Consider the following 72,089-nt stretch of genomic DNA (forward strand, 5'->3'; position numbering starts at 1 on the left):
GCACTATGCGATCTTGGGGCAAGTATAAACATAATGCCGCTATCAATCTTCAAACAATTGAATGCCGACACATTTACGCCCACAAAGGAAACTCTCCTGCTTGCTAACAGATCCCGAATACACCCTGAAGAAGAGTTGAAAAATGCTCTATTTCAATTGATAAATTAATCTTGCCGGTAGACTTCCTAATTTTGGATTATAAAGTGGAGGAAGATGCGCCCATCATATTGGGACGACCATTCCTTTCAACCGGATGCGCTCAAATTGATGTGCGCAAGGGGGAAATTTTGATGAGCATTCATGGGGAAAAACTCTGGATTAAGGTAGTAAAGATCTCAGAGGACAAAGAAAAGAGAGAAAAGCCACCATGGACGTGAACAAACCAGCCTGGAATAAGTGGTCCTTGAGTATTATATGATTTAACCTCATCAAGGACGCAATCCTTTTGAATATCCTTTTCCCGCATCAAATACTTCGTGAACTTTTATTTCACTCGTTATTATCTATTATCACAGTTACTTTGTTTACTGACTATCTATCTACATTGTTCTTATTTTGAAAAAGAAAAAAAAACTTGTCGTTTTTTTTAAAATTATTTGATCCTCTCTCTGTCTGTTTACAACGATCGAGGCGCTGGATTGCGGAGATGTTACGCAAAGAAGCAACTTATCTCACTCTATCAACACAATCTAAAGAAGAGAGATCGTCGCAAAGATGGATGCGTCAATACACAAATGCGGGCGACAGCGCAAATTTGAGGGTGTATTCTTCCTTATCTTTATTTCAAATTTTGCGTTATCACATTGCATGTTAGTTTTAAAAGTTTATCACTGCATCCTCTTTAATTACCTCGATCATCTCACATAGATAAATTTAGTAAATCGTCGCATGCTGTTTCTTTACCGAGTATGATTTCAATGATGAAAAATATGCATCTGTCTTTCGTATATACTAGAGTCAACTTAGTCTTAAGAGAATCACCTCATAAAATGTTTCTAGAAGTTAGGGGTTTGCTAGCTTTCTTTCAAACTATCTTTACAATGCATTCTAAGAAAATCGCATGACTCATTTCAATCTTTTGGCAATGAGGACATTGTCACATTTTAAATTTGGGGGCGAGGTATTTATTTTCGACCTTGATATTTCTTAAAAAAAAAATTAAGTATAACAACTCCACTGTCAATGCAATGGGAAACCCATGTTTATAAGAGTTAAGTTGTGAAAGGCTCTTACCCGTAGTTGGATGTCCCGCATGACACACAATGGGTCAAGCCAAAACGAAAGTAAGTCACTAGGATCAACACATAAATAAATGACCGCAACTCCGCTACCAAGTAGGTATGAGTTTAGTCTGAAAAAGAGTGCATTGCTCGTAGTTGGATGTCCGCATGACCCCCGTGGGGGCAAGCCAAAATGAAGGAAAAGCACTTGGATCAGTGTAAGGTCAGAAAAAAATAACAATGACAAGAAATATGCAAGGATAAAATCATTTGATAACCCGGTGGAAAATTTTCTTTTTGAAATAAATCATGTGATGTTCTGGAAATTAGCAAAGTTCTTTTGAAGGTTAAGCTTGCAGTCCCTAGGTCTTAGAAATATTTCAAGAAGAGACTTGAATAAGACTTCAGGAAATTTTGGCATATAGGATCTGAACAAAGTATCTTTGAGAAATCTAGGAAAAGAACTTCGTGGTTGACTTACTAAAGGAATCTTTAGCTTATGCTTGAGGACAAGCATTGTTTAAATTTGGGGGTGTGATAACGGGCAGAAATGCACGTTATCATAGTGCTAAGTTCTTAAACAATGTTGGATTGCATTGATGAAATATGTTAATTTGCGTCCATTAAGGATCAATTTCATAATATTGTGGTCGCATGCATTTATCGCATTAGAACAGTTGATTTTTGTATTTTTGTGCAGAATATGCATTGACGCAAGGCAAGAATGGCGATCATAGGAAATCATCGGTTGAGTGCAACTTCATCGCAAGGATTTTTCTCAACCCTTCATCACATACTCACATACTCAGTAATTTTATTGCGATCATAAAAATCTTCTCAACCCGTTCATCACATACTCAGTGCATCTATCACACAATTGACTTTTCTCAAATCCGTTGCATTTTGTTTATTTCCTTCATTAACGTAATCAACAACAAACCAACAATCTATTTATTTGGTTACTACAAGGCTTTCAATAAAATTACGAATGTAATTTGTTTTCACAAGTCCCTGTGTTCGACCCTAGACTTACCAGAAAACTCAGAAGAATTTACACTTGGATTCCGCTGAGGAAACTTGAGTACACAATGCAATTTCATCAATGCATATCATCCACATTTTCACTTCATAAAATTAAGCATCAATGACACATACATAATACAAGATAATCGCATAGAATGAAGATCTCAGGTTATGCTAGTTAAGTGCTTCTTAACCCATTCGATAGATTTAGCTACTCATGTGTAATGTACAGAAAGTGGATAGATATAAAAATGAAATTTCCATTTTTATAAATAAGTTCAGAGAACAAAATGCCAATAGAAATAAGGGTAGAGAGCCTAATAGCAATATTTTGCTTCCTAAGGCTTTTACAGTGTGTTATCTCTATTCTACCCCAAAAGACGTTCTTCCTTCTGCAAGAGTTGGCCCTCTCTCTGATTTCGACGCACTCAACACTCTTCCGAGTTCACCGGGACAATATCTCGGTGTAATCTCCCTTTACTTGCTTCCGCCTTCTAAGTAAAAGAAAAACTATGAACAAGGCTAACTTTTATCTATATGGTGAATTCTATAAAACTGAACTAACTCCTTCAGTGAAGGTGGCCTTCGATATTTATAGAGCTTCAGGGTAGAAAACTTCTTCTCTCTTATGATTGCACTGATGGGATGACATTAATTCTCTGGCTGATGCGCTGAATAATTGTCACTGAAAATTTGAGTGTACTTGCTACAGTACGTCGTTAACGGCTTGTCAACTTAATTCGAAATCGACTACCATCAGCTTTCTGTCTCATTGTGATTTATTAAGCTTTCACCCAGATGCGCTCACCTTGATGCGCCAGCTCTATGCGGCCACCTTCTTGAGTAGAATTTCACGAATGCAAACAATCGCATAGCCTTGCGGTCGCAATCTCTTATGCATTTGGACGTTAATTTCTTCAGATCGCCTTTCTGCGTTGCGTCAACGCATTTTTCTGCATAAAATACATAAGTTAGCCGTTTTAATGCGATGGACGCATGCGATCGCAATGTTATAAACTTAATGCTTTTGGACGCAATATTGTATATTTTTATCATCGTAATCCTGCATTGTTTTATAACTTAGCGCCGTAATAACGTGCATTTCTACCCGTTATCAGTATCCTATACAAAGGAGTTTGTATAAGATCGGACCATGAAATGTTTAGTCTTGTTATATAACGCCGTTCATGATAGAGACTTCCATTTCACTAGAATGACCATAGGTAACATGACCTTAATCCTGAGTGAGGTGGGAACTCCTGCTTATGAGGGCAGTCCTTTAATTTGCATGGGTACGAGTGGCCAGACCGCCGACTCAAACCTACCACTTTGAGGATTCATCTGATTGGGGAGCTGGGAACTCAGCTACACAAGACGGAATTCACTTTTTCCCTGAAGTAAGGGTAAGTAGATAAATTGCTCCCTTAAGGGCTGATTTCGAAGCTTGAATAATGTAGTGCCACACCTTCTCATGGCCTGAGAAGTGTTTACTCATAGTAGGATTATGATGTATTGTTCATTAGAGGAATCGGTGGTGCTTAAGGAGTTAGATGTAACTACAAGGGCAAAACGGTAAATTGGCCTAACTGTACTTACAAACGATTTGTGAAGTATCATTGTACTGTTTATTGGTTATATCTAATGGACACAGAAATAAATCTGTAGTGTGAAGAGTGCAGCTGTCGGTCTTTAGTGGAGTGTCCGAAAGTTAATGGATGGTGGATATCGTGACTAAAGAGTTTAGTCAGTTATTCACGTATCATTGGAGCTTCAAGCTATAGGTCCATAAGGTCCCCTTGGTAGCTCAATGGATTCATGTTGAGAATCAGTTTTTGGGTTAGTTTGAAGTGTTCAAATTAACAAGAGGAAATTTGATTATATATGATATAATTAAATTGATTCAATTATATGGGATATAATTGATTTGATGTATTAGATACATTAATTAGAGGAATTAATATAAATATGATTTATATTAAATGCAATAAAGGAGAAAAAGAACTATGGTTTAATTATTACATATAATGTGATATTAAAACTATAGGTTATAAATATAATATGATAAATTAGTTATTATATTTATTTATAATAAAAAAATTATGAGATAATTGTTGGTGGTTAATTTTTCCTCCTTTAGCCGATCAAGTGGGAAGTTATTATCAGTTTTAATAAATGGAGGATAAAAATGAAAATTGTTTTCATTTTTCAGTAGTGCAACATATTCGATTGGGTAAAAGAAAAGTGCATTACGATAGCCTTTGTGAGAGTGAACGATCATGCATCAAGGATCGAGTTTGCTAGACGACAGTTTCTCGATACTCAACGATTGAGTACCCAGTCTATACGATAGATTTAGCCATTCTCCCACTTACTCGATCATTCAATTCCTACATCCCTCTACCAAATACATATAGAGGCCACACCTCCTAGATTCTCACACTGAGAAAACTAAGGTAACCGAGTGGTGGTGTCGAATTTGTTGTTCGAGGGTCGAGGATTGAGTGTTACTCGATTGTGTTCGAGGATCTAACAGTTTGTGATTTTCACTGGTTGTTTGTTGTGTTCGTGCATTTGATCGAGTTTTCTTGGACGCATGACTGGTGTTGATCGAGGGTATACTCGAAGAATAGTTCTGCAAAGGTATGTCACTCGATTCCCTTTTTATTTAAGTTAAAAGCATGCTATAATTTACTCGATGATGCATAACTGTTGTTGTTTGTTAGTAAATGCTTTGTTTTTTCACAATGGGTTTGGAACGATCTGCTTTCGCTCAATGGTTCTCTTGTTTAAGAGTTCCTTCAATTGGTATCAGAGCCAGGTTGTTCTGATATTCTGAATTCCATTGATGTATTGAAATGCATTTACAGTCTTGCTGGGTTTTTAAGCATATCTACATTGCATTTAAGTGTTAGATGTAGTTGTGGATGTGAATTAATGGATGTTCTAGATTGCCTTTGTGTACTACTTTCTCTTACATTTCAAAGTTAATTTGTAATGGCCCCTGTGTTTTTGGGCATAATTTACTTTGCTATCGAGTCTATATTCAAAGTGTTTGAGTTTGTAAGAGTCGTTCGTGATGAAGCTTCAACGTATAGAGATGCAGTTTATATCGAGGAAGGAGACCAAAGGTTGGTTAGATCATATAGACCAGGCTAAACGATCATTTAGATTTGGCTAGGCAATCGTGTATAAAAGTTCTAATCAATCGTGTAGCATTTTCTAAACGATCGCATAGCTGATGCTACGCAATCGAGTAAAATGTTTACTCGATCGTGTTGCATTGGCTACTTGATCGTGTAAACGATTGCTGAGTATGGGATACTCGTTGCATGGTAGGCGCGCACACTAAACGATCGAGTAGGCCAACATGTTCATCGCATAGTCACTGGCTACTCGATCCTCGGTATGCGATACTCGACACTTGCTCCTCGATCGTTTAGACGATCATGCTTCATCGTATTGTTGTCATCTACTTGATTGTTTAGGCATGCGTTATACTCGCTGCATTGTGCAATCAAGTGGCCTTCATGCTTCATCGTATAGGCAAAGGCACTCAATCCATGCTACACGATCGTGGTTACTCGACCAACATTACTCGACGATCACAAGGAAAAGCTACACGACCAAAGGAACGAGGCTTCGCCTGGGCGATTCAAGACCCGATTCGCTTGTTTGAACCGGTTGACTCGATAGTTTATGTAATAGATAGTTTTAATTTCCGGTTCTTGAGGCATATCATCCTGGTCCATTAATTTTTTTTAATGTACATGTGATGTATGTTTAATTATATGTCATAAAATATGCCACATAGTTTTAAATCCCACCATAGGTTATGCATTTATTAATACATCATCTTTATATTATAAGAGTTATAAAATAGTAGCTTGTATGATTAAATTACTTTAAAGCATGCCCATGCATCATATAATATAAGAGTTATAATATATGCATGCATCATCTTTATATTATAAGTGTTATAGTATAAGGTGTATGAAAGCATCTATGCTTGGTTCATTACAAGCTTATATAAGAGTTATATATAGTAATGAATGAACATTGAATGAAGCATGGCACTTAGATTAATTTATAAGAGTTATAAATACCTAGTTTAGCTTAGCAATATGATGGTTTTAGTTGTTTCCTTTTATAAGAGTTATAATGGAAATTAGAACTAAAATCAATAAGAAAGACATGCATACAAATTTAGGCTTAAATCATGTTTTAAAAGAGTTTTAAAATTTGATTGAGATAGACCTATGATCATGGTTCTAATGTGATTAGAAACCTAAGTTTCATCTTTTAATCGGTTTAATAGGACTAAATTGACAAATAAAAGATTAAATATGTACCAAATCTATCTATAAGGGGCCTTTTGTCTAAGGCGGGTTCTATCTAAGCTGGGTATTCAAGCTAACGAAAATGGAACACCTCTACCTGGGAACCTACCTGGAAAGGTGAGTTAGATAGATTTGCTGCATACATGCAAATTTGATGATAGTCTGTTAAAGTGTTTAATAAGATTTGATTCGAATTTGTTTAATTATCAAAAGCAAGAGTTGTTTTTTTAGCAAATTAAACTTACACTTAGATAAAATCAGTAGCCGGATTGTCTAAGTTAATGAAACACTAGGTAGAACATTCAGTGGGAGATACTTGGGATATATGATACTTCACTTAAACCTTTACACGTTTCTCCTTAAAAGTTCACACCGTGAGATCTATCCTCGACCTCGAGGCACCCTAAGAGTGTCCCCTTAAAGGATGGTGTTTGGGTAGGTCAATACCAAGATGAATGGAGAGAATGTTCATAGTAAGTGGGAATGGGACGTATGACAATATATCCCACGGTCTCTCTCATTAGGTTGGATAATATTTTGTGCATCGCTTTAAGGCACCTTGGGAGTGTCTGTAACGACCTGACCCCCTAGGACTTAAGTTAGGCTGTTACTAAATACATGCATGCATGGAACTCAAAACGACACTCAGTTATGGCGAAATAAATGTGAATTAAATAAGGTAAGTCCAAAAGACTTTCATTAAATTCAAATACTAAATTAACAGTAGGGTACCCATAAATCATAAAGGACAATAAATAAATCTGAAAAACAATTCTTAAAAGTAAGTTTTAAACATCAAAACTAAAAATTATGAGAATAATGAAAAAAAACTCTAAATCTCATGATGCAGAAGCGTAAAAACTAGTCCCAGTGGCTCGATCACGAATTTCGCTTGTTCATCGCCGGTGTATCTCTACCCTTACCTGAAACAACAACATGAGAAACAATGAGTATAAAATACTCAGTAAGTAACCCCACTACTGGGGTCAGGCTGGACATCTATGTCCTCTAGATACCCATCTCTGGTGAAACATATAAACTGCTCTAGTCCTCATGGGATACATGTACACATGAAACAAGAAGGAGACTGAGTCCTATCCTACTGTAGTTAAGTATGACCACTACCTTTGGTGAATCCTGAAGGAGACGCAAACTGGTGAATCCCGAAGGAAACACAAAATCTAATGGGCATCTAATTAATCAGTAAAGACATTTGCATAGTCTCAACATCATAATCATCACTGTACGAATCTATAACATACATATAAACCTCAACATCATGGCTCTACAACATACACATATACCTCAACATCATGGTTCTACAACATACATGTATACTTCAACATCATCAGATCAAATACAACCATATGGAAGCACATACCATCTCATACTAGCATTCAAGTGTCTATGTGCATAAATAAATAATTCAGATCTCATACCAGAACATACTTTGATCATATTATACTGTTAATCTATCATGCTAACATTCTGCTATAACATACATTTACCATGCTAGCATACATCTAATGCCTAGCTCGTGGGCAGTTCCAGTAGTAAGATTACTTACTTCGAAACCAAATCTAACAAAAAGTAATCCACACCCTCCTTTAACTTAGTAAAATTCTTCAATCACACCCTGAATCAAAAATCAGAATTAAGTCCGACGTTTAGGATTAAATTCCAAATACGAAAATACCTCATATGCCACAAAACAACTTACCCAAACTATGTGTTGATCCAGAAATCTGTTCCAAGCTTAGCACGGAGATACCAATCTATTCATAACCCAAAATTTGGAATTTAAAACCAATTTCTAGCATATTAACCCATTCCGAAGAGCTTCAAGTTCACATTACTTACCAAACACGCTCCAAAATTCCCTGGAGTCGAACTATAATCTTATTGGACAGCGGGTCCTGACACCTTGAAACTTCAATCCAAGCTTCACAACATAAACATTATACTAAATTAAATCCAAACCCAAAGAGTGACCAAACCCATCCAAGAAAATATAAACTTTAGATCTTACCCCAGATTCCAAGTTCTGGCAAAAACCCCACGGAATGATGGCGAAGGTCGAACCAACGGCTGGTCGGATGGAGAAACGACAATGACCAGCGGCAGAGATCTTGGACGAGCGGCTCGGCCTCAACTAACATGGTTGGTCGGCGTCGGGTGGCTGCTGGAGGCGTGGCGCAGACCTACGCGGACCAGCTGGCGAGATCGGCGGTGAGCAGCCGCAGAGGCCGGTTTGGGCTCGGGAGGCGGTGCTGGGCCGACAGTCGACGAATGGTGGTCGGCTGGGCAGCAACGGCGGCGGCCACGCGATGAAGGGGTGGGGGTCGGTTAGGGCACGTGTGGTGAGGTTGAAAAAGGAGAGAAATTTCGAGGAAGGGGGCGCCGGATTGCGTGATGAAGAAAGGGGGGGTTGATTTTTATAAAATAATAACAATAATAATAAAACAAAAAAGGAAATAAGTATAATTACATTTAATTCTTTTCCTTATTCCACTTTATACTATTAAATTCCTTTCCGTTTCAAAAGAAAATTAATTCCTGCCATTAATTTCCAATTTGAATCATTTCACGCCAACAATTAAATTCCCGCACTTATACTTAAAGTCCAAAATTCCAAAAATGCCCTCCAACTAATAACAATTACTAACATTCCAATTAATAAAGTTACTGAAATTACATTATTACTAAAAGATGTGCGGGGTGTTACAATGTCCCCCTAAAGGATGACATTTTTGCACAACTCTTTATCTGATCTCCTGAAAAGGATAAGGTTGCTTTAGTCTCTTGTCGTAATCTACTTTTTCTCTACAGTGGGTGCATCAGGGCGGGACTCTATGGCCTAAAATGAGGGGTTACACTTATGCGGAATTGTTACGGTTGTTAACAAATTATGGACTAAAAAATGGTGACTGTTAGAGTCAGTTACAAGAGTTATTTTTGTCTAATGGTTGAGAATGTCTCATCCTAGTGAAAGGACACTTGATCACCCCTTCGGTGACTTTTGTCCTGTCTCGCTGGGGCTCATTGCAATATAGATGTCTTTTCACTTACGGTACATTAAAACTATTTTGCTAAAACCTAAAATTGGTGTTAAAAGTGGTACTACAAATATACTTATTAAGTTTATTCTTGTTTTCGGCAACTTTGAAAATAGCAACCGCTATTTTAGCTCTATTAGCCGTTGATAAGTTGACTGACGATAACTATGCTAGTTGGAAAAACACGATTAACACAATGCTTATCATTGATGACCTCCGATTCATCCTTACGGAGGAGTTTCCTCCTATTCTAACTCAAACTGCCGTTCGAAATGTTCAAGAGGCATATGAGAAATGGACACGGGTGAACAAGAAGACCCGAGCTTACATCTTGCCAGCCTGAACGATGTCTTGGCCAAGAAGCATGAGCCCACGGTCTCTGCTCGGGAGATCATGGAGTCCCTGAGGGAAATGTTTGAACAACTGTCCAGGCAGCTCAAGCATGAAGCTCTAAAGTGCATCTTCAACTCCAAAATGGAGGAGGGTACATCTATTCGAGAACATGTTCTGAACATGATGGTCCACTTTAATGTGGTAGAGATGAATGAGGCTCGCATCGATGAGGGCACCAGGTTAGCTTTATTCTGCACATGTTGCCAGAAAGCTTCCTACACTTTGTAAGCAACGCTATTCTAAACAAGGTTGATTACACCCTTACAACTCTCCTCAACGAGTTGCAGACATTCCAATCCTTACTGAAAAGCAAAGAAAAGAAGGTTGGTGTGGCAAATGTTGCTTCATCATCTAAGAAATTTCATCAGGGTTCGACCTCAGGAACTAAGTTTGCATCTTCTACTTCTAATACTAACAAGTGGAAGAAAAAGAAGGGTAGTAAGGGGAAGGGGAAGAGGAAGACATTGGCTAACCCACAACCTGCCGCTCAACGGGGTAGGTGACCAGCGCCAGTTGAAAAAGGAAAATGTTTCCATTGTAATCAGGATGAGCACTGGAAGCGGAACTGCCCACGCTGGTTAAAGAAGAGGAAGAAGGCCAAGGCCAAGGCCAAATAAGGTACATGTGATTTACTGGTTTTGGAAACTTGTTTAGTAGAGAATGATGATTCTGCCTGCATTATAGACTCTGAAGCCACTAACCATGTTTGTTCTTCTTTCCAAGGGATTAGATCCTGGCAACAGCTTGAGGCTGGTGAGATGACAATACGAGTAGACATCGGACATGTCGTTTCAGCTGTGGCAGTGGGAGGCCTCCAGTTGACTTTACATAATAGATTTATCATTTTGAATGATGTGTATATTGTTCTCGAGTTAAAGAGGAGCTTGATTTCTGTAAAATGCTTGCTTGAATGTAAATATACTTTCAACTTTTCGGTGAATAAAGTGTTTATTCTAAAAGATGGTGTTGAGATATGTTAAGCTTTACTGGAAAATAATTTGTATGTGCGAAAGTCGTTAGCAACAAATTCCCTCCATAACATAGAGATGTTTAAAACCACCGTAATTCAAAATAAATGATTTAAAGTTTCTCCTAAAGAAAATGTCCAACTTTGGCACCTTCAATTAGGGCACATCAATATCAATAGGATTGAGAGGTTGGTGAAGAATAGACTTTTAAACGAGTTAGAAGAAAATTCTTTACCTATGTGAGAGTCATGTTTTGAAGGTAAGATGACTAAAGACCTTTTACTGGAAAAGGATATCGAGCCAAAGAGCCTCTAGAGTTAGTGCATTCAAACCTTTATGGTCCGATGAATGTACGAGCCAAGGGAAGCTACGAGTATATCATCACTTTTTACTGATGATTATTCGAAGTATGAGTATGTTTATTTAATGCAACATAAGTCAGAATCCTTTGAAAAATTCAAAGAGTTCAAGACTGCATTTGAAAACGCATTAGATAAACGGTGAAAACGCATTAGATAAACGGGATTTTGAGTTCCAAAAGTATTTGATAGAACATGGAATTTTTTCCCAACTCTCAGTACTTGGTACACCTTAGCAAAATGGTGTATCGGAGAGGAGAAACAAAACCCTATTAGACATGGTTCTGTCGATGATGAGTTACGCTTCCTTACCAGACTCGTTTTGGGGTTTTGCAGTAGAGACTGCAACTTATATCCTCAACTGTGTTCTGGGTGTTCTTTCCAAGAGTGTTGCCAGAACACCTTTGGAGTTGTGGAACGGGCATAAAGCTAGTTTGTGTCACTTTCGCATCTGAGGTTGTCCAGCACATGTGCTTGAGGCTAATCCTAAGAAACTAGAACCATGTTCGAGGCTGTGCCTATTTATAGGCTACCCCAAAGGGACACGAGGAGGTTACTTTTATGATCCTATAGAAAAAAAGGTGTTTGTATCGACAAACACTACCTTCCTTGAAGAGAATCATATAAGGGAACAGAGTCCAAGAAGTAAAACCGTGTTTCGTGAGCTTTCCAACGAAACTACTGAAACTTCAACAAGAGTTGTTGATGAGCCTGCTACATCAACAAGAGTTGTTAATGGAAGTTCATATAGTAGGTCAAATCCACCTCAAGAGTTGAGAGAACCTCGACGTAGTAGTAGGGTTGCGTACTCATCTGTTTGCTATATGGGTTTAACTAAAATCTTGGCTATGGTAACCGATGGCGAGGTTGAGGATCCGTTGTCTTACAAGAAGGCAATGGAGGATGTTTACCAAGATGAATGAATCAAAGCCATGGATCTCGAGATGGAGTTTATGTACTTGAATTCAGTATGAGATCTTGTAGATCAACCTGATGGGATTAAATCTATAGGTTGCAAATGGATCTACAAGAGAAAACGGGGTGCTGATGGGAAGGTGTAAACCTTCAAGGCTAGACTTGTGGCAAAGGGTTATACCTAGGTAGAGGCAGTTAACTATGAGGAGACTTTCTCGCCTGTTGCCATGCTTAAGCCTATCCGCATCCTCCTATCCATTGTCTCATATTATGAATATGAGATATGGAAAATGAATGTCAAGACTACCTTTCTGAATGGTAATCTTGAGAAGACCATTTACATGGTGCAACCAGGGGGATTCATAGCCCAAGGTCAAGAGAAAAAAGGTTTACAAGCTGAATCGGTCCATTTATGGACTGAAACAGGCATCTCGATCTTGGAACATAAGGTTTGATACTACAATCAAATCTTACGGCTTTGACCAAAATGTTGATGAGCCTTGTGTCTACAAGAAAATCATCAACAGTTCAGTAGTTTTCCTAGTGTTATATGTAGACGATATCCTACTCATTGGGAATGATGTAGGTTTACTGACTTCAGTTAAAAACTGGCTAGCAACCCAATACCAAGTAAAATATTTGGGAGAGACTCAGTTTGTTCTTGGTATTCAGATCTTTTGGGATCGGAAGAACAAAGTGCTAGCATTGTTTCAGGCATCGTACATTGATAAGATGTTGATCAAGTACTTGATGTAGAACTCCAAAAGGGGCATTTTGCCTTTTTGGCATGGAGTTACTTTGTCTAAGGAGAAGTTCCCTAAGACACTTCAAGAGGTTGAGAAAATGAGACAGGTCCTCTATGCATCTATCGTTGGCAGTTTGATGTATGCAATGTTATGCACTAGACCTGACATCTGCTATGCTGTGGGGATAGTCAGTAGATATCAGTGTAATCCAGGACAGGGTCACTGGACAACCGTCAAGAACATCCTCAAGTATCTTTGGAGAATGAGGGACTACATGCTTGTGGATGGTTCTAAGGATTTGATCCTTACAGGATACACAGACTCTCATTTTTAGATTGTTAAGAATTCTCAGAAATCCACTTCAGGATTAGTGTGCACTCTTAACAGAGAGGCTATAGTATAGAGAAGCATTAAGCAGGGGTACATCGCTGATTCCACCATGGAGGCCGAGTATGTAGTGACTTGTGAAGCTGCTAAGGAGGCCGTTTGGCTCCAAAAATTCCTGATTGATCTGAGAGTTATTCGAGACCTGTCTAGGTCCATTACCCTATATTGTGATAATAGTGGTGCTATGGCAAATTCCAGAGAGCCTCGGAGTCATAAGCGCGACAAGCATATAGAGCGGAAATACCATCTCATCCACAAGATAGTGTATTGAAGGAACGTGATTGTCACGAAGATAGCTTCGGAGCACCACGTTGCCGATCCATTTATGAAGGCTCTCACAACTATAGTGCTTGAGGGTCACCTACACAGCCTGGGTTTACGAGACCGACCGCGGCTGGACTAGGGCAAGTAGGAGTATTATTGTATTGGGCTTTTGTGCCCTAATTTATTGTGTTGTACTTGTAATTATCTTGTACACCCCACTAGCTTTAGGACAAGAGGGAGAATATTGGGGTTGATGCTCTAAATCTCGCAGGGTTCCGTAGTTTGTAAACACGTGTATGAACAAATATTTGTGATGTAATAATATGAGATACTTTATTCACTATTGTCTATGAAATATGAGATATTTTAGTTACATTAACCACAAACCAATAAATTAAGATCCTTGGTTATCGTTGTAACTTAAGCATGTATGTGGAGACATACAAGTGGATCATGCCTTAAGTGATAATCTAAATGGTCTGTAGTATATGGATAAAGGAGGGAAACCTTATCCTGGTGACACTACTGATACGACCCGCTTTGTAGATGTTACAAGTGTTGTAAAGTACTACAAATGATCTAATCCTGGTCATTCATATGGAGACATACGAGTAGGGGTATCCTATACAAAGAAGTTTGTATAAGACCCGACCACGAAATGTTTAGTCTCGTTATATAACGTCGTTCATGACAGAGACTTTCATTTCACTAGGATGACCATAGGTAACATGACCTTAATCCTGAGTGAGTTGGGAATTCTTGCCTATGAGAGCGGTTCTTTGATTTGCATGGGTGTGAGTGGCCAGATCGTCGACTCAAACCTACAACTTGAGGATTCGTCTGATTGGGGAGCTGGGAACTCAACTACACAAGATAGAATTCACTCCTTCCCTAAAGCAGGGTAAGTAGATAAATTGCTTCCTTAAGGGCTGATTCCAAGGCTTGAGCAATGTGGCGCCACACTTTCTCATAGCCCGAGAAGTATTTACTCATAGTGGGACTACGATGTATTGTTCATTAGAGGAATCAGTGGTACTTAAGGAGTTAGATGTAACTACAGGGGCAAAACAGTAAATTAGTCATGCTGTAGTTACGAGTGATTTGTGAAGGGTCATAGTACAAAAATAAATTTGTAGTGTGAAGAGTGCAGCTGTCAGTCTTTAGTAGAGTGCCCGGCAGTTAACGGATGGTGGATATCATGATTAAAGAGTTTAGTCAGTTATTCACATATCGTTGGAACTTCAAGCTACAGGTCCATAAGGGCCCCTTAGTAGCTCAATGGATTCATGTCGAGGATCAGTTTTTGGGTTAGTTTGAAGTGTTCAAATTAACAAGAGGAAATTTGATTATATATGATATAATTAAATTGATTCAATTATATGTGATATAATTGATTTGATGTATTAGATACATTAATTGGAAGAATTAATATAAATATGATTTATATTAAATGCAATAAAGGAGAAAAAGAACTATGGTTTAAATATTACATATGATAAGATATTAAAATTATATGTTATAAATATAATATGATAAATTAGTTATTATATTTATTTATAATAAAATAATTATGAGATAATTGTTGGTAGCTAATTTTTTCTCTTTTAACCAATCAAGTGGGAAGTTATTATCAGTTTGAATAACTGAAGGATAAAAATGAAAATTGTTTTCATTTTTCAGTAGTGCAACACATTCGATCAGGTAAAAGAAAAGTGTTATACGATAGCCTTTGTGAGAGTGAACGATCATGCATTAAGGATTGAGTTTGCTAGACGACAGCTCCTTGATACTCAACGATCTAGTACCCAGTCTATACGATAGACTTAGCCATTCTCCCACTTGCTCGATCGTTTATTCGATCGTTCAATTCCTCCTTCCCTCTACCAAATACATACAGAGTCTACACCTTCTAGATTCTCACACCGAGAATACCAAGGTAACCGAGTGGTGGTATCGAGTTTACTATTCGAGGGTCGAGGATCGAGTGTTACTCGATTGTTTGAGGATCTGACAGTTCATGATTTTCACTAGTTGTTCGTTGCGTTCGTGCATTTGATCGAGCTTGCTTGGACGCGTGACTGGTGTTGATCGAGGGAATACTCGAAGAATAGTCTTTGAAAGGTATGTCACTCGATTCCCTTTGTATTTAACTTAAAAGCATGCTGTAATTTACTCGATGATGCATAACTGTTGTTGTTTGTTAGTAAATGCTTTGTTCTTTCACAATGGGTTTGGAACGATCTGTTTCCGCTCAATGGTTCTCTTGTTTAAGAGTTCCTTCAGAATCCCATCTAGATAGAGATCTTACTAAGGACATTTGGAGTTTTGGTTGAGGAAGATCATAGTCATCTTGAAGCTATCATCAATCTCAATGAATCCAATATATTATTTATTCTTGGCAATTTAGCATGAATGATCCTAGGACTAATATATTTAATATAGATTTAAAAAAATTATGCTAACACCTACAAATTGATCCTTGAATTAGGGGGAGACCGTCATTCACTCAGATTAAAAAAAGAAAAAGATAACATAGCTTTTGTTTCTGAAATTATGTTAAATTTTAAAATTTTCTTTAACAAATATGATGATCATGCTAAAGAAATTGTGAGAAAAAAGCTTAATTTTCAAAATAAAAAATCAAATAATTATCAAATAGAGCCCAACCCTCCTTAGTTCGTGATTCGTCATTTGGTTTTATGTTTTGAAAAATAAAAAGTATAGAAAAAACAATGAAAATATATTTGGTACACTTATTTTCAAAAACTATTTTAAAAGATAACTAAAAAAAGGGCATACTAATAAAAACATTCTTTATTTATAGGGACTATATAGTTGAAAAAAATTAGCAAAAAATATAAGTTGAGTATTGTTCTTAATAGGGGCCCATATTTTTAGTTTTAAATTTTCACAAATTCTTACCCTGGTTTTATTGTATATACCCCAATACACATTTTTTTAAAAAAAAAAAAAATTTACCATATATGCATGCATGATAATGATAGTTGATGTATGTGAATTTGGTCCTAAAAATTAGTTCAAGCAGTAAGTAGTCAGATTTTATCAATTGGAATTGAAAAAAAAAAAAAATAGCAATTACCCTAATTTTTTAATTAAGTTTTACCTTTAGATTTTTAAAGGACCATTTTTAAATATAATAAAATGAGTTAACTTATTTATAAATATAACAAAATTTCATTTTGTTGTATTGAAAAATATATTCTAACAATTTTGCTATTTAAAACAATTATTAACCATATGAAATTAAAACGAATTGGCTACAGAATAATATCTCTTAACTTTTCCCTCTTAAAAGAAATAATATACTTCTATTAAACCAATCTGCACCAGTAATTAATTAATGTAATAATCTATAGTTATATTGCACTTATTTCTTTATTTTATAGATAAAATATCGGAAACATAGTTAAAATTCCATAAAACCTGATTGAATTTTTTTAGAAGCTTTATTCCAAATAAGCCCCACGTTAACCACCATTATTAGAAGCCAAAAAAAGTCAAAATTCCATACAAAAAGGGGAAGAGCTTGATTATTCGCTGGAATCCAAGTCAACCTTTTCTTTCTTTCATTTTCTTTTTTGAAGTAATTAATGAATCGAATATAACAACAAAAAGAGATTAATTACTCTCAACTCTCTCCTCAATCTTCCTGGATTTCAGAAACATGTAGATGCAGATTATCAAAACCCAGCAAGAAACTACTGATAAAACCATTATGATCACAATATGAACTCTGTTCTTCACATTCTTTTTCCCTGCAAAAATCTGAGTTAGGCCCAGAATTCACAATTGTTCTGAGAAGATAAACAAAAGGAAACATACATACCTACTGCACGGGATTCGTGAACTGTCGACGAGGGAGTAGATATCGCGGTCAGTGGCGGAGTCGGCCCATCATCAGTTACAGAATCAAAGAAGCGGTTTGGTTTATAATTCACCATACAGCTGGGGGTAAAAATCCCAGCAGATTGGCTACTAAAACTTGGGAGTTTCTTGAAACTGGAAGATAAGCAATCATCACATTGTCGTGGAGTTAAATCAGGCAGGCATTGGACGAGGGCGTGGGTTGTTTCCAGCTCTGAACTTGACATATTTCCAGTTGCATATTTGTGTAGAGGACCACCTAAAGAGGCTTTGTTTTTCAGACTATTCAACAAGATTCTTAGCCTTCGAATGAACTGATCTGTGTTCGTTGCGTTTTTTGTCGACTGAGTCCTGAACATTGGGCTAATATACATTTGATTGGACAAGGATGTACTTGAGTAGTGCAAGGAGCAATTTTCATACCATCCAATTGCTTCTTTTTGGTTAGAACAGTGCTTTCCGAGGAGACAAACAGAGTCCATGAGGCAGCTTTGACAAGCGTCGGGTGTAATATCTGGTCGACAAAGACCAACAGCATTGGCTATGTCTGAGCTTTGTCCATAAGAAAATCTGTAAAAGCCGTAGCTGAGGCTTTTGTTGGTGGTGATGGAGGAGAGGACATGGTCAAGGTTGGCCTTGAAGGTACTGTTGGCTGTGAAGTTACCAGTGTTGTATATGCAGAAATGAGAAATGAAGTTAGGCTGAGCACTAGCTTTGGCCATTAATAGCAGAAGAGAAGGGAGAAGGTAGAATGCCATGGCTGCTTGGCTTTGAGCTTCTTCTCAGTCATTCCCTTTTATATATGACTCATTTTGAGTTTTCTATTTGACTGTATTATAATGAATGGAAAATCAAAATTGTCACATAACCATGTTCAATTATTCTTGACAGCAAACTATAAGTTTAGATCATGATGAGAGATTTGGAAAAAAAATGTACGCAACACTGATAAATTAAAACAATTATGAAGGTCAAAATATTCAAATTGAAAATAGAAAAAGAAAATATATGTTACATGCACTTTAAACTTTATGCAGATTACAAGACCTGTTTACACCAATGTTAATTTGAGATTGTTACCTCCATCCCAAGACACTAGTAAGCTTGAATATCAATAGCTGAATACTGGTTTGCTGATTCTTCTTCTATGTTAAGACTCTCGCATAGACTAAGCTGTGATCTTTCTGTGTCATCAAGATGCCGTGGCAAGTTTGAGGTATTGCTCTGCAGCAAAAATCCGGGCCGCAAATGTTCAGGTAGAGCGAGGGAGTTGCTATTGAGCATGAGAACAACTGAATCCATGGTTGGTCTACTAGCTACCTTTTCTTGAACACACAGTAATCCAAGATGGATGCATCTCACGATTTCATCAATGCAAGTTGTAGCCAATATCGGGTCTATGATGGCTATGACATTCCCTTCCATCCAGTTTTTCCATGTCTGTTTTGGCAAATTTGTGTTAAAACTTTGTAGTGAAAGAACATATCTTTCAAAAATATTCATACTTACATAGCTTAGAAGGTGCTCTATATTTTCCCCATCTTGGAAGCAACTGTTCTTTTGGCCACTTACAATCTCTAGGAGAATTACATCAAAACTGAACACATACGTTTTCACAGAAAAATATCCATACATTGCGTACTCTGGGCCATATATCCACTTGAAATAAGAAACATTTAGTTCAGTATTTGTCTCAATCTTGTAAGACAACCTAAATTTTGTAGAAAATACAGAATTTGAATGATAATAGAGTGCAACAGTTTTTAGAACTTACTATGTTCCCTTAATTTTACTCGTATCACCATGAGATCGATTGATTGAACACAATTTTATCATTCCAAAATCAGTGATCTTTGGATTTAGCTCTGCATCTAATAAAATATTACTAGTTTTAAGATCATGATGAATGACTTTGAATCGAGAATCACCGTGCAAATATACGAGTCCACGACTGATGCCAACTATAATCTTGTAGCGTCTTGACCAGTCCAGATAATGACGTTGAATGGGATCTACATTTTCATTTAATAAGTATATGTATGCTTTTAGCTAAAAGTGAACTGAAAATGTGAACAAACTTTTAACTGGATAGACAGATTATGAAATGATGCCTAAGAACAGAGAACAAAATACAAAGAGGTTACCAAATATGAAATGATCCAGGCTTGAGTTAAGCAAAAACTCGTAGATGAGTAGCCTTTCGTTTCTCTCGAAGCAAAAGCCAAGAAGTCGAACCAGATTCCGGTGTTGCAGCTTAGCAACTAGTAAAACTTCATTTTTAAATTCAAAGTCACCCTGTTGCGAACCTTGAGCTAGCCTTTTCACAGCCACTTCTTGTCCATTGAAAAGCTTACCCTGAAGGTACATAAACAAGGGTAAAATTATAGGAGTCTTCCACCCTGTTGGAGCAAAATGCTATACTTTGACATTTTAAGATTGTTCAATTCCATGCAATTACCTTATAAACACCACCAAATCCACCTTGTCCAAGTTTATTTGAAATTGAGAAGTCATTTGTTGCTTCTCTAATCGTCTTGAATCCATATTGCAAGAAAGTGGGGATAACGTCATCATCATTAGCTTCACAATTCACAAGTAGTATGTTGACATGAGAATTAGAAATTTAGCAGACATTTACCATTTCAAAATGATAATTATAAGAAGAAATATTAGGCTTTGAAGAAAAAAAATATGATCTTACTCCCAAATCTTTCCCTCAACTTTCTGGATCTCAAAAAGGTGAAGATGCCGACGGCTAAAACCAAAACAGCCACAGATGGGAGAACTATTACAATGGTAGTGTTTATGGTGTTCTTCTTTGCTGAAAACAATTGACATCTCTTTCTGTTAAATTCTTGAACTAATTATTTTAAACAATAATGCCAGGTATCTTTTGATAATCATTTGTTTTTTGGTTTATGAAAAATAAGTTTGTAAATATTACTTCCAATCACAGTTTTTTTTTTTGGTATCTATTTTTAACAAGTGTCTTCAAAATCCATGTCAACGATTGAAAGTAATTTACTTATTTATTTATTTATTATTTTTTAAAATTTTGCTAAGAACTAATAATATATATATGAAAATATGTGAAGTGAAGGGATCAAACATCTAACATCGAGATTAATAGTACAAGTTTTATATCAGTTGACTTATACTCATTTTGGTTAAAGAATTCAAATATTTTCATAAAAAAGTTGGAAATTATTGCAGAGAAATTGGGAGGGAATTAGCACAATGTTTCAAAGCTAGAAAACTAAATAGCTATCCAACGAAACCTAAAATTTTCATTTAGAGAATGTGTTGAAATACGGACTGTATAGATCACTTTTGATGCTTAAAATGATCCTTAAAGACACGAGAAAAGAAAATGGTTGAATTGATAAGAACAAAGTGAACACAACCTCAAACCATACCTTCTGAAGACCTGGAATTGCTAGAAGGAACAAAAATTAGCGGCGGTGGTGGTGGCAAATCAGCAGAAGGGTCAAAGAAGAGGGACATCTGATATCTAACATTACAGCTGGGTGAATAATATCTCCAAGTTTTACTACAACACGATGGAATTGTTTGAAACGCTGAATCTAAGTATGCATCACATTGTAATTTAGACAAATCAGGTGTGCACTGCAGAAGTGCATATATCCTGCCAAACGCTTCTCCAAATATATCTCCAGCTGCATACTTCAATGAAGAACCACCAGAAGATGCATTATCTTTCAAGCCATCCAGCAATGCCCCCAGATTCTGCCTGAACAGATCTTCCTGTGCTATAGTGTCGTTTTTTATCCACATGATGAATACGGGTTCATCTTCCATTGCACCAAATATGGGACGACTTGAATAGCGTAGCATACAGTTATCAGACCACCCAATTGCTTCTTTCTGCTCAGGACATAGCTGTGTGAGAAAATATATAGAGTCATTGAGACAGTTTCGACAAACATCAGGCTTCGTATCTCCTCAGCAGAGCCCAAAAGCATTGGCTGATTCCAAGCTTTCACCATAGGAAAAATTGTAAAAGCCATTGCCAGTATCTTTGGCAGTGGCAATGGAGGAGAGTACACGATCGAGGTTGGTTTTATAGGTGCTGTTGCTGGTGAAGTTTCCTACTTCATACATGCAAACGTGCTTGACAAAGACTGGCTGTGTGGCACAAATTCTAGCAAAGAAACACAAAGCAAGAGGAAGAAAGAACTCCATATAATGTTGGCTGTAACAGCAGACAAATTTGGAAAAAACACCACAACATCTAGGAGCTTCCATTTCAAGTTAAAGCTATCAGATATTTAAATGTTAGCATTTTTCCTTTGGCCTTCGAATGATATTAATGAAGGTCGTTGGTCTATCTTCTGATCAATAGATACTAATGCCTGAAACTACCTTGGCTGACTTTCCTTTATTCGACTAGAAGCTTTATTATATGATCTACGTAATTAATGAATTCTGAATTGAGCATATCCATACGGAAACTATTTCATTTTTTGTATTTAATTTTTGAAAATAAAGTCTATTCTCTCACATTTTCTTACAATAGTGCATCTTTCTTAATTACAAAAGTTGAATTCTTAACCAAAATTTAAAAACAAAAATAAGTTTTTAAAAACTACCATTTTTTAATTTTCAAAACTTGGCTTAGTCTTTTGCAACATGGGTAAAAAGTGAATAAAAAAGCAAGAAATCTAGACGTTGAAGAGGTATTAGTAGGCTTAATTTTTAAAATCTAAAAACTAAAAACTAAATGTTTATCGAAGAGGATTTAATAAATTGGCGGTTGAATTTCCAACAACTTAGGAAGCTCAGTTTTTCTTAATCCAAAGTGAGAAAATAACATAAGAATTTAACAACATTCCTTTAATATGCAACAATATTATAAATCATCGAGAAGATAATGGACTGCCGTAATACGTACAATATTGGTCAAGCTCTTGATAAGGTGAGAGTCAGTTTTGCTGAAAATTTCAAATGGGCTGGGCCATATGGATATGTTTAGGAATTCATCTCAGCTTCCTGCAAACAAGAAAATGTCAAAAGTCAGGGATGAGTCCAGTCAATTCCATGGAATAAAATGTCATTGATTATTATTATTATCTAAGATCTCTGAACATCATGACTAGTTCTTTGAGCAAACCTAGTCCAAATTTTCGATTCATTTCAACAAGGCGCAATTTCATTCGACCTTCCTCCAGCTATGTTCTCTTAGACTTCATTATCAACTCAATCCTAGCTTCAGAAACTTTTTTCAAACTCAAGAAACCCCTACAAGCATCTTGAAGAGACTGTAGTTGACGATTTTCAACTTACCATAGGATGATCAGTGGGGTTCTATTTGTTCTCGACTCGACGATACCTATATAAAATGAATAAGGTCTTGGTTACATCAGTGATTGTGCAGCGAATTTCATATATGACGCTTGGTCGTCACCTTTCTTTGCCGCATCATCAGTCACGCCGTTCAGTGTAGGCCGTCCTTGATCCATAGCCGGTAGAACAGGTTCTTCAGTTCGTAAATGGAATTCTTTTGTTTGCCGTTGGCATGCAACAACATTTTACAGAGAATGATACAATCGATTGTTGGAGCACAAATTTTTGGGATACCTCATGGGAGAACTGAAGAAAGTGTTAGAAAAAAAACGTGGAGGACAAATATGAAAAAATGAGTAGATGTATTTTCCATTCAATTAAGCATATCTTTATATAGACTTACAAATATAACTATAGGAATGCGGTTTAAAACTATAAATGTCATCAAATGCTCATAACTCACATAACTCCTATAACTCAAAAATCACTATTGGTTACAAAAAAACTAAAAGTCACAAAACCCAAAAGTCACACTAAATGCCACAAATAAAGTTTAATAATGACAAACTTTTCAACACCCTCTTAAATTTGATTTGTTACACCAAGTAAACTCCTCATTTTGATAAAAGTCTCCAACTTGAGGGGCTTTGTGAAAATGTCCGCCACTTGGTCTTGTGACTTGATATATTTGAGTTCTACTTCTTTCTTCGTAATGTAATCCCGAATGTAGTGAAATCGGGTATCAATGTGCTTGTTCCTCCTATAAAATACCGGATTTTTGGCTAAGGCAATGGCCGATTTGTTGTCAACAAAAATCTCCATTGGACTTTCCATTTGAAACTTCAACTCCTTCACTAAGTTTCTTAGCCAAATTGCATGACCACATGAAGTTGCTGCGACGTACTCTGCCTCGCATGTTGATAATGTGACTATGAGTTGCTTTTTTGATATCCATGTGAACGCTGTTTCACCAATAAAAAAACACAAACCCCGTAGTGCTCTTTCGATCATCCAAATCACTACTCCAATCACTATCACAATAACCAACAATATCAAAATTGCTAGAAGAGACATAGGAAAAACCATACCCAATCATCTCTTTGGTGTAGCGAAGTATCCTTTTTGCCATTTTGCAATGTGTTGCTGTCGGTTCCTCCATAAATCGACTAATAATTCCAACCGAATAAAGAATATTTGGTCTTGTACATGTCAAGTATCTCAAACTTCCAACCAAGCTTTTGAAATATGTAGAATTTACCTTATCTCCTCCATCTTGCTTAGTGATTTTGACTCCACATTCCATCGATGTTCCAACTAGATTAGCATCATTCATATTGAACTTCTTGAGCACTTTTTTAGCATAGCCCTCTTGGGATATAAAAATCCCATCTTCACCTTGTTTGACCTCAATCCCAAGATAGTAACTCATGAGACCAATGTCCGTCATTTCAAACTCCTTTGCCATCTCTCTTTTGAACTCATCAAACATGCTAGGATTGTTTTCGGTAAATACTAAATCATCAACATATAAATAAATGATTAGTATGCTTTCACCTTGCATTTTGATGTAGAGGGCATGCTCATAAGGACACTTCATATACTTCTTCTCTTGAACATACTTGTCAATCTTCGAATTCCATGCTCTTGGTGCTTGCTTTAAACCATTAAGTGTCTTCTTCAATCGAATCACTTTATCTTCTTCACCCTTGACTTCATAACTCAATGGTTGTTCCACATAGACCTCTTCCTCAAGAAATCCATTCAAGAATGCCGATTTGACATCCATTTGATGTATCTTCCAATGATTATGGGCTGCCAAAGCAATAATCAAACGAATAGTTTCAAGACGAACAACAAGGGCAAATACCTCATCATAGTCGATGCCATGTCATTGGCTATACCCTTTCACCACTAGTCTCACCTTTTGCCTCTCAACATCGCTATTGACTTTTCTCTTTGTCTTGTATACCCACTTCACTCCGATCGGGTTGTGCCCTTTTGGAAGCTTGGTCAACTCCCATGTGTCATTTTTCTCTATCGCTCGAATTTCTTCATCCATTGCATCCTTCCATTTCTTGCTTGCAATGGCTTCTTAGAAACTAATAGGCTCACAATCACCAAAAAGACAATAGAGAATTATGTCATTTTGATTTTCATTTACCTCATTAAGTTCCCATAGACTTCGAGTTCCTCTTGGGTCAATTTCGTTCTCCGAATCGCTGGATGAACCTTCAGATGATGATCGATCGGTCGAATGAGGTGGCACTGAAATGGGCAAACCTTCACCTATTTCATCCCTGGTCGACTTATTTTCATTGTCTTCTTCAAAATATGGAAGGAAATCATACTCCTCCTCTTGTATATTCCAATCCCAAGAGGCTTTCTCATAAAAAACAACATCACGACTAATCATTACCTTCCCATTCAAAGGATTGTAAAGACGATAACCCTTTGAACTTGCATCATAGCCGATGAAGAAGAGTTTCTCGCTTCGATCATCGAGCTTGGTCATTTTTTCTTCTGACACATGAGCATATGCAATACTCCCAAACACCTTGAAGTGACCAATTCCGGGCTTTCTTCCGTTCCATGCTTCTTGAGGCGTCTTGTCAAGCATACTTTTGGTTGGTGTTCGATTTGTCAAATAAACTACACAAGTTACGACCTCCTTCCAAAATTCCCTCGACATCTTCTTTGTCTTTAGCATGCTTCTTGCCATGTTTAAGATTGTCTGATTCTTCCTTTCCACCACACCATTTTGTTGCGGTGTCCTTGGGACTGTTAACGAACGTCGGGTGCCTTTTTCATCACAAAATTGTTTGAACGCATTTGATGTGAATTCACCACCTCGATCGGTTGTCATGACCTTGATTGTAAGGTTTCTTTCATTCTCCACACGTGCCTTAAATCTCTTGAAGATTTCAAATACTTCTGATTTTTCCTTCAAAAAGTACACCTATGTTTTTCTAGAAAAATCATCAATAAAGAGAAGGAAATATTTACTTTTACCATGAGACTCTGGTTTGATCATTCCACACATATCAGCATGAATGAGTTCTAAAGGCTTCTTTGCTCTTGTCATAGACTCCTTCGAAAAACTACTTCGATGATGTTTGCCAAGAAAACACCCTTCACACACTTGGTTTGGCTTGTGAATGTGTGGTAAGCCTCGCACCATCTTCTTCGACAAATCTTCTAAACTTCCAAAATTGAGGTGCCCGAACTGTAGATGCCATAGCCAAGAGAGATCTTCATAACACGTCTTTAAGTATTTTGGAACATCATTACATATATTCAAAGGAAACATTCGGTTTTTGGTCATGGAGACTTTAGCAATAAGTCTCTCATGATTATCCTTCAAATACAAATAATTGTTTTTCATTTGAACTTCAAAACCTTTCTCTAACAATTGTCCTACACTCAATATATTATTTTTTACATTGGGAATGTAATAAACATTTGTATATATTGATTTTCTCTATTTTTAACCAAATGAGAATTTTACCTATTCCTTTGATGGCGGCCAAAGAATTGTCTCCAAAGGCAATATTACCTTTCTCCATCTTGTTCAACTCCACAAACATCTCGCGTTTTCCACACATGTGATTCAGGCCCCTGTGTCAAGATACCACATATTATATTGACTCTCTTCTTCTCCCTTTGAAACCATAATAAGGTTCCATCCTCCTCTGCATAATTGGATTGTCCTTGATGGGTTTTTGATGTGCTAGCGGTTGATCGGTCCTGATACTTTCGATCAATCGACTCTGTTTGAGATGAGTAACACTCATTCACATAATGTCCATATTTGTTACAATTATAACATTTTACTTGAGATTTATCTCTCCCGGACCTTCCACCACGTCTTCCATGACCTCGACCTCCTCTTCCTCTTGAGGATTCAGACGAGTTTTGAGAAACATCGGTGTTGGATTCACCTCTTCCACCATGGCCTCGATCACCACGACCTTTTCCACATCCATAACTATTCTTCTCCTTGATTTTGAGTTGGAGAAGTTGTTCAACAGTCTCTGTTTGCTCCATCCTCCTTTTCTTTTTCTCCTCATAGGCTTGTAACGAGCCTATAAATTGTTCAATTGTCATGTTCTCAAGATCCTGTGTCTCCTCGATCGTCGTGACGATAATCTCGAACTTTGTATTTAAGCTTTGTAGAACCTTCTCCATGACACGAACATCGGTGATTTCTTCACCATTCTATCTCAATTGGTTGACGACAACCATTACTTTCGTGTGATATTCCGCTATCACCTCCGTCTCCTTCATTTGTAAAGATTCAAACTCACCATGTAAGGTTTACAACCATACATTTTTCACACGATCGGCTCCTCTATGAGTCGATTGGAGTTTGTCCCATGCCACCTTTGACGTCTCTGCATTGGCGATGGTCTCAAACGTATCTTCGTCCACCGATTGATACAAGATATAAAGGGTCTTCTTGTCCTTCTTTCTTGTCTCCTTTAACGCATCTCTTTGCGCTTGATTGGCTCTAGCTTCTGCCTCTTGAAAACCGTTCTCCACGATCTCCCACACCTCTTGTGCTCCTAGTAACACTTTTATCTTGATGCTCCAATTGTCATAGTTAAGCTTGGTAAGCATTGGTAGTTGAAGTGAACCTATCCCAACGTTGGCCATTTTTCTCTCAATATTTTCTACTAGCTCTGGTACCACTATGTTAGAAAAAAAAACGTGGAGGACAAATATGAAAAAATGAGAGATGAATTTTCCATTCAACTAAGCATGTCTTTATATAGGCTTACAAACATAACCATAAGAATGCCAATGGTTTAGAGCTATAAATGTTATCAAATGCTCATAACTCACATAACTCTTATAACTCAAAAATCACTTTTCAACAGAAAGATAAAAGATTAATGAAAAGGAAGGAAAATGGTAAAAAATTAGCAGATTTAGATTTTCACCTTATAAAATTCGCACGCTTTTTTGAAATCTCGTAGAATTAGTTTTTCTCACTTCATCTCGGACAAGACTACAAAGAATTAAAAAATCAATTTTTTTCTAACTTATTGATTCTTTGAGCGTTCTCTCTACATCTCTCCTTATCATGCATAGAGTCTTTTTACACAGATTTGCTAATTTTTTTAGGTAATCTTCCCAAATCTTATATTATTTTCAAATTTTCTCTAAATTCGGTTATGTTTACTAAATATTATATCAAATTATTATGCAATCTTCAAATCTTTAGCATAAATTATGCTTTCACAATTATATGAATTTCCAAAATTCCAAATGGGTTTTCTAATGATCAAAATAGATTTTCCAAATTGATTCAACATTTTTAAATTTTGGGAAATATCAAATTTTTCGAAAAATTGGGTAAGATTTGGGATATATATATATAGAATGTTAGTGTTAATCCTGTCCGAGATTCCATCGAGAAAGCTCAAATATATGAATCTCAGTGTTAATTATGTCTGGTATAGAATCCCAATGTTATTTTGCCCGAGATTAGCGTTGAGATGTACATAATCTCAGTGTATAATCTAGCCTGAAGTACCGAGAAAACCCAAGCGATAAGTTAGAAAAAGTTGATTTTTTAAATTAAAAATATCGTGGTCGATCTCGTTCGAGATGGACCGAGAAAAACTATTTTTTGAGTTTTTTTTTTTTAAAAAAGCTAGTTTTATAAGGCAAAAAAAATTAAACGTGCTATTTCTGTTAATTTCCCGAAAAGGAATTAGGATTGATTTGAAGTGGCCCATGTTTATTGTTGTTGTATCCTTGTAACCGAGGGTGATTGCGTTAAAATTTAGGTCGGACCACTACTTTTACCTTACCAACATTGTTTCTTAAAATGTGATAGATTCGTAATTAAAAGTGATAAAAAAATTAGGCAGAGAAATCTTCATTGTACCTGAGTACGACATTATTATTATTTTAAAATGATAAAAACTTTTATAATAGTTCGTAAGTCATAATAATCTATGTTTAGGGTGATTTTAATCGAAGGTGACGTTTGCCAAAACGTAATAAAAATTGGTGTAACCATAATAAAATTTTATTGATGGATTAGTTGTAATGAGTCTGAATTACAATTGTAATTTGATCGCTTTTGATTGCATTTACTTAGAATTATGAATTTTGTTGCATTTACTGTTACCATTACCTCTGAAGGTCAAATGATAACGATAATAGTAAATGTATCAAAATTCATAATTTTTTCTCTAAAATAGTAACAATAATGGTAACTACCATAACGATAATAGTAATAATATGACGTAATTTCTAAACGTAATTGGATTAAGCATGCTCCGCTTGTCAATCTGTTTGTGTTTTTTTTTAATTACAGTTTGGAAGTTGACCCCATGTGTCAATATGGATGCAAAACACAAGTAAGCAACACCAAATGTAATCAAATAGAATCCACTTTTCACATTACCATTAATTTATTACGTTTTCATTAGAGTAAACGTGACTTGAGTTATAATAATATTTGTTTGGAGTAGAAATTAATAAACACCATAACAAAAGAGATTTGTAATAATGATATTGTAATTAAAGGTCATAATAGTTGGTGATTGAAACTCTAAATATGGAGTGGACTATAATATCCCACTCTACCCACTTGGAGTTATAGCTCAAATGCCACAAGTCCCAAAATTTCCATCTGCAACCATTAAGTCCATTAAATCTAAAATTTGAATACTTTAATCCTTGAAATTTTCAAATCTGACAATTTTAAATTGACAACAAATTAGTCCCTATGTAAGAAATTTCATCCAACTTAATTATCCATCTTGATGACCTACTTAATCTTTATAATTTATAAACAAACCCTTAATTAATTATATTAATCAACATGTGATGGAACATTTATCAATTATGAAAGTATTCGAGTTGAAAATAGGAAAAGAAAAATATGTTACATGAAGTTTAAGCTTAATGCAGATTACAAGACCTCCATCCCAATACAAGACCTGCTTGTTGATTCTGCTTCACCACAAGGGCTCTCAGATAGACTATGCTGAGATCCTTCTGTGTAATCATCAAGATGCTGTGGCAAGTTTTTGGTATCGCTTTGCAACCAAAATCCGGGCCGCAAAGGTACAGGAAGAGTGAAGGAGTTGTTCTTGAGCATGAGAACAACTGAAGCCATGGTGGGTCTACTTGCTACATTTTCTTGAACACATAATAATCCAAGATGGATGCATCTGATGATTTCATCAATGCAAGTTCTAGCCAGTGTTGGGTCTATGATGGCTGTCACATTCCCTTCCATCCAGTTTCTCCACGTCTGCCATGGCAAATTTGTGTTGAACATTATAAGAAAATAATATATCTTCAAAAAAAAATAAAAGCATTTATACTTGCATAGCTCAGAAGATGCTCTGTATTTTCTCCCTCTTGAAAGCAACTGTTCTTTTGGCCACTTATGATCTCTAGAAGAAGCACACCAAAACTAAACACATCCGATTTCACTGAAAAACGTCCATACAATGCATACTCTGGAGCCATATATCCACTTGAAATAAAAAAACATTAAGTTCAATATTTGTCAAGCTAAATTTCGTAGAAAATATATGAATTGAATGACATTATATAAGTTCAAGTTCTATTAAAACTTACTATGTTCCCTTAATTTTACTTGTATCACCATGAGTTTGACTGATTGAACACAATCTTGCCATTCCAAAATCAGTGACTTTTGGATTTAGCTCTGCATCCAATAAAATATTACTAGCCTTAAGATCATGATGGATCACTTTGAATCGAGAATCTTCATGTAAATACATGAGGCCGCGACTGATGCCAACTACAATTTTGTATCGTCTCGACCAGTCCAAATATTCACGTTGAATTGGATCTACATTTTCATTTAAAAAGTACATGGCTGCTTTTAGCTAAAGTGAATAGAGAATGTGAACAAACTTTTAACTGGACGGCAAGTTTATGAAAAGATGCATGAGAACAAAGAACAAGGTGTAAACCGGTACCAAAGATGAAACGATCTAAGCTTGAATTAGATAGAAACTCATAGATGAGAAGCCTTTCGTTTCTCTCAAAGCAAAAGCCAAGTAGTCGAACCACATTCCGGTGTTGCAGCTTGGCAACCAGTAAAACTTCATTCTTAAATTCGAGGTCTCCCTGTTGCGAACCTTGAGTTAGCCTTTTCACAGCTATTTCTTGTCCATTGAAAAGCTTACCCTGAAGATACATAAAAAGGGGCAAAATCTTAGAAGGCTTCTACCCTGCTGAAACAAAATGCCATACTTTGACGGTTTAAGATTGTTCTATTTCATTCAATTACCTTATAAACAATACCAAATCCACCTTGTCCAAGTTTATTTGAAACAGAAAAGTTATCTGTTGCATCTCTAATCGTCTTGAAATCATATTGCAATAAATTCGTGGGGCTAATGTCATCATCACTAGCTTCACAAATCACAAGTAGTATTATGGTGACAAGAGTATTAGCAATTTAGCAGAAATTTTACCCCCCAAAAGAAAATTAGGCAATAGGGATTGAAGAAAAGAAAATGGCTTTACTCTCAAGTTTTTCCCTCAACTTTTTGGATCTCAAAAAGGTGTAGATGCCGATGGCTAAAACGAAAAGAGCCACAAATGGGAGAACTATTACAATGGTAGTTTGCATGGCGTTCTTCTTCATTCCTGAAAAAACAAAAGACATCTCTTTCTAATTGATCAAAAAACTTAAGTTGATGGGTGAAGGTAAATTCAATATTATATCATCTAAGACTCCCCTCACTCATGGGCTTGAAATATGTAGAAGGTTCAACAAATGAAAAAAAATATTAATTTGGGAGACAATAATATTGTAGAGGTTCCAAAATAGGACCTCCTGCACCATCTGCTCTTATATCATGTTAAATCACTAATTGATCGAAAAATTTAAGTAGATTGGTGAATGTAAATTTAATATCACATCATCTAACAATTAAAAGTGTGCATATCACTTTTGATAATACTTAAAACCCTAAAAATGAAAAGAAAATGTTGAACTAAAAATAACAAAGGGAACATAACCATCTAAGAAGCACGGACACCGACACACGACACGGCGACATGTCAATTTTCAAAAAAGTAGGACACGACACGTCGGGGACACGTTATTTTTTTTATTAAAGAATTAAATATATGTCGTGAAATAAACATATTGGGAAATATTCCATTTAAAAACACCATTAACAACCATACAAGATACAACCACAACCATAGATAAGATGACTAACGGTCCAATGTGGAGGTGTGGTGTTTTGGGTGTGGGGACTCGGGGAGTTTTGATATTTTGAAGAAAAGAAAAGTGGAAAGGAATAATATATTTTGAGAAATTAAAATAAAAAACACAAAAACCTAAAAGTTTTGGGCTTGGGCTGATGCTTTTGGGCTGCTAACTTTAGTTTTATAAGCTTTCATTGTTTTTTCTTTTTAATTTTGCAGTGCCGTGTCCCAGAAGTGTCCCAACTGTGTCCCACCTGTGTCCTACATGTGTCCCCGCCGTGTCGGAAATTTAAAAAAATAATAAAATATTCGACACGCCAGCTGGCGTGTCGGGCATGTCGGAGGCGTGTCGGGCGTGTCGGTGTCGGACACGTGTCCGACACTGACACTTGGCCATCTTAGGAGTGTCGGTGCTTTATAGATAACCATGAACCATACCTTCTGAAGACGTGGTAATGCTTGAAGGAACTAAAATTAGCGGCAACGGTGGTGGCAATTCAGCAGAAGGCTCAAGGAAGTGAGACACCTGATATCTAACGTTACAACTTGGTGAAAAATATCTCCAAGCTACCTTACAACATGGTGGAATTGTTTTGAACGCTGAATCTGAGCACGCATCACATTGTAGTTTAGACAAATCAGGTGTGCACTGCAGAAGTGCATATATCCTACCAAAGGCTTCTCCAAATATATCTCCAGCTGCATACTTCCGTACAGAACCACCTGAAGAAGCATTATCTTTCAACCTATCCAGCAATGTTCTCAGGTTCTGCTTGAACATATCTCTCTGTGTTTTGAAGTCGTTTGTTATCCATGATACGTATTGGGGTTCAACTTCCATTGCACCAAAAATAGGACGACTTGAAAAGCGTAGCATACAGATATCATACCACGCAATTGCCTCTTTCTGCTTAGGACATAGCTGTGTGAGAAGATATATAGAGTTATTAAGGCAGCTTCGACAACTATCAGGATTCGTATCTCCTCGGCAGAGCCCAATAGCATTGGCTGATTCCAAGCTTTGACCATAGGAAAAATTGTACAAGCCATTGCCAGTATCTTTGGCAGTGGCAATGGAGGAGAGTACATGATCGAGATTGGTCTTATAAGTGCTGTTGCTAGTGAAGTTCCCTACTTCATACATGCAGACATGCTTGACCAAGACTGGCTGGGTGGCACAAATTCTTGCAAAGGAAAACAAAGCAAGAGGAAGAAAGAACGCCATCTAATGTTGGCTATAACAGGAGTTACAAAAACCCATAACATATCGGAGCTTCCCTTTTAAGATAAATCCATCAAATATTTAAACGTCAGCCTTTGGACTTTGAATGATTATATTGAAGGTCGTTGGTTTATACTTCGACCAATGCTATACAAATTTAACCTTTGACTTCTGATCTTTGGCTGTGACTTCCCTTATTTTAAGAGTTTTTATTGTATATGATCTACTTTATTAATAAATTCTGATAAAAGCATAACATCCACGGTCATCCGTCAACTTAATAAATTGCAGATGCTGCATATTTCAAATGGGCCATGTGGTCAAGAATCTTCCTTGCCTGCAAACAAGAGAATGTCAAAAGTCAGTGATAATCCAGTCAATTCCATGAAATAAAATGACATAAAAATGAAAGTTTATAAATCTATTAAACACTTTTGAAAATTCAAATACCAAATAGATACAAACTTCAAAGTTTATAGACTAAATTTGCAATTTAACATTTCCTTAACTAAAACAAGTTTGACAACATATGATGATATACTTATTCTTATTTGTTAAGTTCAATATTTTCTCTTATAAATTTTTTAGAAATATATATCGAGATTGACATTTTTATCGATATATCTATCCACATCTCTATTTACCCTTCCAACCTAACAGTAACATAAGGCAGTATATGTGAATAATTTCCCAAAATGGTAAAAGACTATCTTACCCTTCCTCTGGTAAGTTGGTGGCCTCACAAATACCCTGAGTTATTTTTACTTCTTGACAGCAAACCATAAGTTCAGCTAATGGAGGGAAATTGGATAATGCACGTTAACAGTTCTAAGTTAAGACAATGATGAAGTTAAGGATATTCAAAGTAAAAATAGAAGATTAAAAAAAAAAAAAAAAAAACCTAATATACATGGACAGTTCGGTTTTATTCTGTTAATATACATGGACATGGACTAAAGATTTATGCAGATGAAAATAAGAACAGTATTGCCTGTTTACACAAATGTTAAGTTGAGGTTGTTTCCTCATTCCAAGTCTCAAGAAATTGAGTTAAACTGGTTTGATGATTCTTCTTCAATACAAATGCTCGAAGCTAGGCTAGATTGGGACCCTTCTGTGCAATTAAATTGCTGTGCAATGTTTGATGATTTACTTTGCAGCAAAAATCCAGGCCGTGATGGTACAGGAAGAGAGGAGTAACTATTCAGCATGAGAAGAACTAAAGCCATGGTTGGTCTGCTAGCTGCATCTTCTTGAACACATAATAACCCTAGATGAATGCATCTTATGATTTCATCAATGCAAGTTCCAGTCAATATTGGGTCTATGATATTTGTAATTGTTCCTTTCGTCCAGTTTTCCCATGTCTGCATTGGCAAGATTGTGTTACATTTGAAGGAAAAGAAGTACATGATGTCCCTTAGAATATTAGTACTTACATAGCTCAAAAGATGCTCTATATTTTCGCCATTTTGAAAGCTACCGTTCTTTTGGCCACTCACGATCTCTAGAAGAAACACACCAAAACTAAAAACGTCTAATTTTATTGAGAAATGCCCATACAATGCATACTCTGGGGCCATGTATCCACTTGAAATAAAAACACTTTTAAGTTCAATATTTGTCTCAATCTCCCAAGAGAAGCTAATTTTTTTTTTTTAAGAGAATGCAATTACTTGACTTATTTTATTTATTTTTTTTTTTGAAAAAAAAAGGGAGGAGCAAACGAGACTTACTATGTTCCTTTAATTTTACTTGTATCACCATTGGATTGATCGAACGAACACAATCTTGCCATTCCAAAATCATTAATTTTTGGATTTAGTTCTGCATCTAGTAATATATTACTAGCTTTAAGATCATGATGGATGACTTTGAATCGAGAATCTTCATGAAGATACATGAGACCACGACTGATGCCTACTATGATTTTGTAATGTCTTGGCCAGTCCAAATATTGGCGCTGCATTGGATCTGCATTTTCATTTAATATGAATATGGCTGCTTAGCTAGTAAAAGCAATGATAATGCAAACAAAATTTTTACCAGAAAGTTTACAAAATGATGCCCAATAAGTAGAACAAATTGCTGAAAGTACCAAATATAAAACGATCTAAGCTTGAATTAGGTAGAAACTCGTAGATTAGGAGTCTTTCACTTTTCTCAAAACAAAAGCCAAGAAGTCGAACCAGATTCCGGTGCTGCAGCTTAGCAACCAATAAAACTTCATTCTTAAATTCGAGGTCTCCCTGTTGAGAACCTTGAGTTAGCCTTTTTACAGCCACTTCTTGTCCATTGAGAAGTTTACCCTGAAAGATACAAAAGCAAAACAAAAATATTAGAATTCATCTATCCTGATGGGACAAAATGTTACAGTTAAGAGATCATTCTATTTCCGTTCGATTACCTTATAAACGATGCCAAATCCACCTTGTCCAAGTTTATGGACAGTTGAGAAGTCATCTGTTGCATCTTTGATCGTCTTAAAGTCGTATTGCAAGAAGTCCATAGAGTTAATATCATCATCAGTAGCTTCACAAGTAGTGTAGTGACAGGAGAATTAACAGCAGTTCATACTTTGAAGAAGATAATTATACCCACAAGAAAAGAAAAAAAGCACTAGGCTCGAGACAAAAATAAAATAATCTTACTTTCAAGTCTTTCCCTCAACTTTCTGGATCTCAAAAAGATATAGAAGCCAATGGTCAATAACAGCGAAAGTGCTACAAATGGAAGAACTATCACAATGACAGTTCGTATTCTGAACTTCTTTCCTGAAAAGAAAAGGCACCTCTGGATGTTAAATTCTTGAACTACTTGTAAAAAACACTGAGCTTTTTTATCTTGAGAATGTATTATTCAATTTTTGCAAATAGATTGCTTGATTCTTGAAAGCGTGAGAAAAACAAAATATTGTATTGAAAAGGACAAAGTGGCAAAAGCATTAACCATACCCTCTGTAGACTTGGTACTAGTTGAAGGAGAAAATACTACCGACAGTGGTGGTTGTGACTCGGCAGAAGGGTCATAGAAGAGGTACAGTTCATATCTGGCGTTACAGCTAGGTAAAAAAACTGTCGTTCCTTCACTACAACATGGTGGGAATGCTTGTAACGCTGACTTTAAGCACTCATCACATTGTAGCTGCGACAGGTCAGGTGTGCACTGCAAAAGCCCATATATAGTCCATAACCCGCGTGCACCTATGTTTCCAGTTGCATACTTCTTTATAGAACCACCTGAAGAGGTATTGTTCTTCAAGCTATCTAGCAACGTTTTTAACTTCTGGCTGAACAGAGCTTCCTCTGTTATATTGATTGCCGCCCACGAGAGGAAATGGGGTCCAGTTTCCACTGCACCAAATATGGAACGGCTTGAATAGCGCAGCATGCAGTTATTAAACCACCCAATTGCTTCTTTCTGCCGAGGACATAGCTGTGTGAGAAGATATATAGAGTCATTGAGGCAGCTTCGACATACATCAGACTTCACATCGCCTCGGCAGAGGCCAATAGCACTGGCTTTGTCTGAGTTTTCCCCATAGGAAGAAGTGTAAAAGCCACTGCCAGTATCTTTGGCATTGGCAATGGAGGAGAGGACATGATTGAGGTTGGCCTTATACGTGCTGTTGCTGGCAAAGTTCCCTCTATCGTACAAGCAGTAATGTTTGACGAAGACTGGTTGGATGGCGCAAACTCTGGCAAAGAAAAACAATACAAGAGGAAGAAAGAATGCCATGTACTACTATTGGCAATGACAACGATAGAATTGCAGAAACATCATAACAATATTTTGGCTTTTAAGTTAGATCTACAAGTATTTAAATCTGTTAGGACTTGGAATGATCATATTGAACATGATTAGTTTTTTGTTTGACCAACAAGGTACAAATTTTGGCTTAAACTACTGATCCTTTGCTTTGTTTTTTCCTTTATTTTATAAGAAGTTTGATTATAAACACCACATTATTTATGAATTCTGAGTATAACATCCATCCAACTCATTATTAGTCAATTTAATAAATTGCAGGTGGAATTTCCATCCAACTGAGCAAGTTCGCCCTTTATTAAACTAAAGTTCAAAATTAAACATGAAAATTTAACAACAAAGTTATTTAAACCATGTAAATATTCATACTTACTAAGGAAAGTGCGTTCGTGGAGAGAAGCATTTCGTATTTTTTGTATTTAAGAACATAGTCGATGAGAAGAATCAGGACTGCAAGAATACCTTGGCTATAAAATCTTCATTGTCAAGCTTTTCAAACCATTACGACTGAACTAATTGGAAAGATGAGGAGTCACTTTTGCTGCAATTATATTGCTGAAAATTCCAAATGAACCATATAATGGGAATTGGTCTTATTTCTAGAAGCATTCCTGCAAATAAGAAAATGTCAAAGTCAGGGTTCAGTCCCGTCAATTCATTGCATACAATGTATTCGGTTTTGATAAAACATAGTATCGCTACCCTGAACCAAACTACGATTTATTTCAGAAAGATGCAAGTTCTATCAATCTTTCTCCAGCTCTGTTCTCTAGTATTTTCACACTGAAATCAAATTCTGGCTTGTTAAAACTTTATGGCAAAAGCAACAAGACCATTCAAGCACCCTGCAGAGAACGTGATTCAATTTTTCTAAACTTCGTATCCCCATTTCGGAACGTGTAGAGATGAATGAAACTTGGCTTTCAATGAAGCCAATGATGTCCTATTTCTTTCTAGACTAGACGAAACGTGTAAATTAATTAGGTCTTAGTAACATTGAAACGCTAGGGCATCACCTTCCTTCGCTGCATAATCAATCAAGAAATTCAGTATAGCTATCTGGTGCTCGTCATCCTCGCTCCACAGCAGCTGTATGTAATGGGAAGAGTTGGGGGGGGGGGGGGGGGGCGGGGGGGGAGGGGGGGGGGCGGGGGGGGGGGGGGGGGGGGGGCGGGGGGGGGGGGGAGTGGGGGGGTGGGGCGGAGGGAGGGTGGGGGGGGGGGGGGGGGGGGGGGTGGGGGGGGGGTGGGGAGGGGGGAGGGTGGGGAGGGGGGGGGGGGGGGGGGGGGGGGGGGGGGGGGGAATATATGGGAAACTTGTTATAAAAAGTTTGGGTAATTTGTTTTAAATGGATAAATTTTTAGAAATATTTTCAAGTTTAACACGATGTAAATGTTATTCACTAAACCCTGTCTAGCACATATAGATAATAACATTGTTAGGTTTAATTTCATTTTAATTCAATTAGTAGAAGAAGTATTCAAATACTCAATGATTCGAAAAATTCAATCAACCCAATCTAATTCGTACGGTGGGTTTGGGATGAGTTATCAACTCATTGAGTTGGTTGAGTTTAAATAAATGAAAACTTTATGTTATGAGTTGGGTTGATTCATGGTTCATTATTTTTTGACCTTAATACTCAAATTAATTAATTTTAATTAATTAATTTTAATTAATATTATATATTTGATAATAACAAACTATGATTTGATGACGTGGGAGATTTTTATCATCAAAGAGTGGATCAGTGTCACTTGGAGCAATAGAAAGGTGATACATGATGGAACTCTTGATTTCTGGATTGGTTTTAAAAAATGAAAATGGATTTTAAAAAAAATAATTTAATAATTATTTTAAAGATGTTCGTACTGCTGTTGATTGTGCCTAGTCTTTGGACACATTTGTGGTAATTTTAGCATTATTTTTTTTTTTTTGTTTAGGTTTTAAAAGAAATGATTTAAAAATATATATATTATTATATATTTTTTTTTTTGTGTTTAACGGCTAGCTGAGTTTAAAATCTCCACCATTGTTTTTTATTTTCCAAGATCCAATGACCTAAATTAAATGTGGTTTTCAACCATTTTTCCTCTTTATTTAAACTCATATTCTTTTCTAAATCATGACAACAATTTTTATTATTTTCGGTTCTCCATAATTCATTAGGCCACAATTATTGCTCTCTCTCCAAGCTTCAATTGACTTCTTTTCATCTTCTTCTTGTGAGAGATATTTTATGTTGTGAGGATTGACTCGTTGAGTGCTAAATTTCTAACTCCACTCTTTTATCGAGTGTGCTATTTATTTTTCTAAATTATTGTAAGGGTTGCTCTTGATCCTGGAAAAAGAGCTATTGTAACAGTGTGATCCTCAACTGTGGAAATGATCGGGTTTGTTCTTGCGCTCGAAAAAAGAACGTTGTACGTTTCAACTCTAAGCCGTGCACTACAAGAAATCGCATTTCTCCCGATGCCCTAAATCGTCGGGAAAGGGTGAAAACCGTTGGGTTTTATGTCCTAAAACTCGTAGTTTGTAAAATGATAAACATTTCTAATAATCAATAAACTTATTGTTGATCTTATAAATTGTATGAAAGTCTAAATCCAATAAACTAAGACCCATGACTATTACATGAGTACTTGAACTTTATGTGGAGACATAAGAATGGATCAAGTTCGAGTAAATAGTCAAAATGATCTTTAGTACATGAATAAGGTTGGGTACCTTTTTCTGGTAACACTATTGGATACGGCCTACTCTGTAGTTGTTACACAGAGTTATAAAGTGCTACATACGATGTGATCCTAATTCATACATGTTATGACATGAGGAGTGGGGGCGTCCTATGCAATGAGTTTCCATAAGATTAGACCAAGAAATAAGTCACTCTTACTTTATAACGCTGTTTACTGTATAAGACTGACTATTTCATCTAGATGACCTAGGTAACTCGATCTTAATCCTGAGCTAACTATGAATTCCTATTTATTTAGGATTATCCTTAGATTTGTATAGGTGAGGGTTGGCTCAATAGCACCGACTCAATAAGCCTTCCATTTCAGGGGTAAGACCTAATAGATAACTGGGGACATAGGGTGCAAGATGAAGTTCACGCCTACCTTATTTAGGGATAAGAGAAAGGTTGCTCTTTCAAGTACTGAATCCAGGTCTTGAACAAGAGGCCCCACCCTCTCACTGGGTTGAGAGAGTTTGGTTTAGTGATTGGATCATAAACCAGTTGTTCATTAGAGGATCAGTGGGAACTTGAGGAACAAGACGTAATCTCGAGGGTAAAACAGATATTTGACCCAGCTGTTATTACGAACAACCTGTGAAAGGTCGACTTACTGATTATGGTTAAATCATGTGGACATAATATATCTTCAGTAAGGGGAGTGCAACTATGGGCTTTAGTGAAGTGACCCATTAATCAACGAATGGGGGTTAATTTGGTCTAATAAGTTTAGCCAATTAATCTTAGATCATTGGAGCCCATGATCTGTAGGTCCGCGAGGTCCCATACTAACTTGCAATTGAACTAGCTCTAGAATAACATGATAAGTTAATTTGAAACGTTCAAATTAGAATTAAGAAAATTAGTAATTATATGAGATATAATTATGTGTTTAATTCGAGAATTAAACAGAATAGGAGAATTTATATTTAAATATATAAAGATGGATGTGTGTAAAAATTAATTTAATATTTGATATTAAATTAATTAAGTTTTATTTAAAAATTAATTTATGAAATTAATTTTATAAAATTAAAATTTTCAGTTTTAAAATCANTTAATATTTGATATTAAATTAATTAAGTTTTATTTAAAAATTAATTTATGAAATTAATTTTATAAAATTAAAATTTTCAGTTTTAAAATCAAAATGGATTTTTAAAAATCAAGTTTGATTTTGAGATAAAATTTGAAAATTGGAAAAAATAATACACAAATGGGAAAACTATCTTCTTCATGCTCACACATTTTCCATTTCCCCTTCTTCATTAACTCCGAGCATGAGCTGCAACTCATGCAGCTCTCTTCCTTGCATGATGATCTGCAATATATTGAAGAGATTGGAGTGAATTTGAGGCATGCAATCAAGAGAGAATTTTAGAGAAAATTCGTGCTAAATAAAGTGTTTTTCAACAAGATTGCTGCTGTGAGTAATTCTCCATAATCCCTTGATTCAAACTTATTTTAAGTCCCACAACTCAATCTAGAGCACCAAGAGAATAGTGGAGAAGATCTTGAGATGGTCTGTAATAAGATTCGAAGAAGGTTGCAACTGGAGACGAGCTTTAAAGAAGTTCTACAATGGTATGTCATGAAACTCACTTGTTTCTGCAAAAGCATGCTTTATATTTTGTCAAAATTAATGAATTAGAGTGCTTCTTCTGCTGTTGCTGATACATTCCTACAGAAACTGCATCGAGAGATCCTTTCCCGACAATAGATTGATTGTTGGGAGTTTGGTCGGAAAAAATCCGTCGGGAGAAGATCTCCTGACGCATAAAACAGGTCGTCGGGAGTTGTCATAGAACTCCCGACACATAGAATAGGACATTGGTTGTTCTAGGAACTCCCGACGTATGATATACGGTGTCGGGAGTTCTATGTGTCGGGAGTTCTAGGACAACTTCCGACGCCCTGTTTTATGCATCGGAAGTTCTAGGAACTCCCAGTGCCCTGTTTTATGCATCGGGAGTTCTCAACGGTTTGTTTTATTCATTGGGAGTTACTGGAATTCCCGACGCGCTATTCTACGTGTGGGAGTTCCTTCATTGGTTGAATATTGACTTTTAAAATTTTTAATTTTTTTTAAATTTGATCTAAATAACTTGTAATGCATCATTAACCAACTCAAATAGATTCATATAATACACAAAACAAAGAAAACGAAGTCCATACTATAACAAATAAATGAAAAGTTACAAGATCTTACAATAAAAAAGTCGATACTAAATAAAAGAAAATTGTTTTCAGAAATACATGGAAGAAATAAAATGAAAACAACGTCAATAAATACAGAAAAGAAAACAAGAAGAACTTGGGAAGTGGATGTAGGCCGATTGTGTTAAACCACTATAAAATTCTCGGTGTTAATTTATCTATCTCTCTTCTATTTAATTTTGTAATTAATTTGTTATTATATTTTATTGCTTGAAATTAATTGCTCATATTGGACTATTTTGATTGGTCGTTCTTGAATTTCTATATCCATTATCAATCTTGTTATTAGAATCAAATTTGGTGCTTTGAAATAGTATTATTAAATTCTTGATTATTTTGAGTTAAATTTATTTACATGAATTTATTATTTAAATTACTTATTAGCAAAAAGTTTATTAATTTGTTTATTTGGAACCACATTAGTAAAAAGTTTTAGTTAAATAAACCCTATTCACTCCTACAGGGTTGTCATACCGATCCTACAATTGGTATCATAGTCTGTTGCTCTTTTGTTTGTAATAAAAAATTTTATACTTCTTTTAGATTGAAACCCATTGTTTGAGTTTTTCAATCCTACAATTGGTACTAAAGAGAGTAGCTCTTTTACGCAAATTATTTTTTCAATATTATTTTAATTTATAAAGAATCTTATTAATATTTTGAAAAATTATTTGAAAAGCTTAATCGCTAGTGCTATGATAACTTTAGATCATTGTGTTGATAGACCTCCATTCTTTGATGGTATTAGAAATTATGATGTTTGGAAAAATAAAATGAATTTTTTTTATGCTTGCTATAGATTTTAATACTTTGTATGTTTGTGAGCATGATTTATTTAAATTACAATTGAATAATGAGTTGTTCACTACCAATGCCAAAGCAATAAATATCATATATTGTGCATTGAATAGAAAAATATGTGATAAAATTTTAAATTTTGATTATGCATATGATATTTGTAATTTTTTTTGATAATATAGAGAATTCTCCTTCTAGTACTAATGATCTATTGAATATATAAATTCTATTATTTTATTCTAGATTCTATTCTAATCCTTAGAATAGATTCAAATAATCTATCATGATTCTAATAATGAATCATGATAAGTTGTTTCCTTGAATTCAAAAATATTCACTGGCTGAAGCATCTAAAAAGGGAAGTTTTCAGTCTGTACTGGTTTGATGTGAAGGAGAATTATACTTCTCAAAATCAAGAAAATTTTCATGAAGTGAAAAAGAAAAAATGTGACCAATCCTCCTTATGCTTGATGGCCCATTCGAAAAATGACTCCGGTGATGAGACCAGTGAAGATGAGGAGGGAATCACACATCTCTATCTTACCACAAGTTATATGGTGTTTTTGAAAGTATGCAATATGTTTTAGAAAAAGATTAGCACTAAATATCTAAAACTATCAAAGAAGTTTAAGACATTGTCTAGTGAAAATAAATCTTGGATAGATGAAAATGCATGTTTGAAAAATAGAGCAACTAATGATGTTTTGCTTGTTGATAAATTTTATGATGATGAGAAATGTGCCTAGTAGAATAGGGTTTCTTGAAAAAGAAAAGGTGAACTTAAATCTTTATCACGTGATATAAAAATTGAAATGAATGATTTGAGGGATAAAAGTGAAAAAATTGGATTTTGTTCTTTAGAATTGAAAGATAAAATTGTTAATTTGAACAATAAAATTATTGATTTGGAAACTAGCAATATAATATTAGAAAATGAGAAAATTTCTCTTGTTGACAAGATTAAATTTCTTGAATTTGATGTTGATGAGAAAAAAAATCTTTTGCATTTACTTAAAAGAAAGAAATGCTTGCTAATAAAGAGCTTGAAATTGCAAAAGAGTCTATTAAGAAATTGATTTTTGATACACAAAAATTGGATGTCTTTTAATAACAAAAAGACATTAGGCTATGTGAATAGAAATTGTTCATCTACTTCTAAGAATATTACTTTTGTTAAGGTCACCTCCTCTATTTCAAAATATCTTATCCAATGCGTCTAATTTTGTTGAATCTAAAGTTATACCAAAGCATGAAAAAGTTACACATATCCATGGAAATTCAAAATTTGTGAGTGTGAATTTTATGAATAAGCATGAAAAAAGCTAAACCTATGTAAAAATCAAAGTTTGTGTCTAAACGTGTTCATGAAAAATCTAAATGTATGCATAGTTCTAAATTTATGCCTACTTGTCATTTTTGTGGAGTTAAAATTCATATTAGACCAAATTATTTTAAATTGAAAAATGCTCCTAACAAGAATTATTTGAATAGAAATATTGTGAAAAATCAACTAGTTAAAAGTAAATTCTTGCCCAATGTTGTATGCTATTCTTGTGGCAAAACTGGTTATAAATATCATACTTGTTGTTTGCCAAAGATGAATGACGATGATTTTGGAACTAATTTGAAATAGGTTTCAAAATCATTGCTCACTAATTGAAGGACCCAAGAAATAGGTACCAAAATCTTTTGGTTGAGCTTTCATTGTAGATGTGATTCAAGAAGCAATTGTTGCTTGGACTTCAAATGAGCAACTAATTCAAATTGGAGCGACTTTTGTGGCTTGTTTGAATCAAACAAAGGAAATGACATATTTGGTAACTTTATATGTTTTATTGAATTGTTGAGATAAGTATTTTTATTGGCTCTTTTGTGAAAATTTAATTTATTGAATGAGTTTGGATGTTTGAAATTGACTTATTGAATTGCATTGATTATAGGATTTAATGCCATTAGTAATCTTTATTTATATATCTATGTAGCATTTGTCTTCATTGCTTATTATTTGGCTTTTTAGTCAATTAGATGTTTTCTCTATCTTTGTGTTTTTCATAGAAAGTTTTGAGGAAAAAGGATATTGAGTTTGAAATATATTGTTTATCCTATTGATAATTGAGCATGTTTTTGGAAAAGTTGTTAATTTCTTTTCCATAGAGGGGAGTATTTATAGAATTGATACATTCTTGAATCCCTTGATTTTTTTTAAAATCAAAATTGGTGCAATGCTTTATTGTGTTCCTACCATGCTTATATTTGATTGATAATGTATTCTCTTTTTTGGTAATATTGAATTTTCTAAAATAGATTTGCTATTATTTGGTTCCATATCCCTTTATTGTTGTGTACCCCTCTTATGTATAATATTTATTCTTTTATGGGGAGCTATTGTATTTGGAGTAAAATTATGTTTTAAAATTTTATTTGATATTTCTACGTTCATGTTGAATGTATTTTTGTCCCTTGTTAAGGGGAAGTGTTCAATTGATTCCAAAAGGGGGAGAAATTTTGTGAAATTGATCCTAAATAATTATCTAGTTGGTTGATTATTTGAGATGCCTCTTGAATATACAATATTGTTTGTTATATATAATATATATACTAAGGTATGTCTATATGAGAAGAAATACAAAGTATGTGCTTGTGATTTTAGAGGAAGCTTTCATATATTTGTTTATTTTTCTTAATTGTCCTTTTTTTGATTGATTCCAAAAGGGAGAGAGGTAGAAAGAAAAATGAAAGTATCTTGTTATTGAAATATTCATTGTTTTCAAGTTAATTGAAATTATACATGTGTTGATTATGCATCAAGAACATATTTCATATCACACACTAATTTAGATTTCATTTTTCTTGAGTAGCTTGTCATCATAAAAAGGGAGAGATGGTTAACTTTTTGGCCCTTAATCTCAAATTAATTAATTTTAATTAATTAATATTTTGATGATAATAAACTTGCTCTTATTCACTAACAATTTTAGTGTTTTGAAGTTTCCATTGCGTAAAGTTCAGAACAACGGTTTCAACAAAATTTGAACTACTCAAATTGGAGTTTCAATGAAGAAGATATGACTGAAATAAAATTAACAAAAAAAATCCCAAGTTGATGACATGACAAAACTTTTCTCATCAAAGTAGACCAGGTGTCACTTGGAGCCCGCTGCTAGTTTTGGACACATGATGGGCATTTGTCTTTTTTGTTAGGTTTTAAAAGAAATGATTTTAAAAGAAATATTATTATATTATTTTCTTGTTTCTATCTAACAACTATTTGAGTTTAAAATCTCCACCATTATTTTTTCTTTTCGAAGATCCAATGATCCAAATTAAATATGATTTTCAACAATTTTTCCTTTCTCTTTAAACTCATCTTCTTTACTAAATCATGTCAACAATTTTTATTATTTTCAATCCTCCATAACTCATTAGGCCACCATTGTTGATCTCTCCAAACTTCAATTTTCTTCTTTTTCATCTTATTCTTGAGAGAGATTTATGTATGGTGAGGATTGATTTGTTGTGGGCTCAAAATTTGTAAATCCACTCTTTTAGAGAGTTTATCAAGCGTGTTCTTTAAAATTTTCAAACATTTTGTAAGGATTGTTCTTGATCCGTAAAAAGAGCGATTGTAATGGTTTGATCCTAATCCATGCAAGGGATTGAGTTTGCTATTGAACTTGCAAAAAGAGCAGTATAGCAGTTAGACTCTAATCCGTAGAAAGAGTCAATGAGATCCTTATTAAAATCCTAAGAGGCGCTTGAAAATGTGGATGTAGGACGAGTTTAACCGAACCAGTATAAAAATTTCTAATGTTAATTTCTCTATCCCTATACTACTTAATTTTACAATTAATTTGTTATTATAATTTATTATATGAAATTAATTTCAATAGTTACTGGTGAGTTAATAGCTCATATTTGTTTACTTTGATTGGTAGTTCTTTAATTGGCATATCTTTTATCAATCTTATCATTGAAATTAAATTAGGAGCTTAAAATTGTTAATTTCAATTTATTAATCATCTTGGAATTAATGCATATATATACAATTATTGTTTAAATGACTTATTAACAAAAGTGTATTAATTTGCTTAATTGGGTCCACATTAGGAAAAAAGTTTTCATTAATTTTGATAAACCCTATTCACTCCCCTCTAGAGTTATCATATCGATCCTACAATTGGTATCCGAGCTAGTTGCTCTCTTGTTTGTGATAAAAATTTTCCTAAATCATTTTAGATCGATACCTATTGTTTGAATTTCTTAATCTTACAACTTAAATTAACCCGAACCAATCTGGAATAATCCGATTTGGTTGCATCTGGCCTCGTGCATGTTTTAGGGTTAAAACAATACTTTCACACGTAATTGAAGTAAGCAAAAAGTCAAAGTTCGAGCATTTTTTAAAGTGAGGCCAAATTTCGAGTGGGTCCATATGCCATACAAATTTTCTCTTTCACTTTATAATTATTTTAAATCAGTTAATAGATACTGGCATTAAAGATGTAGTGGAAAACAACAAATAGAAGATAACAGAATGTGGAAACAAGAGAGAAATATTACATGAAAGATCAAGTATTTTAATTGAGTTTTATATTCATTTAAGTGGAAACAATACAAGATTTATAGGAAAAATAAGAAACTACCCACTAATGCATTATCCTTAAATTTCTACCACTAACTTAGAAAAACTCCCTTAATCAATCCACTAAACCATTATACCACTATCCTCCAATTTAGGAGGCACTACCCTAAATAAAATCCATTAACTTCACTTAAATAAAAAAAAACTAATTTAATTAATAACTTGCAAAATAAGTTTGCACTAATTTTTAACACTCTCCTTTAGTCCAAGAAAATGATCAACACCAAGTGTACTCCTAAATTCTTCAAACTTGACTTTACCAAGAGTCTTGGTAAATATATCAGCAACTTGCTCCTTCGAATGTGTTGAGGATAAATTTTTTCTACTAATATGCGTTAATTGTCATGCGATGATCATGCGATAGTTTGAAGAATATGTGTTATGTGTCAAGTGAATATGCGATAATCAATCATTCCTATCACAAGTTTTCTCCCACTCTCACCAAATATAACGATATCGCAATTTTCTCAGAATGATCTAAGGTCGAACATGGGGATTTGATGCGATGTTGTTAAAGTAAAGTGAATCATTCAAATATGTATATATTTGTTGTTTGTTGCAATGAAAATAAAATATATACAAATAATAAATTTCTAAATAACTGAGTGCTTAATAATCATGAGGTTGAGATGGGTGAGTAAAGCCACAGACTAAATAAAGGTCTATATGGAGAAGGAAGGGCTAAAGGGAAGACACTAAAGAATCAATAAATCTCATTTCAGATACTACCACGGTTCTTATTCCCGATTGATGCACATCTTTCGGTGGTTACCTCAATAGTCATATTTCTATGAGTTGTTAACGGGAATGTTGTAGAACGCAAGGTTGTTTCTATCTTTAGAAATACTTCTTGCTTCCCTTAAGAGGTTCTATCAACTTTTCTCCTTCGAAGAGTTGATTGTATGACTCACTCTACTCTCGCAGGCAAGTATCTTTTGATATATGTTAAACGAGCGTGGTAATACCTTAAGATATGATTTAAATCATAAAAGTGACCTTCCCCCTTATCCTAAGGATTTAGTGATTCATGAGATAAGAGATGATGAATGCATGAACATGGATTAAAGTGAAAATGAACATAATGATAATATTAAGATAAGAAAATCTTTCAAATACAAGTTGTTCAGGAAATCAATCAAGCAAATTCTACAACTCGTTAATACACAAGAAATGAAATGGATTCACGATCAATTTCAATCTCTTGATACGATGTGATGGTGGAAATGACTATCGGCTATATGTGATGGATGGAGTGGTGAAAGTCCTTTTCAAGATCTTTCTCTAGTGAGCCTCATAGAATATGGAATAGAATGTTCTCTCCGATTGTTAGCTCCTAGATTCCTTCACTCGATGTGCTGAGGCTCTATTTATAATGTCTTGCGCTGTCCTATTTTAGAATTCCCGCTCTGATTGGTTGCTATCATTTGTCAAGGTAGGTGCGAGCGTCAGTGTTGCATCATGGTCAACGATCAGGGAGTACGTCAGAATATCTACTGTATGATTTCAGAAATCTCGAGGTATGCGTTGATTACGTTTCTCCTTGAAGGATTGGCGCATGCGCTAATTCTTGTTTTCCTGCAAAACATAAACTTTGGCGCACTTTGACTATGAAATGCAGTCAGTGGGTGTGTCTTAAGTACCTTAGCACAATTTTGATTTTCATATATCATTTCACTATGATTGGCACATTTTTTCCTTTCTGTTGTTCCATATTTCTAAGAAAAAGGCACAAATAACTTATATTTCTACAAGTTATCAAATGTATATTCTCCAATCGAATATCTTGCATCAAGACTTTCTCTCGAACAAAATGAAAATGTGTTTCAATGTGTTTTTTTACGAACATGAAACACTGGCTTTCCTGCAAGATTGATTGCACTTTTATTATCACGAAAGTGTTTCAATATGTTTTTCACAAAATGTGTTTCAATGTGTTTTTTACGAGCATGAAACTCTTTTTTCCATTTAGTGTTTTGTTGTTGTTGTTTTTTTTTTTTTTTCATTTTTTCTTTTCAATTTTATCATAAAATCAAAATTTGATTTCAAAAAATCTATTTTGATTTCAAAAAAGAAAAAATAATTAATTTCATAAATTAATTATTAAATAAAACTGAATCAATTTAATATCAAATATTAAATTAATTTTAATACATATCCATCTTTATATATTTAAATCATATTTATATATATAGATTCTCCTATTCCGTTTAATTCTAAAATTAAACATATAATTATATCTCATATAATTACTAATTCCCTTAATTCTAATTTGAATGTTTCAAATTAACTTATCACGCTATTCTAGAGCTAGTCCGTTACGAGCTAGTAGAGGGACCTCGCGGACCTACAAATCATAGACTCCAACGATTGGCTAAACTCATTAGACCAAATTAATCCCCATTCGTTAACTAATGGGTCACTCCACTAATGGGCCACTCTACTAAAGCCCATAGTTGCACTCCCCTCACTATAGATATATTATGTCCACATGATTTTACCATAATCAGCAAGTCGACCCTTCACAGGTTGTTCGTAATAACGGTTGGGTCAAATATCTATTTTACCCCGAGATTACGTCTTATTCCTCAAGTCCCTATTGATCCTCTAATGAAAAACTGGTTTGTAATCCAATCACCAAACTAAACTCTCTCAGCCTAGTTAGAAGGTGGGGCCCATTGTTCAAAACCTGGATTCAGTACTTGAAAGAACAACCTTTCTTCTATCCTAAATCGAGTAGGCGTGAACTCCGTCTTGCACCCTATGTCCTCAGCTATCTATCCGGTCGTACCCCTGAAATGGAAGTCTTATTGAGTCGGCACTGTTAAGTCAACCCTCAACTATGCAAATTTAAGGGCAATCTCGAATAAACAGGAGTTCATAGTTAGTCCAGGATTAAGATTGAGTTACCTAGGTCATCTAGGTGAAATAGTCAGTCTTAAACAGTAAACAACATTATAAAGTAAAAGTGACTTATTTCTTGGTCCTGATCTTATGCAAACTCATTGCATAGGACGCTTTCACTCCTCATGTCATAACATGTACGTATTAGAATCACATCGTATGTAGCACTTTACAACTATTTGTAACAACTACAGAGTAGGCCGCATCCAATGGTGTTACCAGAATAAGGTACCCAACCTTATTCATGTACCATAGATCATTTTGACTATTTACTCGAACCTGATTCATTCTTATGTCTCCACATAAAGTTCAAGTACTTATACAATAGTCATGGGTCTTTGTTTATTGGATTTAGACTTTCGTACAATTTATGAAATCAATAACAAGTATATTGATTATAGAAAATGTTTATCATTTTACAAACTGCGAGTTTTTAGGACATAAAACCCAACAAAGACGATGTGACTTACCAAACTAACAGCCAGGAAAAATTACATCATGGTGTATTTCTTTAAAGAGAGGAACACCATCAAGAAGCTTCTTCATAGAAAATCTTTCCAATAATGGGTAACGAACATGGCCAGTCGAGCATGCCAAAGTGTTGCACCAACATTCTGACCTGTCTTTTTAACATACACAACACTTGCAGACAAACACATAGAGAGAATTTTTCTTCTTTCCAATTAATAGAACATCGCCTTTAAATTTTTTAACATCCGAAATAATTTTCACATTATTAGGTCCAAAAAGAACATACCTCCCATATTTGACAATCTGAGATACTGAAACCAAATTCTTCTTTAAACCTATAACATGGTAAACATCAGTAAGAGAAATACCATCGTTCTCGACATTAACATGCTCTTCTTCAATAACTAGATGTAAAGAATTGTTAGTCGTGACAATTACTTTTCCTTCATGGTGAGCACATACATCAGAGAGAAAAACATTTCCAATTGTATGGTGAGCACAACTGGAATCAACTGTATGGAGAATAACTGGAATCAACAACTCAATCTATGTTATAATCTATAGAAATATTAACATGCAAATTAGTGGGTTGATTAATAGCTTCAATTGATAAGCATTGTTCCCATTCAATTTACTTTGTTACTTTCTTATACAACATTTACTTCTACTTCTTTGAGATCCACACGACAATTTGATCTAATATGACCTAATTTTCGATGACGATGACATACCACCTTCACCCGACAATCATATTTGATGTGTCCTGGCATGTCACACCTAAAATATCCCTTTAATTTGCCCCTGGATTGCCTTTCAACCTTGGAATCATTAGTGTCATTTGAAGAATGTTTGGAAGAATAATTGACTCTTCCCTTGTATTTTGCATAATGAATAACTTCTACCTCGAGATGAGATTGCTTCCTGTTGCCAAGCATTTGTTTCATCAATGTTTCTTGATTTGAGAGCAAATTCTCCAACTCAATGATAGAAGGTTGATTTACCCATCCTTGTATCGAAGAAATAAATGGCATAAACTCCTTTCCTAGTCCATTGAATAAGATAACGATGGAAATGAGCATTGTTAATAGGCTTCTCTTTGCCCAATTCTAAAATTTCAGAATACAAAATCTTAATTTTTAGAAAATATTTTGAAACTGAAAAATTACCTCGAGTTATTCCAGCAAGTTCGTTCTCCAAATATTGTAATCTTCTTATGTTCTGTTGGGTGAAAAACCCTTCAACTGTGTTCACACTTTCTTTGGAGAACTATTCACGAACATACTCTATATACTCCTTGCTGATAGAAGTTTGCAAAGAAAATAAGGCTTTGCCACACTTGACCTTCTACTTCCTTTGTGCCTTAGCATTCTCAAGAATATCTTATGGAATCGAATCATCGTCCTAAACATGATCCCACAAATCTTATTCTTAAAGAAAAACTTCCAAACATAGCTTCCAATAGCTACATTTATCACTGGGAGGCTTGTCTACAAAAATGTTATTTCCACCGTTCATCTTCATTGAGTATTTAAACTCAAACACAAAACAAAGAATCTGAACGCTCTGATACCATGTAATGGAAAAGCAACAAAATCGAAGAGAACGAAAGGTGAAAATAAGAGAGAAAATATTGCATGGTGGGTCAAGTGTTTCAATTGAGTTCTATATTCATTTAAGTGGAAACAATATAAGTATTTATAGGAAAAATAAGAAATTACCCATTAATACATTATCCTTAAATTTCTATTACTAACCTAGAAAAGCTCCCTTAATCAATCTACTAAACCATTATACCACTATCCTCCAATTTAGGAGGCATTACCCTAAATAAAAGCCATCAACTTCAATTAAAGAAAACAACTAATTTAATTAATAACTTGCAAAATAAGTTTGCACTAATTTTTAATAAAAGAATAAAAAATCATAAATAGAATGTTCAAATTCATTCCATCAAAACCAACAAAAAAAAGAAAAAGAAAAAACAAACCATACAATTTTTTTGGCTACATCATTTCCTAAGATAACCACATGGTATTTTTATTTTTGAAAAGTAAACTTCAAGATGGGTCGAATGGGGAGCCCACAGGCCGATGCCAGGAGCATGTAGATGCCGAAGTCTGTCCGACCTTCAAAGTTATATGTCGTTGGCTAAGCCCTCATGACAGATGAGTTTCAAAGACCACCTTGTAACTTAATTACCACTAAGTGACAGGTAGAATCCTTTGTAGATAATTTAATATACGTGACCGAAATTTCTAACGTTGTTGTCAGTTGCCACATTGTGATTCAAGAATTTTAACCTAATCGGATGTGGAACAATGACAAGTCGGTCAGCTGATCGACTTGGGACATGCAATGACGCAGATTGAGACAACGACCTACGCCCAGGCCTTTGTTACGCCTGTGGAAACATCGTTGTCCCAATCGTGGCTGGCAACATGCCTACTCTACTTCCATCTATGTATTTCTTTGCTATCACCTTTTAGGAACGTTTTCAAAATTCAAGTCAAATTTATAAAAACTAAAAAAGTATACATTTTTTTAGAATTTGGTTATGAATTCAAATATTTTGGCGATAAATATGAAAACATGTTAAAGAAGAGATAGACAAACATAAATTTCAAAAATCAAAATCAAAATAAAATTTAAAAAAATGTGGTTCTCAAGGAAGGCTTAACTACTCAGTCATCCGCATTCCACAATCAAATCTAAGAGAAAATTACAAAAAAAGATATGAGAATTAAGAAAAAGGAAAAAGAGTATGTAGTATTATAGTAGTATGAAAATAGAATATCAAATAGAGGTGATCATGATGGTGTTGACAATCAACATGCGGAAGCAATTAGGATCTTAAGCACTTTAACTACATTAATTTTAGATTGCAAGCATGCAAGTTCAAGATACAAACATAAGGTTTCGAAGTTTTTACCTTTGAAGAATCCTCTAATCAGCAACTCCTCAACTCGAAATTGATCAAGAACTTGATGTAGACTACCACAAGATCTTTCTTACTATCCTCTTGGCCTTAGATTGGATGGTGAAATCCAAAATAAGAAGAAAAAATGGTAGGAATTTCATATTGGAGTATGAGGTTTTTGCCAGAATTTTGAGAGAACTTTTTTCACTTACAAACTATTCAAATCAACAAGTTGCCTAAAAACTTTCAACTGGTTAATCCTCTATCTTTATAGAAGAACATGTACTCTCAATGCACATGAAATTGACACCAAAACCTCTATTATGAAGTGGGGTTTAAGGTGTTAGATAATGGATAAGTTGGGAAAACCCACTTAATCCAAAAATCATTTTTTAATTGGGTTTTCCCAAAATCAATTTAATTTGAAATCATAATGTCAAATTAAAATATTAATTCAATAATTAATATAAAATTAATTAAAATTAATTCTAATAATTAATCTTAAATTAATTTTAAACAATTAATTAACTTAATTTAATATCAAATATTAAATTAATACAACGCCTATTCCAAAACACATGAATCCCTATTAATGTAATAATTAAATCATATTTAAATAATTTTACTTCTCCAATTTGTTTAATTCAATAATTAAACGTCTAATTATATCGTATATAATTAATAATTCCCACAATTCGAATTTGAACATTTCAAATTCTCTTGTCACGCTATTCTAAGGTTTAGTCCATTTATGAGCTAGTAGGGGACCTAATGGACCTACAAATCATGAGTATCAACGATCCGAGATTAATTGGCTAAACTCTTTTAATCGAATTAACCAACATTCGTTAACTAATGGGTCACTCCATAGAAGCCTATTAGCTGCACTCTCCTCACTGTAGATATATTTCTGTCCACTTGATTTAACCATGATCAGTAAGTTAATTCTTCACAGGTTGTTCATATTTATAGCTGGGTCATAATTATCATTTTACCCTTGGAATACATCTTACTCCTTAAGTCTCCACTGATCCACTAATGAACAATTGGTTTATGGTCCTACCAATAAACTAAGTCTCTCTCAATCATAGAGAAGGATGAGGCCATTTGTTCAAGACTAGGAGTCAGTACTTAAGGGAACAATTTATCTGCTAACCCTAAAATGGGCAAGAGTAAGTTTCATCTTGCAGTACTATGTCTCCAGCTATCTATCCAGTCTTACCCTTAAAATGGTAGACTTATTGAGTGGCAATGTTGAGCCACTCTCACCCATGCAGATTAAAGGATGATTTCGGATAAACAGGAGTTCATAGTTAACTTAGGATTGAGATCGAGTTACCTTATGTCATCAGTTTGAAATAGTTAGTTTTAATAGTAAACAACGTTATAAAGAAAAGTGACTATTTTGCGGTCCGATCTTATACAAACTTCTTTTTTGTAAGATGCCCTCACTCACATGTCTTCACAGGAAGGAATTTGGGATCACATCATTTCTATCAATACAAAGCGGGCTGCATCCATAATGTCCCTAGGATAAGGTACCCAACCTTATTCTTATACTATAGACCATTTTGGCTATATACTCAAACTTGATCTACTTTTATGTCCCCACATAAAGTTCAAGTATTCATGCTATAGCCAGGGGTTCATTAGTTTATTGGATTCAGGCTATTACAAGTGCAATTCACATATTCAATAACAACTTTACTAAATAAACTTCAATAACAACTTTATTGGAAATAAAATAAGTTTAAAGATTAAAAATTTCGAGTTTTAGGATATACAACCCAACAAACGCCCTTTGAACTAACACTTTAGTGGGTTTACATATAAATACAATGTTGAATATAAGAAAATAAATATAAATATAATAAACTAGGGCATCAGATACCCATGAGATCATCAGTAGGCCGGGATCGATTTTGGGCTAAGACCAATGTCGACAACCTAGCATATCTATTTTTGTTGGTCGGTTTTATTCGATTTGTCAAAAGCACAAAGATGAAAGTAATATGGGACTGGAAGTATGGATAAAATTGTGCTATCTTTATTCAATTTTTTTTATTAGAAGATAGTTGTTGATGTTGATGGGAAGGAAGAAGAAAATTGGTTGATTTTTGTTTTAAAATTTTATTATTACTATTTTCAGAGAAAAGTCATGCTAAAAGTCATGCATCTATCGAAAAAGGTCCTGAAAAAATATTTTTTTCTTAAAATATTTTTTTCCAATCTTTTTTTTTACAAAAATCTATATTAGCATTGGAAGTATGGACTAAAATGAAATGAAATTAAAGTATAAGACCAAAATGATTCCACGATGAATATATGACATTTTAACTCATGGCTTTTGAAATCTTCCAAACATTTATTCATCTAAACTCAACATAAAAATCAAGCTCCTGTCAAGATTGAGAAAAGCATTATGTATTCATTATTATTCAGCAATATATAATCATTGACGCAATACAAGGGAGGAAAAATGACTTGAACAAGTCCAATGAGTAAAAGTCCAGAAACTTGGGTTGCAAACTTTTCTTCTTAGCACACGTGAGGACTATTTGGGATTGGGAAGATGGTAAGTCTCTTTCAGTACAAGTAGTAATTCTGAAACTTTCAAATTAACCATATGGCCAGGTTACGTGTCGATTGATAACTTATAGAAATACAAGTTATTGTAGTCTTTTCGTTTAAAATAATGAAGGTAGGGAAGAAAGCTATGCGTCAATCATGCTTAGAAATCATGCTAAACATCAAGTTTGCACAAAAGTATTTTAAAGGTAACCGTTGACCGCATTTCATGGGGAGATTGCACCAAAAGTGTTTATTTTGCAGATTACCGCAAGGAATTAGCATGCGTTAATCCTTCGAGGATTAAACAACGATCGCATACCTCAGGATCTCTGAAACTGTCCCGACGGATCTTTTGTCATATCTCCAATACGTTGACAGTAAGTGCAGTGCTGACATTCTTACCTACCGCATCAGATGACGATGAAAAATCAGAGCAGGAATCCCAATAAAGAGCAGTGCATTGTTCTATAAATAGAGCCTTGATGCCATTGAGATAACAACTTTGAACAATCAAGAAAAGCTTTGAGAGTTTTAAGAGAACAATCCACCTTCTCTTTCCACCTGATCCAACATCTAAATTTCACCGGAGAATAGTCTAAGAAGACATTCTCTCTTCGTTCAACCCCAATTACACCAGAAGCCTTGACAACCATCTATTGATTGCAAGAAATTGCTATCAACTGACTACTCACCTCACTTCTTTACAATTATAGTTGTTGTAGTACCCATTTGTTTCAGACATCATTCATTTTGTATTCTTCAACTATATTACTTTCTTAATATCAACATGTCACTTTTCATCACTTTTCCCTTATGTGTTTCTACTTTTATTTTAGCCATGAGTCACTAACCTTAATAGGGTACGAGGGAAGGTCATTATCGTGAGCTAAGAAAAGTTTAAAGAAGTTATCCTATTTGCTTAATGTGTAGTTATTTTAAGCTTGCTTTTGATTACTCATAAAGACAAGTAGCTATAACTAACTTCTCAAGAGAGAGGTAGTTGTGGAACTCGTCAAGCAAAACAAGAAGTATTTCTAGAAATAGAAACAATCTTGCGCTCTCAAGTATTCTTATTCACGCATCATAGAGATATGACAAGTGTGGCAAGCCACCGAGAGGTGCGCAACAATTATGAACTATAAGCTCGGATAAATTCCCCGTACAAAGCTAAATGATACAATAATGATCTTTTCCCAAACCCTATATTCTCCATATATTTTCTCCACTTCTAGTCTACTGCATCTTTCATTCTCTTATTCAAGGCTTTGAGAACGTTTTCTTTGATAACCTAAAATTTAGCTCATCGCATGTTCAAAGCACACTCATAAAAAAACAGCTTCGCTGCATAGATCACATTTATTTAATGAAATTGTAGCAGATTCCTGTGTTTGACCTTAGGTCATCCTAAGACAATTGCAATCAGGTTTCACTTGGCCTGTAACCAAGAAAACGTGTGATTGACGCATGCTCATTACTGCTACATGTGCTATTATTAATGCATATTACTCGTAGTCTAGTGTAAAATTCATCCCATATTTTAAAACCAACAAGTTTTTGGCACCGTTGTCAGGCACTTGACAACTAATTGGGTGTTGGATTTTTGTGATTTCTTGCAGGCACCCTTTCCTTTCTGGGAGTAATACAGACTGAAGCGACAAGCTGAAGACAGTACATGAGTGCGGGAATAGAACCCAAGCCCAACATCGATCCTGAAATAGAAAGGACTTTCCTTCGTAGAGTAAGGCAGAATCGTAATAAACGTAGAAGGAATATGACCAATGAAAACAACAACAACAATCATAACAACCAGCCCGGAGCGAATGGTTTGTTCGGTCACCAGCAACAAGATCTCATTTTCCTTGCTACTGATCGCAACATCCCAATGCAGAACTATGTGGAATGTAAGGTGAAGACCCGCATGCCCATCTTAAAAGCTTAGTGGAGATGTGTAACACATTCGCAATTCCAGGCGTGATACTAGAAGGAATTCGGTTGTTTCTATTCCATTACACTCTTCGAGACGAGGCTAAGAAATGTGCCTATTCGTTTGAACCTAATAAGATAGTATCATGGGGCCAATCGGTTGAAAGGTTTATGAAGAAATTCTTTTCCCTTACTGTTAAGGCAAGGAGAAGGCGGGAAGTTCTAAATTTTGAGCAAGGAAATACTGAAACCCTGAGCACTATATGGGTTAGATTTCAATGCCTTGTAAAGAATTATCTGCATATTGGCATCCCTGATTGCGTTCTTATGGAAACATTTTACAATGGGCTAAACAGAGCTACTCAGGCAGTTGTGGCCACCTCTGCAGCTGGTGGCTTCATGGACAAGACATACATAGAGGCTAAGGCAATATTCGACTGAATCTCTTGAAATATAGATGATTGGGTGGATGAAGATTATGGGAGCCAGAATGTCGAAAAAAGGAAGACAGAAGGGGCGATAATATAGTAGATATGATGAGCTTACTAGCCGTTCAGATGGCCGCAATTACATTTCTTCTTCAAACCATTGCGATAAATCAGGGCGTGTTGAATAGAAATTCCGCGCAACTAAACACAATGACGCAAGTTGTGGCAGTTAGCTGTAGCTAATGTGGAGAGCCCCATTCAGTTGAAACTTGCCCGCAGGACCTGCAATTAGTATTCTCAATTCATAACAAGCTGTTCAGTAGCATATATAATCCAGGTTGGAGGAACCACCCTAACTTTGGATAGGGTGGAAACCCAGAATAGTCTGGGCAGAGAAATTTGCATCAAAATCCACAAGTAAGGAAAATCCTTTCGAATTCCATCAACTACCTCAAGGTCATCAGCAACATCAAAGTCGAAACCAGTATAATCACAACCAAGCATCGAGTTCCTGAAGGAACTCTTACCCAAGAGTATCTATGAGCGGAAGTGGATCTTTCCAATTCATTATGACAAAATTTCCACATATACGTTTACACATACAGATATGCATTAACAACACTAAATTACTAGCATGCTTTCAGATAAATAAACAAAAGAACGAGGACTTACTAGTTGAAGACTTTCTTTGGAACAATACTCACTCTCACATAAACGGACTCCTTGCGCTCTCGTTCAAACGCCAGGCAATCGTTCAATAACAACCCAGTCGTTTACCACGAACAGCTGTGCACGAACAGCAGGAGATGGGGATGACAACACCACTCGGAGCCTTCAGTATTCTCGGAGTGAGAATCCAAAGTGTGGGCTTTGTTCGGATTTGGTAGAGGTGAGGAGGAAAGGCTATCATGTACAAAGATCAAGCATGTGGGAGAAGGCAGCAACTATCGTATAGCCCGAGTGCTTAATCGTTTAGGCGAGGTACATGATCATGTAGGAAAAGCTAGGCGATCGTCTATAAAATCATTTAGTAAGGCTCGGGCGCTAAGCAATCGTTTAGTAAATGGTAAGCGGTCGTTTAGAGAAGTGTGCGTGCGGTGAGTGGTCGTTTAGTAAGCTGGTACTATCGTATAGGCTCTGCAAATATAAGCGATGTAATGCCAATCACACCATGAGCAATTATGCGTATATCTTTGCAAAATGAAACCAATTTTCATTTTATTCTTCAGTTTCGAAAACCAAATTGAACTTTCCACTAACGCACGGTTACAGAGAAAACGGTGGCCAATTATCCCATAATTTCCAATTAATACAATAATAAATATAATCATATTATATTCATAACCCATATTTTGATATCATATATCAACCATAGTGTTTTCTCCTCTACTTGATATAAATCGTATTTATATCCAATTTCCTCTAAATTAATGTATCTCATACATTTAGTCAATCATATCATATATAATTAACCATTTTAATTATATCATATATAATCGAACTCCCTCTTGTCAAGTTGAACATTTAAAACTGACTCAAAAACTGATTCTCAACTTGTATCCAAGCTACCAAGGGAACCTTATGGACCTATGGCTCGAAGCTCCAACGGTACGTGAATAGCTGACTAAACTCTTTAGCCACGAGATCTATCATCCGTTAACTGTCAGGCATTCCACTAAAGACCGGCAGTTGAACTCTTCTTACCATAAATATATTTTTGTGTCCATCGGATATAACTAATCATCAGTACGATAAACCTTCAAAGATGCTCGGCACAGTTGTGCCAATTTACCATTTTGCCCCTGTAGTTACATCTCACTCCTTAAGTACCATTGATCCCTATAATGAACAATACAACATAGTCCTACTATGTGTGAACACCTCTCGGGCCATGAGAAAGTGTGTGACGCCACATCGTTCAAGCCCCGGGATCAGCCCTTAAGGAAGCTATCTATCTACTTACCCCTGCTTCAAGGAAGAAGTGAATTCCATCTTGTGTAGTTGAGTTCCTAGCTTCCAAATCAGGCGAATCCTCAAAGTGGTAGGTTTGAGGTGGTAGCCTACCCACTCGCACCCATGCAAATCAAAAGACCGCTCTCAATGGCAGGAGTTCCCAACTCACTCAGGATTGAGGTCATGTTACCTATGGTCATCCTAGTGAAGTGAAGTCTCTGTCATGAATGACGTTATATAACGAGACGTTAACACTTCGTGGTCAAGTCTTATACAAACTCTTTGTATAGGACGCCCCTGCTTGCATGTCCCTTACACAAATGATTAGGATCAGACCATCTGTGATAAGTTACAATACTTGTAACTATTCCATAAAGCGGGTTGTATTCGTAGCGTTACCAGAATAAGGTTTCCATCCTATATCCATATACTACATACCACTTTGGTTTTCACTTAAGACATGATCCACTTATATGTCACCACATACATGCTCAAGTTACATAATGACAACCAGGGATTTTAAGTTTATTGGTTTGTGGTAAAGCAAATAAAACATCCAATGTGCAAAGTCAAGAAGTGAAGTAAATATCATATATTATACATCACAAGCATTCGTACAAACTATTTACAAACTACAGGACACGAGACTTTAGGAGAAAATAACCTTCATGTGCCCCTTTGGCACTTTCGCCTTTCGGTGCATGCCTTTTGGGTTATGCAATACACCTGGTACTTTTCAGCGATGTATGATGGCGATCTTTTTTGAATTCTTGGAGGATTCTTTGGAGGTATTTATATGATTTCTCTGTGTTTGGTGATTCATACAATATTTGCCTAACCAACTTGGAAAGAGTGCTAAGAAAATGCGAAGAGATAAACCTTGTCCTCAATTGGGAGAAGTGCCATTTCATGGTCACTGAGGGCATCGTATTAGGGCACAAAATATCCAAAGTAGGACTTGAAGTAGATCAAGCAAAGGTTGACACAATAGTCAAATTGTTGCCACCTATCAATGTCAAAACATTGAGAAGATTTTTGGGCCATCTAGGATTTTGCAGAAGATTCATCTACTGAAAAGGAGATGCTTGCGGTGGTGATTGTGATTGAGAAATTCTAAAAATATTTAGTGAGGTCGAGCGTTTTGGTGTATACTGATCATTCTGCGATCAAACACCTCATGGCTAAAAAGGATGCTAAGCCAAGACTGATTCGGTGGGTTTTATTGTTGCAGGAATTTGATTTGGAGATTGAACAGGAAGGGAACTGAAAACCAAGTGGCTAACCATCTATCGAGGTTTGAGAACCTTGAGACCCAAAGAAAGGAAAGAGACATAAAAGATTGCTTCCCCGATGAAAGGATGATGGTTATGAGTGATAAGAGCCATGGTATGCGGATATTGTGAATTTTTTAGTTGGCACCCAGGCGCTAGAAGACTAGTGTCCACAACAAAAGAAGAAATTTCACCATGAAGCTAAGTTTTACTATTTGGATGACCCATTCTTGTATAAACTAGACCCATATCACATTTTGTGGTGATGCCGTCCCTAAGACTGAAACTTAGGGCATCCTTGAGCAGTGTCATGAGTCCCCATATGGTGGACATTTTGGGGGGCAGAGGACTGTTGCTAAGGTTCTTCAGTGTGGTTACTTCTGGCCCACTCTATTCAAAGATGCCCATGCCTATGCGGTAAATTGTGATCGCTGCTAGAGAACGGGTAACATATCAAGATAGAATGAAATATCATTAACTTCCATATTGGAAGTTGAATTATTTGATGTATGGGGCATAGACTTTATAGTCCCCTTCCCAGTCCCTGAAGGTCGTCAGTACATTCTAGTCGCCATTGATTATGTCTCTAAATGGATAGAAGCCATCTCTTGCGCCAAAAATGATGTGATCACGGTGGCAAAGTTTCTAAAGAAGAACATCTTTACACAGTTTAGAACACCCCGAACGATAATCAGTAATGAAGGTATGCATTTTATCAATCACATAATTTCTAACCTATTAATGAAACTCAGTGTCAGCCACAGGGTTGCGACAACCTATCACTCACAAACAAATGGTTGATAATGGGCAAAAATGCACGTTATCATAGTGCTAAGTTCTTAAACAATGTTGGCTTGCGTTAATAAAACATGTTAAATTCTGTCCAAAAAGCATCAGATTCATAATATAGCGGTCGCATGCGTTCATCGCATTAAAACAGTTTATTTTTGTATTTTTATGCAGAATATGCAATGACATAAGGCGGAAATTGCGATCATAGGAAATAATTGATTGAGCGCAGCATCACCGCAACTCGCAAACATTTTTTCAAGAAAGATTGCCGCAACTTGGTCGGCGCAACATGGTGGGCGCATCTGGGTGAAAGACATAATTAATCGCGATGGGATAGAAAGCTAATGTCGGTCGAATCCGAATTAAGTTGAGAGCTGCTAACGATAATAAGTACATTAAGCTTTTCGGTGACAAATATTCGGTGCATCAGTCAGGGAAATAAAGCCATCCCATCTATGCAATTACAAGAAAGATGCCGCCTTCACCCCGAAGAACTATAAATATAGAAGGCATCCTTCAGAAAAGGAGTTCGGTTACTTAGATAAAATTTCTATAGAATTTAGCCTTGTCCATAGTTTTTCTTTTATCTTTAAGGCGGAGCAAGGGAAGAGCTGATACGCCGGAAGATCGCTTAGGGTAGCTTGGGAGAGAACCTTGAGGCGAAGAAGCAGAGAGCGGCCCGACTCTCGCGAGAGCGAGGCTATCTTTTGAACACGAGTAGAAAAGACGGTGTAAAAGCCTGGGAAGCAAGAGATTGCTACCAAGCTCTTTATTCTATACTTGCATTGTTATTTTGTACTTCCTTTTTATATTTATACAATGGAAGTTCTTATTCTACATCTGTTCACTCTCTTAGCACGCATGAGTAACTAAATTAGTCGAATGGGTTGAGAAGAACTAAGCTAACATCACCTAGGATCTTCATTGCTTGCGATTATCTTATATTTATGTGTGCTTCATTCGTTCATTAGAGATACTCGGGAGGGTAGTCTAAGGACAGGATCTAGGCTTGGGAAGGTCAAGTCAGAATCTAGGCTCGGGAGAGTCAGATTAGAATTGCATAAACAAGAGATAGGGACTTAGAGATAAGCTCTGTTTGACAACTTGCATCGCATGCATCCTAGAAATAGGAATGATGATATGTGGTCACCTTGTTTGTGTATCATCGCATAGACAAGAATTAGAGGTTTATGTGTAGGCCCTATAGACACCTTTGCATGTACATCACATGTGTTTTAGCCTTAGAAGCCGTGGCATTCGCATCGAGAGGTAGTTTACTATTGTATGCATGTTGCATGATCGCAAAGCATAAACACATTCTAGGAAGTGTTAGCCAACCCCTTTCTCAACCTGTTCACCGCATACTCATTGTATCTTCCGTTTTATCAACTCTTTTCAAACTCCGCCGCATTTGTTATTTTCTTTATCATCGCAAACAACAGCCTCAACAACAATTTATTTATTTGGTTACCTCAAAGTTTTCACAAAAATTACCATCACACCTATTTTCACAAGTCCATGAGTTCGACCCTAGACTTATCAGGAAACTTAGTAGAGTTTACACTTGGATTCCGCTGAGGAAACTTGAGTGCTTGACGCAATTTCAGCATCGCATATCATCCATAATCCATTTCATAAAACCAAGCATCAATGGTCAAGCAGAAGTTTCCAACAGGGAGATAAAATCCTTCCTTGAGAAGGTGGTCAACACCTCGAGGAAGGATTGGGCGCAACAACTTGATGAGGTGTTGTGGGCTTATCGCACTACCTATAAAACACCCATCGATATGTCCCTTTATCCGCTAGTGTATGGGATGGCTTGTCACCTGCTGTTAGAACTAGAACACAAAGCGTAGTGGGCCCTAATGCTGAATTTGGATCTGGCAAGCACAGGAGAGGCGAGAAAACTCTAGCTGAATGAGCTAGTTGAATGGCATTCCACCATACACATTTTCACCCATCAGAAAGTTCGCACACAAAAATTGGGCCCTGGAGCAGTCCTGTTGGGCCTGATAACTATTTGGGGCACCAAATGAGCTCTGTTTGCAAAACCGTCTAGCGCATAGCTTTTTTTCATCATTCTTAACCCTTGGGTCCCTTTTTGCATTTTCGCCTACCGAAAAGTTTGCGAAAAAAAATTGGGCCACGGAGTAGCCCCGCGGGGCCTAATTGCCATTTGGGGCACCAAATGAGCTCCGTTCGAAAAATCGTCTAGCCCACAACTTTTTTTCAATGTTCTTAACCCCTAGATCCGTTTTCGCGTTTTTGCACATCAGAAAATTCGCGCACAAAAATGAGCTCTGGGGTAGCCCCGCCGGGCCCGACAGCCATTTGGGGCACCAAATGAGCTTCGCATGCAAAACCGTCTAGCGCATAACTTTTTTCAACGTTCTTAACCCGTGGGTTCGTTTTCCCCTTTTTGCTTGCTGGAAATTTCGCACACAAAAATTGGGCTCCGAGGCAACCCCATCGGGCCCAATAGCCATTTGGAGAAGCAAATGAGTTCGGTTCGCAAAACTGTCTGGTGCACAGCTTTTTTTCATTGTTCTTAACCCCTGGGTCCATTTCCTACCCGTCGGAAAATTTTCGCGCACAAAAAATTTGGTCCCTGAGGTAGGCCCCGCGGGAGCTTGATAGCTATTTGGGGCACCAATGGCTCCGTTCGCAAAATCGTCTAGCACACAGCTTTTTTCATCGTTCTTAACCCCTGGGTCCGTTTTCACATTTTCGCTCGCCAGAAAGTTTGTGCACAAGAGTTGGGGCCCCGGGATAGCCTTGTCAGGCGATAGCGATTTGAGGCAACAAGCTCCATTCGATAAACCGTCTTGGTGCACAGGTTTTTTCATCGTTCTTAACCCTTGGGTCTGTTTGCGTATTTTCGCCTGTTGGAAAGGTTTGCGCACAAGAATTTGGCCCCGGGGCAGCCCTCCGCCGGGCCCGATAGCCATTTGGGCACCAAATGAGTTCATTCGTAAAAATGTCTAGCGCATAGCTTTTTTCGATTGTTCGTAACACCCTGGTTAGTTTTTGCATTTTTGCCTACCGAAAGTTGCATACAAGAATTGGGCCCCAAGGTAGCCCGTCGGGCCCGATAGCCATTCGGGGCAAACAAATGTGCTTCATTCCGAAATCAGCAGCACACAACTTTTTTCATTGTTCTTAACCCCTGGGTCCATTTTCGCGTTTTTGCCTGCTGGAAAGTTCTCCGCACAAGAATTGGCCCTGGGGCAGCCCTGCTAGGCCGATAGCCATTTTAAGGCATTCAAATGAGCTCCATTTTCGCCAAAACTGTCTGGCATCCAACTTTTTTTCATCGTTCATAACCCCTAGATCCATTTTCGCGTTTTCGCCTACCGGAAAGTTCGCACACAAAAATTGGGCCTCGGGGTAGCCCCACCAGTCCTGGTAGCCATTTGGGACACCAAATAAGCTCTGTTTGCAAAATCGTCTGGCACATAATTTTTTTTCATCGTTCTTAACCCCTGGGTTTATTTTCACATTTTCGCAAAGATCAAGCACAAGAATTGGACTCTAGGGCAGCCTCGTCGGGCCCGATAGCCATTTGGGACACCAAATAAGCCATGTTCGCAAAACTGTCTGGCACACAGCTTTTTTTTCATCGTTCTTAACCCTTAGGTCCCTTTTTGCGTTTTCGTTGGCCGGAACGTAAGCGCACAAGAATTGGGCCCCGAAGTAGCCCCGCCAGGCCCGATAGCGATTTGGTACACCAAATGAGCTCCGTTCGCAGAACCGTCTGGCACATAAATTTTTTCATTGTTCTTAACCCCTGGGTCTATTTTCGCATTTTCGCCTGCTAGAAAGTTCGCACACAAGAATTGAGACTCGAGGCATCCCCGCTGGACCCTATAGCGATTTGGGGCACCAAATGAGCTCCATTCACAAAACCGTCCAGTGCACATCTTTTTTCATCATTCTTAACTCCTGGGTTCGTTTTCGCGCTTTCGCCGCCAGAAAGTTCACGCACAAGAATTGGGCCCGAGGGCAGCCTCACCAAGCTCATAGCCATTTGGGCAACAAATGAGCTCCATTCGCAAATCCGTCTGGCAGACAACTTTTTGTCATCATTCTAACCCCTGGGTACGTTTTCGCGTTTTTGCCCACCGGAAAATTCGCGCACAAAAATTGAGCCCCGGGGTAGCCCCGCTAGGCCCGATAACCATTTGGGGCTCTAAGCTCTGTTTGCAAAACCATTTGGCGCACAGCTTTCCTTCATCGTTCTTAATCCCTTGGTCTGTTTTCGCGTTTTTGCCCGTTGGAAAGTTTGCGCACAAAAGTTGGGCCCCGAGGTAGCCTCGTCGGGCCCGATAATCATTTAGGACATAAAATGAGTTTCATTCACAAAAATGTCTGGCGCACAACTTTTATTCATCGTTCTTAACCCCTCAGTCCATTTTCGCATTTTCGCCTGTCGGAAAGTTCACGCACAAAAATTAGGGCCTAGGGTAGCCCCGCCGAGCCCGATAGGCATTTGGGACACCAAATGAACTTCATTTGCAAAACCGTCTGGCGCACAGCTCTTTTTGATTGTTGTTAACCCTTGGGTCCATTTTCGCATTTTCGCTCGTCGAAAAGTTTGCGCAAAAAGATTAGGCCTCTGGGCAGCCCGTCGAGCCCGATAGCCATTTCGGACACCAAATGAGCTCCGTACGCAAAACCGTCAGGCGTAAAGCTTTTTTTCATCGTTCTTAACCCCTGGGGTCCGTTTTTGCTTTTCGCCCGCCAAAAAGTTCGCGCACAAAAATTGGGCTCTAGGGTAGTCCCGCCGACCCCGATAGGCACTTGGGACACCAAATGAGCTTCGTTTGCGAAACCATCTGGCGCACAACTCTTTTTCATTGTTCTTAATCCTTGGGTCCATTTTCGCATTTTCGCATGCCGGAAAGTTCGCGCACACAAATTGGGCCCCGGAGCAGTCCCGCCGGTTCCGATAGCGCTATGGGGCACCAAATGAGCTTCGTTTGTAAAACCGTCTGGTGCACAACTTTTTTCATCGTTCTTAACCCCTAGGTTCGTTTTCGCGTTTTTCCCGCGGGAAAGTTTGCGCACAAAAATTGGGCCCCGAGATAGCCCCCCGAGCCCGATAGCCATTTTGGACACCAAATGAGCTCCATTCGCAAAACCGTCAGGCGTAAAGCTTTTTTTCTCGTTCTTAACCTGTCTCTTATACACATCTAGATGTGTATAAGAGACAGCACAAGAATTGGGCCCTGGGGCAGCCCCCCCGAGCCCGATAGCCATTTTGGACACCAAATGAGCTCCATTCGCAAAACCGTCAGGCGTAAAGCTTTTTTTCATCGTTCTTAACCCCTGGGTCCGTTTTCGAGTTTTTGCCTGCCGGAAAGTTCGCGCACAAAAACTGGGCCCCAGGGCAGCCCCACTGTGCCCGATAGTATTTTGGGGCACCAAATAAGCTCCGTTCGCAAAACTGTCTTTCGCTCAGCTTTTTTTCATCATTATTAACCTTTGTGTCCGTTTTCACGTTTTGACTGCCGGAAAGTTCTCGCCCAAAAATTGGGTCCCGAGGACTGTCTTCAACTGGTATGGAACTCTCTTCCTTGTTATTTATCTTGTTCTTGCATGCCGATAATTAGTGTTTGTTGGCATAACTGTTCGTATGAATGTATAATGTTGTATTTCGATCACTGTGCAATAGGAGCGATCCGAACTTGCTCATGGAACTCTTAGATATGAGATCCTTCAATTGGTATCAGAGCTAGGTTCTGATACTCTAATTTCATCTGTTGCAACGAAATGACATTTACATTCTTTGGTTGATTTTTTACATTGGTTTAATAGTTGGATGTTTTCGGGACGATTAGCCTCAGTTTGATTTAGATCCTTTTACATTTGCAATTATTTGTAAAGGCCCCTGCGCTTTTGAGCATTAATAATCGTTATCGAGTCTGTATTCAAAGTTTGTTTGAAGTTTTGAGTCTTTCGTCGAAGTTCTAGGCAAGCGTTGCAGTTCTTTGAAGAATGAGGTGATCTAAGATTGACCGCATCGTGCAGAAGATGTTCTACGCGATCACTGTTGATCGCATCTTGAAGATGAAGGAATATGCGATCATTGTTGAACCCATCAGTTGAACGATGGGGTATGGAATCAAGAGTTGATCGTATCGTGTTGATAATAGGGTATGCGATCACGGAGTATTATTTAATGCGCGCGCGCTGGACGATCGTTTAGGTCAGCAAGCTTCATTGCTAAGTAACTAACTAAACGATCGCTTAACATCGCAAGGTAAATCGTTTACCTGGTAGCACGCATCATGTAGACGATGAGATGCTCGCGTATCATTTAAAGCGCGTGCGCTAGACGATCGTTTAGGTCAGCAAGCTTCATCGCTTAATAACTGACTAAACGATCGCTTAGTAACACACGGTAAATCATTTACCTGTCGTCGCGCTACACGATCGCATAGACGATCAGGCTTCGCAGCCTTGTCGTCATCTATGCGATCGTTTACTTATGTTACGACCGTCTAGTGTGCACTGAACGATCGTCTACCTACTGGAGTTTACTACACAATGAAGACCTCTTGGAGGTTCAAGACCCAATTCGCCTGTGAACCGGTTTACTCGATGAAAAATGTAATAGATAGGGTTTTTTAATTCCGATTTTTTGTAAATGCTCATCTCGGTCCATTAATCCTTTATTTATTATATGTGATGTATGTTTTTTATATGTCATATGGTATGCATATATAGTAAATCCCACCTTAGGTTATGCAATGGTCATGCATCATCTCTTTATTGTAATTGTTATAATTTAGAGAAGCATGATTTAATTATGTAAAAGCATGCTCATGCATCATATAATATAAGAGTGATATTTATGCATGCATAAAAAGCATTGATATACATCATCTTTATATTATAAATGTTATAGTATAAGAGTGAATGATAGCATCTTTGCTTGGTTATTACGCATTATATAAAAGTTATATATCGTAATAACCGGACATTGCATGAAGCATGACACATAGGTTATTTTATAAATGTTATAAATGCCTCGTTATGCACAATGGTTTTAGTTGTTTCTTTTTAAAAATTAAAAGAGAAATTAGAACTAAAAGAAATAAGAAAGACATGCATGCTCACTTAGGTTTAATTCATGGTTTTAAAGTGTTTAAAACTTGGATCACATAGACCTAAGATCACGGTTCTAATACGATTAGCAACCATAGGACTTTAATCTTTTTCATCAGTTTAATAGGATTAAATTGGCTAATAAAAGGTTAAAGTGTAGCAAATCTATCTATAAGGGACCTTTTGGCTAAGGGGGGTTCTGTCTAGGCTGGGGTATTTAAGTTGACGGAAACATAACACCCCTACCTGGGAACTTACTTGGAAAGGTGAATTAGATAGATTTGATGCATGCATGCAAGTTAAGGACAGTCCATTAAAGTGTTTAAATGTGACTACTTGAACTTGTTCAAATTTCATAGACAAATGTTGCTTATGAGTAGAGTTTAAAAAGATGACTTATACTAAAATCAGTAGCTAGATTGTTTAGGTTAATGAATCCTTAGGTAGAACATTCAGTGGGAGGAACTTGGGGCATAAGATGCTTCACTTAAACCTTTCACATTTCTCCTAAATAGTCCACACCGTGAGATCTACCCTCGGCCTTGCGGCACCTTTGGCATATCCCCCTAACGGATGGTGTTTGGGTAGGTCAATATCAAGGTGGATGGTGAGAGTGTTCATAGTAAGTGGGAGCAGGAAGTGCGACAGTATATCCCTCGGTCTCCCTCGTTAGGTTGAATAAAGTTACTGCGCATCGCCTCGAGGAACCCTGGGAGTGTCTCCCTAAAGAATAGCAGTTTTGCGTGTTTCTTTATTTGATATCCTGTAAGAGGATAAGGTAACTTAGTCTCTTGTCCTAATCTGCTTCTTCTCTACGGTGGGCTCATTAGAGCAAGACTCTGGCACCGAAAGCGAGGGGGGTTACACTTACACGAAATTGTTAAAGGTTGACAATTTTGGACCGAAAAATGGTGACTGTTAGGTTCAGTTCCAAGAGTTGGTTCTGCCTAATGGTTGAGAATGTCTCATCCCAGCGAAGGGGCAACTAATCACCCCACCGGTGGCATTTATCCTACCTCACTGGGGCATTATTGCAAAATAGAAGTCTATAACTTAGAGTACTTGAAACTGTTTTGCAAAACTGATTGGTTTAAAAGTGGTTTAGAAAAATTCTAATAAAGTTTTGTTCGTAATTTCAGCAACATTTTCAAAAATGGCAACAGCCACGTTAGCATTGCTAAGTGCCGAAAAACTTACTGGCGATAATTTTGCAACATGGAAACACATGATCACGACGATCTTGATCATTGAGAATCTCATGTTTGCTCTCACGGAGGCTTGTCCTCCTATTCCAGCTCCTAATGTCGTTCGAAATGTTCGGGAGGCATACGAGTGATGGACAAGAGAGAATGAGAAGGCCCGAGCCTACATCTTGGCAAGTCTTTCTAAGTCTTGGCCAAGAAACATGAAACTATGGTCTTAGCGCATAAGATCATGGAGTCCCTAAGGGGGATGTTTGGACAACCATCTGAATAGCTTATGCATGAGGCTCTTAAATACATATTCAACTCCAAAATGGAAAAAGGCACCTCTGTTTGTGAACATGTGCTAAACATGATGGTCCACTTTAATGTGGCGGAATTGAATGTGTCTACCATCAATGAGGGCAGCCATGTTAGCATAATCCTACATTCTTTGCCAGAGAGCTTCCTGCACTTTGTTAGCAATGTGATTCTTAACAAAGTGAAATATAACCTTACAACTCTCCTCAACGAGTTGCAGACATACCAATCTTTACTGAAAAGTAAGGAGAGGCAGAAGGGTGAGGCAAATGTTGCTTCATCCTCTAGGATGTTCCATAGAGGTTCGAACTCAGGAACGAAGTCTACACCTTCTGCTTCTAACACTGAAAAGGGGAAGAAGAAGAAGGGTGGTAAGAGAAAAAGGAAGGCACCTGCTAACCCACCGCCTATCGCCCCAAGTAGGTATCCATAAGTTGCTAAGGGAAATTTTTTCCACTGCAACCAAGATGGGCACTGGAAGAGGAAATGTCCTCGGTATCTGAAAGAGAAGAAAGCAGCCAAGGCCGATAAAGGTAAATATGATTTACTTGTGCTTGAAACTTTTTTAGTGGAGAATGATGATTCTGCCTAGATAATTGATTCAAGCGCCACTAACCATGTTTGTTCTTCTTTTCAGGGGATTAGATCTTGGCAACAGCTGGAGGCTGGTGAGATGATGATGCGAGTAGGCAACGGGCACGTCATCTCAGTTGTGGCAGTGGGAGAACTCTAGTTAGCTTTACAGAATAGGTTTCTTGTTTTAAATAACGTATATATTGTTCCTGACCTA

General features: G+C 36.4%; 4 protein-coding genes and 1 pseudogene across 4 annotated transcripts; all 5 read right to left on the reverse strand.

Annotated features, from left to right (window-relative positions):
- Positions 1-17,307: 17,307 nt before the first annotated feature.
- Positions 17,308-18,311, reverse strand: LOC120073440 (cysteine-rich receptor-like protein kinase 26). The gene is made up of 2 exons (XM_039026290.1): positions 17,516-18,311; positions 17,308-17,444 (listed from the first exon to the last, which is right to left on the reverse strand). The coding sequence occupies exons 1-2, from the start codon at positions 18,309-18,311 to the stop codon at positions 17,308-17,310; spliced, it is 933 nt and encodes a 310-aa protein (XP_038882218.1).
- A 304-nt stretch (positions 18,312-18,615) lies between these two features.
- LOC120074159 lies at positions 18,616-21,756 on the reverse strand (annotated as a pseudogene).
- Positions 21,757-26,406: 4,650 nt separating this feature from the next.
- On the reverse strand, positions 26,407-27,510 carry LOC120073442. Its single transcript, XM_039026291.1, has 2 exons — positions 27,184-27,510; positions 26,407-27,072 (listed from the first exon to the last, which is right to left on the reverse strand). Exons 1-2 carry the CDS (start codon positions 27,508-27,510, stop codon positions 26,407-26,409), a joined length of 993 nt encoding a protein of 330 aa, XP_038882219.1.
- Positions 27,511-29,658: 2,148 nt separating this feature from the next.
- LOC120074124 (cysteine-rich receptor-like protein kinase 29) lies at positions 29,659-33,707 on the reverse strand. Its single transcript, XM_039027143.1, has 7 exons — positions 32,515-33,707; positions 31,384-31,506; positions 31,145-31,269; positions 30,831-31,041; positions 30,463-30,700; positions 30,208-30,358; positions 29,659-30,130 (listed from the first exon to the last, which is right to left on the reverse strand). The coding sequence occupies exons 1-7, from the start codon at positions 33,299-33,301 to the stop codon at positions 29,786-29,788; spliced, it is 1,980 nt and encodes a 659-aa protein (XP_038883071.1). The 5' UTR covers positions 33,302-33,707; the 3' UTR covers positions 29,659-29,785.
- Positions 33,708-34,215: 508 nt separating this feature from the next.
- On the reverse strand, positions 34,216-37,036 carry LOC120074249 (putative receptor-like protein kinase At4g00960). The gene is made up of 7 exons (XM_039027308.1): positions 36,253-37,036; positions 35,950-36,072; positions 35,706-35,830; positions 35,397-35,607; positions 35,035-35,272; positions 34,738-34,888; positions 34,216-34,665 (listed from the first exon to the last, which is right to left on the reverse strand). Exons 1-7 carry the CDS (start codon positions 37,034-37,036, stop codon positions 34,336-34,338), a joined length of 1,962 nt encoding a protein of 653 aa, XP_038883236.1. The 3' UTR covers positions 34,216-34,335.
- Between the last annotated feature and the right edge of the window lie 35,053 nt (positions 37,037-72,089).

Source organism: Benincasa hispida, chromosome 3 (assembly GCF_009727055.1).
Source record: "Benincasa hispida cultivar B227 chromosome 3, ASM972705v1, whole genome shotgun sequence".
In the NCBI taxonomy this organism is placed as follows: domain Eukaryota; kingdom Viridiplantae; phylum Streptophyta; class Magnoliopsida; order Cucurbitales; family Cucurbitaceae; genus Benincasa; species Benincasa hispida.

Excerpts from the sequence above, each read along its gene's own strand:
- LOC120073440 (XM_039026290.1), bottom strand. The coding sequence starts at position 18,311 with ATGGCATTCTACCTTCTCCCTTCTCTTCTGCTATTAATGGCCAAAGCT. Across the intron at positions 17,445-17,515 it reads TCACGAATCCCGTGCAGTAG|GGAAAAAGAATGTGAAGAAC; the intron begins GTATGTATGTTT and ends AGATTTTTGCAG.
- LOC120073442 (XM_039026291.1), bottom strand. The coding sequence starts at position 27,510 with ATGGCCAACGTTGGGATAGGTTCACTTCAACTACCAATGCTTACCAAG. Across the intron at positions 27,073-27,183 it reads GAGCCGATCGTGTGAAAAAT|AATGGTGAAGAAATCACCGA; the intron begins GTATGGTTGTAA and ends CAATTGAGATAG.
- LOC120074124 (XM_039027143.1), bottom strand. The coding sequence starts at position 33,301 with ATGGCGTTCTTTCTTCCTCTTGCTTTGTTTTCCTTTGCAAGAATTTGT. Across the intron at positions 30,701-30,830 it reads CTTAGATCGTTTCATCTTTG|ATCCAATTCAACGTGAATAT; the intron begins GTACCGGTTTAC and ends ATGAAAATGTAG. Across the intron at positions 30,359-30,462 it reads AGTAAAATTAAGGGAACATA|TGGATATATGGCTCCAGAGT; the intron begins GTAAGTTTTAAT and ends TTTTATTTCAAG.
- LOC120074249 (XM_039027308.1), bottom strand. The coding sequence starts at position 37,036 with ATGGCATTCTTTCTTCCTCTTGTATTGTTTTTCTTTGCCAGAGTTTGC. Across the intron at positions 36,073-36,252 it reads TAGTACCAAGTCTACAGAGG|GAAAGAAGTTCAGAATACGA; the intron begins GTATGGTTAATG and ends TTTTCTTTTCAG. Across the intron at positions 35,273-35,396 it reads CTTAGATCGTTTTATATTTG|ATCCAATGCAGCGCCAATAT; the intron begins GTACTTTCAGCA and ends ATGAAAATGCAG.